The 72,089-nt window shown below is 46.9% G+C and overlaps 1 protein-coding gene, 2 long non-coding RNA genes and 1 pseudogene across 3 annotated transcripts in view; 1 reads left to right on the top strand and 3 right to left on the bottom strand.

Annotated features, from left to right (window-relative positions):
- The window catches only part of LOC120699578 (dynamin-related protein 4C-like), a 2,453-nt gene extending 1,213 nt beyond the window's left edge, over positions 1 to 1,240 (top strand). Inside the window, exon 1 of the mRNA XM_039983581.1 lies at positions 1 to 1,240. This exon is cut by the window's left edge and continues 1,213 nt beyond it. Coding sequence (XP_039839515.1) covers positions 1 to 975 — 975 coding nt within the window. The 3' untranslated portion in view covers positions 976 to 1,240.
- A 24,857-nt stretch (positions 1,241 to 26,097) lies between these two features.
- On the bottom strand, positions 26,098 to 45,945 carry LOC120701038 (annotated as a pseudogene).
- Positions 45,946 to 46,660: 715 nt separating this feature from the next.
- On the bottom strand, positions 46,661 to 47,875 carry LOC120699577. Its single transcript, XR_005685502.1, has 2 exons — positions 47,494 to 47,875; positions 46,661 to 47,413 (listed from the first exon to the last, which is right to left on the bottom strand). It is a non-coding gene; the product is annotated as an uncharacterized LOC120699577 (long non-coding RNA).
- A 498-nt stretch (positions 47,876 to 48,373) lies between these two features.
- Positions 48,374 to 48,815, bottom strand: LOC120699576. Its single transcript, XR_005685501.1, has 3 exons — positions 48,802 to 48,815; positions 48,494 to 48,710; positions 48,374 to 48,405 (listed from the first exon to the last, which is right to left on the bottom strand). It is a non-coding gene; the product is annotated as an uncharacterized LOC120699576 (long non-coding RNA).
- Between the last annotated feature and the right edge of the window lie 23,274 nt (positions 48,816 to 72,089).

Below are 72,089 nucleotides of genomic sequence, written 5' to 3'. Positions count from 1 at the left end.
GCCGTACGGGAGTTCTACCACATCGTCAAGAAGGCGCGCGCCTGGCTGGAGAAGGTGCTCGTGCGGGGCGAGTTCGACGAGCACCCCGACGACCGCCGCCTCCACGGCACGGCGCGCATCGCCGAGATGCTCGCCTGCTACGCGAGCAAGCTGCCCGCCCTGTGCCCGGCGAGCGGCGAGCCGTTCCTGGTGGAGGAGATGCGCGTCCTGGAGGAGACCAAGGGCATCAACCTCCCCAACTTCCTGCCACGGTCGGCGCTCCTGGTGCTGCTGAGGAAGAAGCTGGAGAGCGTGGCCCACGTCCCCCACGACCTCGTCGCCCAGGTGTGGGGCTACGTGGAGGAGCTGGTCATGGGGATCCTGCAGCGCCACTCGCGCAGCTATCCGCAGGTGCAGCCGTCGTGCCGCCGCGCCGTGCAGAGCCTCATGGACAAGGCGAGGGCGCGGTCGACGCAGCACGTCAAGGAGCTCATCGACATGGAGCTGGTGGCCGACTACACGGCCAACCCGGACTACACGATGAAGTGGAACAACACGATGAAGGACGACGGCCATGGCGTGTTCCTCCGAGCCGTGGAGGACCCAAGTCGCTCGCCGACAGTGGTCCTCCCGGGCTACGGGGAGACGGATGTGTCGCACCTCAGGGCGCATCCGAGGCTCGCCTCGCAGGCCTTCGACCTCAGGGCCCGCCTCGACGCCTACTGGAGCTGCGTCGTGCTCCGCCTCGTGGATGGCCTGGCCCTGCACATCCTGTACAGCGTCAAGCACCTCGTGGAGAAGGACCTCGAGGAGGAGCTCGCCGACCAGGTCGTCGGCAGCAACATGGACGGAGTGGAGCGGATGCTGGTGCCGACGCCGGCCACCGCCGCCAAGCGTGACCGCCTCAGGAAGAGCATCTCGCTGCTCCGGGAGTGCCGGGAGCTCGTCGCCAATACCATGGACAAGATTAACGCCGCCACCACCGACCGCCTCTAGCTACGATCGAGTTTCACCTCTAAAGCTAGCTACATGAACACCATGGAGCAAGATTGAGCCAAAAAATAAAAAAAACTACCAATCCCAGTTGATCGAGCTGAAGCCACATCGATCCATCCCCACCCACCCACCCATGATCTATCCAGTGTCGACACTTTCTATGGGACGTAGGGAGTACTCGCTTAACTGTGTTACTTTGTATGCCTTAATTATTGGTGTTCTCTATCTCGGAATAATCTAATAATTAATTACTAGTTACATGCCATCGTGTTGCCTTGTATCCTTTTCTAGAGCACACATTTCTTTGTCCTTGCGTTGCAACGGCAGCAGAAAATTTTCACAGGATCATGTGATTAAGGAAATGAACCGCGCCAAAGAAATTTAACCAGTGGGCAAAGGAAAAAGGGCATTTTATTGACCGTAATAATGTATACAAACCATACGAAAGCAACAACAAAACATGCGTAGATATCTTGTGCAAAACAATTTTTATAAATAATAATAAAACCAAAATGATGCTTCCTCCTCCATCCAGCCCCCGCTGTCGTAACAATCTTTCTAGACCCTGAGGTGGCTATGGACTTCAGGTGCTCCCGCTTTGGACGCTCACCAATACGATGGCCAAACCGAGCACAATATGCAGATCCCATAACACCACTCTGCTTGTTAATTATTTTCTCATCCTCCAACGAATCATTGACCTCTGCCAATAATACTGGTGGAATTCTTTATGGTTTGCTTCTTGAAGTAATTGCTAATTAAGATCAAAAACCTAGTTTCTATATGATTCTTGTTAATGAAGGGGTCGTTGCTATACCACTTTTCCCACGTCGTCCAGTTCAACCCCAGTTCAACCGATTCTATGGACATACTTAACAATCTCCACAGACATATCATATATAGTTGATAACATGCTGGATATCAGGGAAATCAAGACCCTTTCTTGCAACATCAGTAGCCACCAAAACATATTTCTTCTCCTTTCTCTTGATCTTTTCCTCCATTGATAGCGACAGCTTCCATACCCTTCAGAAGAAGACTAGTACTGTGCCCGTGCTTTGCAACGGGAGCCAAAATCTTTTTAATGAATAAAAAGAGTATGATCGACATCAAGATATACAAGCATCAATTTTACCTAACAGTGTGAAAAGCAAACATGAATAATAAGAGCACAAACACATAATGCAAATACTTGGTTCAAATTAAAATAAACAACTTCAGAAGCTTTATTTGGCACTTGGAAAATTTACGTTCCAATTGAGTTCATTGATAGATCCAATACCCCTAGATTCTCAAGTCATCCGAAGCTTGCTATAGTCACCCCTTCAAATTTACTGTTGTATGCATATAGCTCACAAAATTTGAAGATTTCCAATAGATGAAGGTATTTGGCCTAACAAGTCAGTGTTGTACAACTCTAGCCGAACCCAGTTTCCCAGCTTGCCGATGGTATCTGGAACCATTCCAAATATGGAAGTGTTTGCTACTGTTCGCACTTCTTATGCACAGTGGCAGAGCCAGGGGGTGCTCCAGCCCCCCTACTCCCATGGAGCCCCCCCTGTCAGACCCGGGGCAGCGGGACTGCTCATAGGCATAGAATATTTTAGAGTAGGGAATAGCACATGGATACACCTTATCTCTACTATAACTACTCGTACAGCAAAAGAACTAGCGGGAGTACAAGGAAACTACTCGACTTACTCGGAGTAGGACTCTGCTAGTACTCGGCTAAGACTTTCCATGTAACCCTGTTCCCCCAGACTATATAAAGGCGGGCAGGGACCCCTTCAAAAACATCGAACAACACCTAAGGCAATACAAACACCACACAGGACGTAGGGTATTACGCTCCGGCAGCCTGAACCTGTCTAAATCCTTATGTTCCTTGTACCATCGTGTTCCGATCTCCGCGAGTCCCTGCCTACAATCAATCTCCTCGGGGTATACCTCGGAGAGCTTGCCTGTAAAACACCGACAGCTGGCGCGCCAGGTAGGGGGCCTCGCCAACGAACAACCGAGGAACTCGATGGCATCCTTCGAATTCAACGTCCCGGCAATCAGCGCCGGAACCACCTTTATCTTCGGCTCGTGGGTCTGCACCGCCAATGGATCAGGAGGCTTCTCTAGCCACTTGATCGACACCACAGGCATGAAGATGCTTCGACGGGAGCAACTCGGTGAAACCACTTCCGCCGAGATCCTTCTTCCCCAACTCGCAGAAGAAATCAAAAGCTTGTCCCTCTCGGACACGACTTCGACACGTTTTCTTCTCGGATTGGAAAATTCGACCGCATCGTACTCCGCGATTATCCGCCGAAAAAATCTTGCCCAAAACTCCGTCATGACTCGGACTGCTCCTCAGTTCGACTCTTATCCGGACTCAGATGACGACTTCGACTCGGACCTACTCAACCTTCCAAGTCTGACCATCATGGCAACACCGCAAAGTCGAGTCGTATACTAGAAGAACCCGGAATCTATTGGATCATTCGACAACGCTCGCCTAGTAGCATGTCTTCGGGACTTGCCCTACCAATCGGGTAGACCACTCTCTCCTTTCGGGGAAGAAGAGATCGGCGACATCGCTCTAGTCGACTACAGCACGACTCACTCGACCCCAGACAGACAAGTGTATGTTTCACTCCACGGAGACGACAGTGCACTTGGATCCCAGGCTGATCAATATGCCAACGAGAACTTGGACCAGATTTCAGAAGACGAGCTATCAGTTAATGCTCTGCAAGATGAGTCCCCACAAGACAGAGATAACCGGTGACGACAGAATTGCCATCGTGCCACCCGCAGGAGGAATGCGACTGCACGAGCTCAATGTGCCCCAGCACCCCATGGACCACATAACCTACGACGAGACTTCGGCGAAGCAGCCGACCCTGCCTTTGGCAGCCCACTGATCAACCTAGCCGAGGCAGCTATATTAATTCAAGGTCTACCAGACACACCTGAAGTTCGCCAGATTCAACGCCTAACTAGAGACGCTTTGCATCAGATTGGTAGGCAGAATCCAGCTCCATCTGCTTCCCACAACAGTTGTACTCCTGCACGGCAGCAAGATAACCAGGAAGCAAACCAAGACGTTCGCCCTTGTGGACAGCATTGCCCAAGATATCAAGACGAGATTCATCACGCTGGCCCATCAAGAAGCCACGATCGCAATCGTGGTAACTACAGTGACACACGAGATATCATCAATGCCAAGCGTTACAAACGGCCAGCAGACGAAACCGATCGTTTTCCAGCCTTCAGTCAGAACATAAATTTCGCTGAGTACCCGGTCGGCTTCAACCCAGTCAACATGCAGAATTTAAAGAAATATGACGGCAAACAAGATCCTCGTCAGTGGCTATGCATCTACTCGACTTCTATCGAAGTGGCAGGAGGGACGAATTCCACTAAAGTCATATACATCCCGATGGCTTTGGAATCCGCTCCCCTCACATGGCTCGAGAGTTTGAGGCATGACTCGATCCACACATGGGAAGACTTGAAGAAACTCTGTATCGACAACTTTCAAGGCTCTATTCATAGTCCAGCTACTCGTCATGACCTGCGCCTGTGTAAACAGGAACGCGGCGAGGCCTTGAGATCATACATTAAGAGGTTCTTCGACACGCGTGCTACCATCGCCAACATTGCAGACGATGATGTTATCGACTACTTTCACAATGGCCTCGCTACACAGCAATTATATCGCGACTTCAGAAGAAATTGACCTCGCTCAGTCGTCGCACTTCGGGACATGATGTTGGGATGGGCCGACCAACAAGAACAGGAGCGCGATCCCTTTCTTCGTCACGACGACAACAACCAGAAACACAACGGAGATCCACGCTCTGACAAGAATCCGTGTAACTTCGCCAAGAAATGCAAGCCGGAAGACACGGTAGCAACAATGGATCGAGGCCAACGAGGCAAAAAGGGGAATCAGCAAGATGATTTCCAAAAACTACTCGCTAGGCCTTGCCCTCTCCACACAAAGGGAAGGCACACGATCCTCGAGTGCATAAACCTATGCAAGTCTCTCCAAGAGCACCAAACAGAAGAAGACAAGAAGAAAAAGGACAAGCAAGATGACGAAGATAATGATAAAGATGGAACCATGGGATTCCAACAAGCTGCCAATATGGTCAACATGATCTACGGAGGAAACTCTTCTTTCAACAAAAGAAGTCAGAAACTAGTATGGCGGGAAATACTAAAGATGGAACCAGCCATTCAGAAGCCACTCAAGTACAGTGAGGTTCCGATTACCTTCTTCAGAGAAGATCAGTGGACCAGCTTCTCTGAGCCAGGAAAATTCCCACTCGTTCTGGACCCAGTGGTGGCAGGTTCCATACTTACTCGAGTGCTTATTGATGGAGGCAGTGGCCTGAATCTCATCTTCATGAATACAATCACGAAGATGGGACTCGATATTTCCGACAAATTGAAACCAAGCAAAGCTCCATTCTACGGCATTGTGCCAGGAAATGCCTCCACCCCAATTGGCACTATGGTACTACCAGTCACTTTCGGTACTCCAGATAATTACCAAACAGAGCTCATCAAATTCGAAGTAGCAGACTTCGAGTCCTCATATCATGCCATACTCGGACGACCGGCCTTAGCCAAATTCATGGCAATTCTTCATTATGCCTACCTGCTGCTCAAGATGCCAGGAAAGAAAGGAGTCCTCACTCTCCGCGGAGATCTTCAAAAGTTGTTTGAATGTAAAAAGAAGCTAGCACCTACGCTTCCACAAATCGACTACCAGACACAGCAGGAGAAGTACTCGCAACTGCCCAATAGTACTCTGCATCAGGGATGGAAATCCCTACGAAGAAGACAAATTGTTCTACACCAAAGCCACCCGACAATGTGGGAGTGAAGGCGATCCAACTGCAAGAAGGTGACCCATCAAAAACGGCGTTGAATGGAACATAACTCATTGACAAATAGGAAAGCATGCTCGTCAACTTCCTTAGAGCCAACCTTGATGTATTTGCTTGGAAACCAGCCGATATGCCCGGTGTCCCTAAGGAGTTGATCGAGCACTCCTTAAATGTCAACCCGAACGCTGTCCGAAACACTGTCCGAAAGATCCTTTTAGGCTTCCTCGCATCGACCAAGTCATTGACTCAACAGCCGGCTGCGTTCTACAATCCTTCCTTGATTGCTACTCGGACTATCATCAAATAGCCCTCAAAGAAGAAGATCAAATCAAGACAACATTCATCACTCCGTTCGGGGCATACGCATACTAGACCATGTCCTTCGGATTAAAGAACGCTGGAGCAACATATCAATGTGCTATACAGCTATGTTTCACCAATCAGCTTCATTGCAACGTAGAAGCTTACGTCGATGATGTGGTCGTGAAGACAAAGGAATATGACTCCTTTATTGCTGATCTAGAAGAAACTTTCAACAGTCTACGAAGCTTTAGGTGGAAGCTGAACCCAACCAAGTGTGTTTTTGGCGTGCCATCCGGTAAACTACTCGGCTTCATCGTCAGTCACAGAGGGATGAAGCAAATCCCAAAAAGATAAACGCAATCATGAACATGGAAGCTCCAGCCTCCATCAAAGACATCCAGAAGCTCATTGGGTGCATGTAACACCCTAATTTAAATTTCAGCTTTTATTAAAAAATTTAATTGGCTTTATTTAAATCTCTAAGGTTTATTGTGTTTAGTATGGCATTTAATTCAATTTTGTTCCTTAAGTAATTAAAATTTTATCATAGGTTTAAATTTTGGTGTTGCATTCATGCTGGTGCATAGTTTTAATTATTTGAGTGTGGTTTGAATTCAAATTTTATTTGAATTCAAATGTGTTTGATTGATTTAGAATTAGAAAGAGAGAAATAGAAAACAAACCCACAACCAAAGTCAACCCAGCACCAGCCCAACCCGACCGGCCCAACCCACCTCCTTTCTTTTCCGCAGCCCATTTGCTTCCACCCGCCCGGCCCACCGTCTCCCGCTCGGCCCGCGACGCACGCCGGCCCAGCGTGCGCCCCCCAGCTCTCCCATGCCTGACCCCACCAGCCAGCACCCGCACCCCAGCCAGCGCCCGCGCCGCGTCGTCCCTCCCTCCCTCGCTGCACCCCTGGCCCGCCCGTCAGCTACTTCGTCTCCCCCGCGCAACCGCCCGTGATCTCCGGCCAAGTCCACGCCGGCCTTCCAAACCCGGGCTCGCACGCCTAGGTTGGCCGCCGCCCTATAAGTAGGCCCTGGTCTCCCCCGTACCCCGTCATCCACGCCCTAGCCGCCGCCTCCGCTCCGCCGAGCCGCCGCTCCCCTGCACCGCCGTGGCCGTGCCTCCCCGCTGCACTGCATCCTCTCCAGAGCCGCGTAGGAGCCTCACCTTGGCGCCAGGAACAACTCCCAGGCCTCCGCGCACGGCTCTGGCAACTGCAGTGACTGGAATCACGCCGTACTCCATCGCCGGTGAGTAGAGTCGCCGTCGAAATCTCTCGGTTCCTTTAGTACTCCGGCCGCCCTGAGCCCCGCAACTCCTTCGCAGCCTCACCGCGCGCCGGTCAGTGTAGCCCAGAAGCTCGGATCTCCCCTCTGCAGCGACTTCCCCCGAGCGCCGCCACGACTCGCAGCCGGTCCGCGACGCCGACGCCCTGCACGGCCCGTCTACTCTTATCCAAGCCCGGTGAGCACTGGCAGCCTTCCCCAGTATCTTTTGCGCTAGAGAGTGTTAGTCCGTAGCCCCGGAATCCTACAGAACACCACTTGCTGGCGAGAACCTCGGTGCAGCTCCGCCGCCGCAGGTAAACCGGCCCGCCTCCGCGTTTCCCCCGCCGCCGGCGCCCGCGAGTCTTCTGAGCCGCCCGATTTGAGTCCTACGCCCCAGATTAGATCGTAGGTTGATTGAATCTGAACCGCTAGATCTGAATCCTACGATCGAGATCCAAACGTAACGGTTCGCCCTGGTTCTTTTGTTAAAGAGCCCCTCGGTTTATTAGAAATCAACCCGCAGTCCATCTCTGGTGAAAAGTATTTCCAAGTATGCCCTTCCTTTTACGCTTTAGCCCCTGACTTTTCCAGTTTTCAAACCCGCAGTCCAGCCCTTGAGTTTATATGCGCTAGCCCCTAGGTCTAAGCTTTAATTATGTTTTAGTCCCTAGTTTTTGCAGAAAACTCCCTGGAACTCAGTTTTTCTCGCAGATAGGTCCCTGAACCTTGTTTTTAGCCTAGATTATGTGTTTTAGCTCCGTTTTATGCGATCTTTATATCCACGCGATTGTTGTAACGCGTAGAACAGTTTAGGCTTAGATTTTCTTGCTGTTTTTATGTATTGATGTACTGTTTCTTAGTTTTTGTTAGTGTTTGCTTGTATGCTTATTTTTGTGCATTGTTTTGGCCATGTGTTCGTGAGTAGACGTTGATCCATCTGAGGAGCCCCAGTACTAGTACCAGGAGCAGCCGTCTTCTGAGCACTTTGAGCAGCAGCAGGAGCAGTACGAGGAAGGCAAGTGTAACATGAACAACCTATCATCTTTAAATACAATTTCATACTGCATTTTAATACTGTATGCCTATAAGGATTTCCTAGCCACTTTATATCCTTTATATATACCTTTGGGTTGCATTTTGGTTAGTTGTGCTAGGTTGCTGCGCTATAACACAGCCTGGCCCTTCTTAAATTAATTTGATTAATGGTTTACTTGAACTTAATTCTGAGAGTGGCCCTCTGTGCTTCGTGCTTGGGTGGCTCACGTCTCGTTAAAATATGGGTTTTGTAGAAACATGGTTTAGGGGGCCAGCACGGTGCTTAGTGCTTGGTTGGCCACTCTCCATAAGGACCGGTTCATAGAGCGACAACCTGGGACAACAGCGCTACCACAAGGCTAGAATGGGATAGACTTGGCGTAATAATTAGATCTTTTTGGTTTGGAGTAACTTACCTGCGGGGCAGGGGCGGTAAGCTTCTATGGCCCTCGTGCTGAGTGGCTTCGTCTGTGCTTCGTGTCTTGACGCCCACTAGACCTGCTCCATAGTCGCCGATCCACCCTCGCGGTTACTCCCTACCAACGAGATTCTTTGTAAAGGCCTCGTAGTGAGTCGCTAGTCATCTCACCTAAGGAAGTGTGATGAACAACTAGCGTAGCTCACGACTTGTGGGTAAAGTTGTGCAACCTCTCCAGAGTGTAAAACTGGTATACTAGCCGTGCTCACGGTTATGAGCGGCCCATATCCTCCTTTTGATTAGTGGGGTTATCTCCTTCCGACGAGGGAGGTGCCTCTCGGGGTTTACCTTGGTGGTTTTGGTTTGGTTCTCAGTAGTAACATGCTTAATCTTGATTAATTACTATGTAACTGGGTTTATGGTAATTCATCAACTTGTAGTAAATAGCTTTAATAAAATTTTGCCAAGACTTAAAAGCTAATGCAGTCAGTCAGCCAACCTAGAGCCTCATAGTTTGTGTTATACTTGTTGAGTACAAGTTGTGTACTCACCCTTGCCTCTTCTCTACTTTTTCCTCTTGGATACGCTACTGCTGCTCAGTTCCTGCCGACGCGAGGGAGTTCGCTCAGCGCTACCAGGACTACGAGGACTTCTAGGCATTCGTCTCCCAGTCGACGTCCCTGTGGCGCCCTGCTCAGCTTCGGAGAGTTTTATTTGTATTTGTACTTCGCTTCCGCTGTATCAGACATTTTGTCGTTAATGTAATAAATAACATTCGTATTTCGATTTATTATGTCTTATTCGTGATATGTGCTGTGATATACTGTTCATTCTGTTGTATATACGTGTGACTTGATCCTGGCACGTATATGATTGCTCGGTTTATGTTCTTTTATAAACCGGGTGTTACAGAGTGGTATCAGAGCCGTATCGACTGTAGGACGAAGCCTAGATAGAACTGGTCAAGTTGTAGGACTTCTTCTCTCCAATCCTTGTCTGCTGAAACTATTTTACTATCATACCCCTTGAATTCTATGACTTTTACCCATCTTGCCTTGATTCCTCTCTCTGAAGAATAGTTTTCGTGGATCTTGGCCTAAATCAGTCATCTGACCACCATGAGTATTAGCTAGGTAACCCTTTTATAATAATACGATAGCACGCTCTGCGACGCGTTGTGTTAGTCGAGTCGTATGTTAAACTCGGCTAAGTTGTGAAAATTGTCTGCTTGTTATTATGCTACATGTTTGATTTGGATTTTTGAATGATTGCATAGCTTAGTAGTTTAAATTCGTTTAAAGAATATCACTCTTATGTTAAGTTAACTAATTAATAAAATGGATTAGATCATTGGCGGTAAAACAGTCCACTCTATCCTGTCTACTTTATCATGGCTGAGTCTTTTTCTGCAAAGAGTTATCATATCCATCTGAATTTATTCCTGCAATATCCTTACTCGTGAAATCTTTTGTCCAAAATCAGATGGTGAACACCAGGCGTGGTTCTGACCAGCAGGGGCAGAACAACCAGGGGCAGAACACCCAGGGGACTGGGATCCCGATGCCTCCGCCTTTGACTCCGGAGCAGTACTTCCAGCTCCAGATGCAGATGATGGCCACCCTGAACAACACTGTTCAGGCTCTTCAGCATGTTCATACTCAGCCTCCGCCTCCTCCACCGCCGCAGCCTCGCGACAGGCGTGCTAAGTTTCTGAGGGGTCACCCGCCGATGTTTTCTCACACGTCCGACCCTCTTCTGGCTGACGACTGGCTCCGTGCAGTGGAGCGTCGGCTGGACATCGCCCAGTGCGATGATCGTGAGCGCGTCTTGTACGCAGCAGGACAGCTGCGAGGGGTAGCTTTGGACTGGTGGGAGTCCCACCCAGTTCAGGACCGCGAGGCTCTCACTTGGCTCCAGTTTAGGGAGCGCTTCCGCAGCCACAACGTCCCCGCGGGCGTTATGAAGATGAAGCAGAAGGAGTTCCTTGCACTGAAGCAGGTAATCTTAGATATAATCATTTCGCGGTTTCTTTTGAGCTAATGCCCCTTGTTCTATCCTTATGAATCTTGAGTTAATCTTTCGATATCTATCTGTCTTTGTCACTTCATGGGACTATGTCAGTCACGGAGTATCGTGATCGCTTTCTGCAGCTTGCTCGCTACGCCCCTGCCGATGTTGCGGATGACCGCAAGAAGCAGGAGCACTTCATGGAGGGCCTTGAGGACTACCTCCAGTACGCGCTGCTCAACCTCCGCTTCGACGACTTCAACCATCTGGTTGACAGCGCGCTCAACACTGAGCGCAAGCACCTGGAGATGGAGGACAAGAAGAGGAAGATTGTCCCCGTTGCTTCCGGCAGCAACACTCGTCCTCGCCTCCAGCCGCCCCAGCAGTACCAGCAGCCTCAGTACCGGCCTCCTCAGCAGTACCAGCAGAGGCCCCTGCCGCAGTACCCGCCTCGACAGCAGCAGCAGGCAGGTCAGGGCCCGAGGTTACCGGCACCTCCGGCTCGTGCTCCACCAGCTCCGCCAGCACCGCAGGTTCCACGTCCGGCAGCTCCTACCGGACAGTAGGCTTCGACACTTGCACGCGTATGCTATCACTGCGGCCAGCCGGGGCACTACGCCAACACTTGCCCCCGGAAGGCGCAGGCGGGACAGCAGGGGTGCCCAGCTTAGCCTAGGGCGCCAGCACAGGGTCTGGTGAACCACGTGACGGCCGAGTCAGCGGCCGAGGCTCCTAACGTGGTTATTGGTACGTTCATGGTCAACTCTCACCCCGCTACAGTGCTTTTCGATACCGGTGCTACTCATTCTTTCATTTCCAAGTCATTTGCCGAGCAGCATGGTATACCGGTTTCTTGTATGAGGACAGCTATGGTAGTTACCTCACCTGGGGGTCAGATTCGTACATGTTCTATATGCTCCAGAGTTAGTATTGTCATAAAGGGGGTAGAATTCCGCACTGGCTTGATAGTTATTGACTCCTCGGGGATAGATGTGATTTTGGGCATGGAGACCCTTACCAGATGGGGAGTCCGTATTGATTGTGCTCAGCGGACAGTTCACTTGTCAGCATCTGATGGCCAAGAGGTGACAGTCAGTGCTTCAGAGCCTTCTGGATTTCTTCATTAGATGGAGGCTAGACCCACGGACAGTATTCGTGTGGTATCTGAATTCCCGGATGTCTTTCCGGATGATCTGCCAGGTATGCCGCCTGAACGCGCCATTGAGTTTTGTATTGATCTCTTGCCTGGCACAGCTCCTATTGCAAAGCGGCCCTACCGTATGGCACCTATAGAGCATGAAGAAGTCAAGAAGACTATTGATGAGTTGCTAGCCAAGGGCTATATCCGTCGCAGCTTCTCTCCTTGGGCTTTTCCCTTATTGCTGGTAGATAAGAAGGATGGCTCGAAGAGGATGTGTGTGGATTATCGGGAGCTGAATGCAGTCACTATCAAGAACAAGCATCCATTGCCCCGTATTGAGGATCTCTTTGATTTGCTTCGAGGTGCTCGTATATTCTCGAGGATTGATCTTCGTTCGGGTTATTTTCAGCTGAGGATCCGTCCTGGGGATATTCCGAAGATGGCATTCACTTGCAAGTACGGGCTATATGAGTACACGGTCATGTCCTTCGGCTTGATTAATGCCTCGGCTTTCTTCATGCATCTGATGAACATGGTCTTCATGGATTATCTGGATGTCTTTGTGGTGATCTTCATTGATGATATTCTGATCTTCTCCAAGACAGAAGAAGAGCATGAGGAGCATCTGAGACTCGTATTGCAGAGGCTGAGAGAGCATCAGTTGTATGCCAAGTTCAGCAAGTGCGAGTTCTGGATTGACGAGGTTCCATTCCTCGGTCATGTTATCTCTCAGGGAGGTATTGCAGTTGATCCGAGGAAGGTGAAGGATGTGCTAGAGTGGGAGACACCGCAGACAGTAAAGGAAGTCAGATCATTCTTGGGCTTAGCTGGATATTATCGGAGGTTCATTGAGAATTTCTCCAAGATAGCGAAGCCTTTGACTTCTTTGCTGGAGAAAAATGTGGCTTTCGTGTGGACTGATGAGCGTCAGAGGGCCTTTGATGAGCTGAAGAAAAGGTTTACTACGGCGCCAGTCCTGACTCTGCCCGACCAGACAAAGAGGTTCACGGTGTATTGTGATGCTTCGAAGGATGGTCTTGGGTGTATTCTGATGCAGGAGGGCAGAGTGATTGCTTATGCTTCACGGCAGTTACGTCGGCATGAGCTGAACTATCCTACTCATGATCTTGAGTTAGCCGCAGTTGTGCATGCTCGGAAGATTTGGAGGCATTACTTGTATGGACAGCGGTGTGATATCTACACTGATCACAAGAGCCTCAAGTACATTTTCACGCGGAATGAGCTTAACATGCGGCAGAGAAGATGGCTAGAGTTGGTCAAGGATTATGACCTGGAGATTCACTATCATCCGGGTAAGGCCAATGTTGTAGCAGATGCTCTGAGCAAAAGAAGTTATGTCAACATGGCCGTAGCTTTCCAGATGCCTCCAGAGTTATGCGAGGAGTTTGAGCAGTTGAGTCTGGGCTTCTTGCATCATACCTCCAGTGCAGCATTTGAGGCAGTACCGACTCTAGAGTCAGAGATCAGGCAGCATCAGAAGGAAGATGAGAAGCTGCAGGAGATTCGTGAGTTGCTCAAGAAGGGCAAGGCTCCTCATTTCAGAGAGGATGATCAGGGTACTTTGTGGTACAAGAACCGGATCTGTGTGCCAGATGTGAAGGATCTCCGGAAGTTGATTCTGAGTGAGGCCCATGATACAGCTTACTCTATTCATCTGGGCTGCACGAAGATGTATTATGATCTGAAGGAACGTTTCTGGTGGTATGGGATGAAGCGTTCAGTGGCAGAGTACGTGGCTATTTGTGACACCTGTCAGCGTGTCAAGGCTGAACATCAGAGGCCAGCAGGTCTGTTACAGCCTTTGAAGATTCCAGAGTGGAAATGGGAGGAAATCACTATGGACTTCATTGTTGGATTGCCTCGTACTCAGAAAGGGTACAACTCCATTTGGGTAGTAGTGGATCGTCTGACGAAGGTTGCTCACTTCATTCCAGTGAACACTACTTACTCCGGTGCTAGACTTGCAGAGTTGTACATCTCTCGGATTGTCTGCTTGCATGGTGTGCCCAAGAAGATCATATCTGACAGAGGGTCTCAGTTCACTTCTCGGTTCTGGGAGCAGCTCCATGACTCGTTGGATATGAAGCTGCGTTTCAGTACGGCTTATCACCCTCAGACAGATGGGCAGACAGAGAGAACCAACCAAGTGTTGGAAGATATGCTGAGAGCTTGCGCTATTCAGTATGGTACCAGTTGGGATAAGTGCCTGTCATATGCCGAGTTTTCATACAACAACAGCTATCAGGCCAGTCTGAAGAAGTCCCCCTTCGAGGCATTGTATGGCAGAAAGTGCAGGATTCCTCTCTATTGGGATCAGATTGGTGAGAAGCAGCTCTTTGGCCCTGAGATCATAGATGATGCAGAGCAGATGGTTCAGGCTGTGCGAGAAAATCTGAGGATTGCACAGAGCAGACTGAAGAGCTATGCTGATGGCAAACGGAGAGATCTGACCTTCAGTGTCGGTGATTATGTGTACCTGAAGGTGTCTCCGATGAGGGGAATCTGCAGATTCAATGTCAAGGGGAAGTTAGCACCTCGGTATGTGGGGCCATTCAAGGTACTAGAGCGGAAAGGCGAAGTTGCTTATCGCCTGGAGTTACCTCTCAGCCTCTCAGGAGTCCATGATGTCTTCCATATATCTCAGCTGAAGAGGTGTTTGCGAGTACCCGAGGAGCAGGCACCACTGGATGGAGTAAATGTGCAGGAAGATCTGACTTATACTGAGCATCCGGTGAAGATTCTGGAGGCATCAGAAAGGGTTACTCGGAACAAGCGCATCAAGATGTGCAGAGTTCAGTGGAGTCACCACAGTGAAGCTGAGGCTACATGGGAGCGAGAAGATGAGTTGAAGAAGACATATCCAGATCTCTTTGCTAGCCAGCCCAGCTAAATCTCGGGGACGAGATTTCTTTAAGGGGGTAGGGTCTGTAACACCCTAATTTAAATTTCAGCTTTTATTAAAAAATTTAATTGGCTTTATTTAAATCTCTAAGGTTTATTGTGTTTAGTATGGCATTTAATTCAATTTTGTTCCTTAAGTAATTAAAATTTTATCATAGGTTTAAATTTTGGTGTTGCATTCATGCTGGTGCATAGTTTTAATTATTTGAGTGTGGTTTGAATTCAAATTTTATTTCAATTCAAATGTGTTTGATTGATTTAGAATTAGAAAGAGAGAAATAGAAAACAAACCCACAAACAAAGTCAACCCAGCACCAGCCCAACCCGACCGGCCCAACCCACCTCCTTTCTTTTCCGCAGCCCATTTGCTTCCACCCGCCCGGCCCACCGTCTCCCGCTCGGCCCGCGACGCACGCCGGCCCAGCGTGCGCCCCCCAGCTCTCCCCACGCCTGACCCCACCAGCCAGCACCCGCACCCCAGCCAGCGCCCGCGCCGCGTCGTCCCTCCCTCCCTCGCTGCGCCCCGGGCCCGCCCGTCAGCTACTTCGTCTCCCCCACGCAACCGCCCGCGATCTCCGGCGAAGTCCATGCCGGCCTTCCAAACCCGGGCTCGCACGCCTAGGTTGGCCGCCGCCCTATAAGTAGGCCCTGGCCTCCCCCGTACCCCGTCATCCACGCCCTAGCCGCCACCCGAACCCTAGCCGCCTCCTCCGCTCCGCCGAGCTGCCGCTCCCCTGCACTGCCGTGGCCGTGCCTCCCCGCTGCACTGCATCCTCTCCAGAGCCGCGCAGGAGCCTCACCTTGGCGCCAGGAACAACTCCCAGGCCTCCGCGCACGGCCCCGGCAACTGCAGTGACCGGAATCACGCCGTACTCCATAGCCGGTGAGTAGAGCCGCCGTCGAAATCTCTCGGTTCCTTTAGTACTCCGGCCGCCCTGAGCCCCGCAACTCCTTCGCAGCCTCACCGCGCGCCGGTCAGTGGATCCCAGAAGCCCGGATCTCCCGTCTGCAGCGACTTCCCCCGAGCGCCGCCACGACTCGCCGCCGGTCCGCGACGCCGACGTCCTGCACGGCCCGTCTACTCTTATCCAAGCCCGGTGAGCACTGGCAGCCTTCCCCCGTATCTTTTGCGCTAGAGAGTGTTAGTCTGTCGCCCCGGAATCCTGCAGAACACCGCTCGCCGGCGAGAACCTCGGTGCAGCTCCGCCGCCGCAGGTAAACCGGCCCGCCTCCGCGTTTCCCCCGCCGCCGGCGCCCGCGAGTCTTCTGAGCCGCCCGATTTGAGTCCTACGCCCCAGATTAGATCGTAGGTTGATTGAATCTGAACCGCCAGATCTGAACCCTACGATCGAGATCCAAACGTAACGGTTCGCCCTGGTTCTTTTGTTAAAGAGCCCCTCGGTTTATTAGAAATCAACCCGCAGTCCATCTCTGGTGAAAAGTATTTCCAAGTATGCCCTTCCTTTTACGCTTTAGCCCCTGACTTTTCCAATTTTCAAACCCGCAGTCCAGCCCTTTAGTTTATATGCGCTAGCCCCTGGGTCTAAGCTTTAATTATGTTTTAGTCCCTGGTTTTTGCAGAAAACCCCCTGGAACTTAGTTTTTCTCGCAGATAGGTCCCTGAACCTTGTTTTTAGCCTAGATTATGCATTTTAGCTCCGTTTTAGGCGTTCTTTATATCCACGCGATCGTTGTAATGCGTAGAACAGTTTAGGCTTAGTTTTTCTTGCTGTTTTTATGTATTGATGTACTGTTTCTTAGTTTTTGTTAGTGTTTGCTTGTATGCTTATTTTTGTGCATTGTTTTGGCCATGTGTTCGTGAGTAGACGTTGATCCATCTGAGGAGCCCCAGTACCAGTACCAGGAGCAGCCGTCTTCTGAGCACTTTGAGCAGCAGCAGTAGCAGTACGAGGAAGGCAAGTGTAACATGAACAACCTATCATCTTTAAATACAATTTGATACTGCATTTTAATATTGTATGCCTATAAGGATTTCCTAGCCACTTTATATCCTTTATATATACCTTTGGGTTGCATTTTGGTTAGTTGTGCTAGGTTACTGTGCTATAACATAGCCTGGTCCTTCTTAAATTAATTTGATTAATGGTTTACTTGAACTTAATTCTGAGAGTGGCCCTCTGTGCTTCGTGCTTGGGTGGCTCACGTCTCGTTAAAATATGGGTTTTGTAGAAACATGGTTTACGGGGCCAGCACGGTGCTTAGTGCTTGGTTGGCCACTCTCCATAAGGACCGGTTCATAGAGTGACAACCTGGGACAACAGCGCTACCACAAGGCTAGAATGGGATAGACTTGGCGTAATAATTAGATCTTTTTGGTTTGGAGTAACTTACCTGCGGGGCAGGGGCGGTAAGCTTCTATGGCCCTCGTGCTGAGTGGTTTCGTCTATGCTTCGTGTCTTGACGCCCACTAGACCTGCTTCATAGTCGCCGATCCACCCTCGCGGTTACTCCCTACCAACGAGATTCTTTGTAAAGGCCTCATAGTGAGTCGCTAGTCATCTCACCTAAGGAAGTGTGATGAACAACTAGCGTAGCTCACGACTTGTGGGTAAAGTTGTGCAACCTCTGCAGAGTGTAAATCTGGTATACTAGCCGTGCTCACGGTTATAAGCAGCCCAGATCCTCCTTTTGATTAGTGGGGTTATCTCCTTCCGACGAGGGAGGTGCCTTTCGGGGTTTACCTTGGTGGTTTTGGTTTGGTTCTCAGTAGTAACATGCTTAATCTTGATTAATTACTATGTAACTGGGTTTATGGTAATTCATCAACTTGTAGTAAATAGCTTTAATAAAATTTTGCTAAGACTTAAAAGCTAATGCAGTCAGTCAGCCAACCTAGAGCCTCATAGTTTGTGTTATACTTGTTGAGTACAAGTTGTGTACTCACCCTTGCCTCTTCTCTACTTTTTCCTCTTGGATACGCTACTGCTGCTCAGTTCCTGCCGACGCGAGGGAGTTCGCTCAGCGCTACCATGACTTCTAGGCGTTCGTCTCCCAGTTGACGTCCCTGTGGCGCCCTGCTCAGCTTCGGAGAGTTTTATTCGTATTTGTACTTCGCTTCCGCTGTATCAGACATTTTGTCGTTAATGTAATAAATAACATTCGTATTTCAATTTATTAAGTCTTATTCGTGATATGTGCTGTGATATACTGTTCATTCTATTGTATATATGTGTGACTTGATCCTGGCACGTATATGATTGCTCGGTTTATGTTCTTTTATAAACCGGGTGTTACAGTGCATGGCCGCCCTAAACAGATTCTTTTCGAGGCTTGGAGAAAGAGGACTTCCCTTTTTCAAACTACTCAAGAAGCAAGATAAGTTTCGATGGTCTCAAGAAGCAGCCGATGCACTCAAAGAACTCAAGCAACACCTCCAGTCGCCTCCAATCCTCACGGCCCCAATGCCCAGAGTGGAGCTACTCCTTTATAATGCGGCTACCACACACTTCGTCAGCATGACAATTGTGGTAGAACGCAAAGAAGAAGGGCACGCCTATGGCGCCCAGCACCCTGTCTACTTCATCAGCGAAGTACTCTATGAATCGAAGGTGCGATATGCTTCGATTCAGAAACTCCTCTACGCAATACTCATCACCTCAAGGAAGCTACGTCATTACTTCGACGAATACAATATCTTAGTAATCACCGACTTCCCACTGGGTGATATCCTCCACAACCGAGATGCAACTGGACGCATTTCCAAGTGGGCAGTGGAACTAGGATCACTCGATCTGCACTTCAAGCAAAGAACAGCAATCAAGTCTCAAGCACTAGTCGATTTTCTGGCTGAATGGAGAGAGAATCAAGTCCCAACTCTAGCTTCTATCCCAGAACATTGGACCATGTACTTCGACGGTTCACTCAAGCTAGGCGGAGGAGGAGCAGGCGTACTCTTCATCTCCCCAAGAGGTGAACAACTCAAGTACATTTTCCAAATCCTCTTCGAAGTTTCCAACAATGAAGCAGAATACGAAGCCCTTTTGCATGGCCTTCGACTGGCTATATCCCTTGGCATCAAGTGACTACTCGTCCATGGAGATTCCCTCCTTGTGGTCCAGCAAGTAAACAAGGAGTGGGATATCAACAAAAAAACCATGGATGCCTACGTCGCGGAAATTAGGAAGCTCGAAAATAAGTTTTCAGGACTGGAGATCGATCACGTCATCTGTGAGAACAACGTTGCAGCCGATGTCCTGTCAAAACTTGGTTCCAACAGAGCAGAAGTCCCTCCAGGGGTCTTCGTCCATGAGCTATATCACCCTTCAATCAACACTTCCACCCCAATGGAAGTCGACTCAGCTCCTCAAGAAACTAGTCAAGAGGTCATGATGATCGAAGTCAACTAGCGTGCTACATTCATCGACTACATCATGAATCAAGTACTTCCTCCGGGAATTAAAAAGGACGACGCAGAAGCAATACGCATCATGCGTCGTAGCAAGAACTACGTCCTCATCGACGATAAGCTCTACAAACGAGGCGCAGGATCCAGTGTCCTCATGAAATGTGTCACAACAGAAGAAGGAAAAGAGATTCTACAAGAAGCTCATGAAGGCACATGTGGAAACCACGCAACTTCACGTACTTTGGTTTGCAAAGTCTTCAGATCTGGATTTTACTGGCCAACAGTGTTATCAGATGCAGAAGCACTCATCAGACGGTGTCAAGGATGCCAGTACTTTGCCAAACAGAATCACTTTCCTGCTCACAACTTGATCACCATACCTCCGTCTTGGTGGTTCGCCTGCTGGAGCCTGGACATGATCGGACCACTACCCACAACACCAGGAGGTTTTACACACATATTGGTGGCAGTCGACAAGTTTTCTAAATGGATTGAAGTCAAGCCAATCATGAAAATTTCGTCAGATCGGGCAGTAGAGTTCATTAGGGAAATACTCCACAGATTTGGATTTCCCAATCCCATTATAACCGATCTAGGATCAAATTTCACTTCACAAAAATTCTGGGATTATTGCGAGGACTCCTCAAATATGTATCAGTCGCGCATCCAAGAGCCAATGGTCAAGTAGAACGCATCAACAGACTGATAATTGATGGACTAAAGAACAGGATCTTCGATTCCACAAGCAAAAAGAGATGCAAATGGCTTGCAGAACTACCAATGATAATCTGGGGGCTGCGCACTAAACCTAGCAAGGCTACTGGACAAACTCCTTTCTTCCTAGTATATGGCTCTGAAGCAATACTGCCAGCCGACATCATGTGGAAGTCACCTCGACTAGAGATGTACGACACAACAGAAGGAGATGACAGCCGTCAAATAGAGCTGGACTCACTCGACGAGATGAGATGCAATGCTTTACTACGATCTACTCGATATCTCCAGAACATGCGATGATATCACGACCACAACATTCAAACAAGGTCTTTCAACATAGGAGATATGGTCCTTCACAGAATCCAAGATGAAACAGGCCTGCACAAACTCAACTCGTGATGGGAAGGACCTTTCATCATCTCCAAGGTCACAGGACTAGGCTCCTATCGACTGATATACTCGGACGGACTCGAAGTCCCTAACTCATGGAACATCGAGCATCTGCCGAAGTTCTATCCATAAGCTGTTAGCAAGCACTTCTCTGGATTTGAAATTTTGATAAAGAGACACAGTTTTGGAATTCAGATCAAGGATGTCCGTCAGCTCCGGCTCTATTGGCTACTTCGACTACCAACCTTTCTTTGTTAAGTCAAAGTCAAAGGCACGGCCTATCGAGTAGTCGGGCTAAGAGACATGCACTCCGCGGCCCTAGACAAATGTTCTCTACCCTCTCCTGGAGTCATCACTCCATCGGCTACTTCAACTACCAACCTTTCTTTGTTAAGTCAAAGTCAAAGGCACGACCTATCGTGTAGTCGGGCTAAGAGAAATGCTCTCCGTGGCCCTAGAGACAAGTTCTCTACCCTCTCCAGGAGTCATCACTCCATCGGCTACTTCGACTACCAACCTTTCTTTGTTAAGTTAAAGTCAAAGGCACGGCCTATCGAGTAGTCGGGCTAAGAGACATGCTCTCCGCGGCCCTAGAGACAAGTTCTCTACCTTCTTCAGGAGTCGTTACTCCATCGGCTACTTCGACTACCAACCTTTCTTTGTTAAGTCAAAGTCAAAGGCACGGCCTATCGAGTAGTCGGGCTAAGAAACATGCTCTCTGTGGCCCTAGAGACAAGTTCACTATCTTCTTCAGGAGTCGTTACTCCATCAGCTATCTCGACTATGAACCTTTCTATGATCAGTCAAAGTCAAAGGCACGGCCTATCGAGTAGTCAGGCTAAGAGACAAGTTATCTAACGTCTACACGAGGGATATACAGAACATCCACTTCACAATTCCTTATTGCTCAGGCAAGGTTTCCCGAAAGAATTAGGATAACTCGTATAGTGACATGTCATATTTACATGGCAATCAGAAGATACAGTACATCCTACTGTTCTATCATCTTTACAATCTAATCAGCCATTGGCTCAGCTTCCTCAATATATTTGACGAACTGGCCATGGTCACATCTGGCACACATGCCATCCCCAAGATGGGAGATCTTCGCTGAAGGCCAATAAGACTTAACAAGTCCTAGAGCCTGTGCTACACAGTTCCTAGAACTCTTGGCCAAGTAGTCAACGATCTTCTAAGGAATCTTTTGCAGCCGCTCAACCAAGCTATTGCTGGAGTCGTCGACTACATCTAACGACTCGACTACTGCTTGAGCAGCCATCTTGAGCTCCTGTAGCTCCTTCTGGTGGTTCTCGGTCCCATCTGTCGATTACAACACAGCAAAACATCAACATCTAGGCGACCAAACAAGAGAAAGCCACAACAAGACAAAAGGGAGATTGATCCTTTGACGATCCACGGTCGTCTCCTTCAGCTTTTGTGACTTCAGATATGTGCGATTGGCCATTTGCTGCATAACAAATCCCAATTAGCCCCAAAATCAAAAGCATGTACAGAAGGAAAAGTACTCGAATACAGTACTTAGCACAGAAAACCTGGTGAATTCACGGACACTAGCCTGGAATTTCTTCAAATTCCCAAGCATCAGCTGCGGATCATCTTCAAGATCTTCACCATGATAATATTCAAATGGTGGAGGGGATGTTGTGATCTCTTCCACAAAGTCACCACTCGACTCTCCCTCTCCTTCAAGATCAGCCAAAGCAACTATTGGTTTTTCTTCGTGAAGCAGTCGAGCAATCGGAAGAATTCTCGAACCATTATAAGGTGGTATGATTGGCTCACTAGTTGGGATCTCTTCCGAGGGTTGCGTTGCCGCTTCACCAGTTGGCTAACGATCCCCGCACATAAGAAAGAATGGCAGTACCAGTAGTAGGACCATCCTCAGCTAATCGCCTTCGCTTAAGCAAGAATCCAGAGCTACAACAGATACAAAGATATCAGGCACCAAGCTCAACCGCATCAGACAAACTGGACCAAATTACTCGATTGGTAACCTGATATGACCGCTAGCCCTCCTCTTGTGCACAGTTGTCCTCAGCTTTTTGGAACAAGTAGTGCCGGCTTCGGGCTGAGGACTCCTATTTCGGTCCAAGGACCCGACATCCCCAGCTTTACCCATCACACCTTCTACAAGGGTAGCATCATCATCATCAGAATCGATATCTGACAATGCGGCTAGATCAGCTGGATCCGGATGAGAATCAATAGCCGGCTGCTGAGAACTCGGCATTTGATGAAGCAGACGAAAAATCTGGGGTAGCGGGGCATCAATCCGAAACACAAGCAATTCATTCAGCAAGACAAACAATATTCAGCCCACAGGCACCAAACAAGGGAAAAACCACCCGAAGATTAAGAAAATTACCGGATTTGGCGGATTCTTATGACGATACAGTTTAGGGATTTCTGGCTCAGCATCCACTCCCTCAAATATGCTATACAGAAGCGCCATAGCTTCATCCGGATGAATTTTCTCTGAAGAAAACCTAGAAGGATCTTCTAAACCAGAGTACTCGAACCTAGCATTGCAACGCTTCTGCAGGGGTTGAATCTGTCTCCCAAGCCAGGAAAAAACAACTGTCGCACCGGTTACTCCCTTATTCTTCAGAACAGCAATCTTCTCAAGCAGTTCCTCTTCTTGAACCGGAATAACCCCATGGTTGAACCATTCTTGACACCGTTTGGGTGGCCTGAGAACTCTGTTAGGAAGCGCCGGCGCATGATTGTCGATGTAAAACCACTCGGCCTTCCAGCCACCAATCAGACAGAGAGGAGTATATGTACCTCCCCACCATTTCAGGTCGAAGCTCAAGATTGGCACCCCCAACGGTGGCAACATTTCTAAAGTTCGGGTACAGATTCAGAAAGAATAGACTCTTAAAGATATCGAAGTGGGGATAAATCCCAAGGAAAGCCTCACACAAGTGAACAAAAATAGCAATGTGGAGAATTGAATTGGGATTTAGATGGTGAAGTTGGATTCCCCAGTAAAAAAGAAGACCCCGAAAGAAATCACAGACCGGAATCGCCAATCCGCGCTCAACGAACGCCTTAAACACAACAGTCTCGGCAACCCCCTCAAAAGGCCTGGCATGCCCCTCGGCGAATGCCACTGAACAAAAGCCCTAGGACGAAGGAGCCGACGACTGACAAGAGACGAGATCTCGGGATCCGACAACTTACTTTTCTTCCAACCATCAGCAATCGTCGCCTCCTTCTCGGATCCTTGGCGCTTGGACTTCTTCGGCGCCATCTAGAAAGTAACGAGCCTCTTCTCACGCATATGCTCGAGGGATGACGATTTGAGATTAGCAGAGGCAAGAGCAAGTGAAAAGACCTAGATCGGTTTGGCACAGTTACCAAGCTAGTGGCATTTATGAAAATATCAGGAAGTTCAAAGGTTACACTCCAAAAGAACGCCTCGATTTTGGAACCTTAACCCTAAATCAAGGGATTTCAAGTCAAGGCTCGGGGACTACGGGATGCGTATCATAAATAGCAACTTTTTTTGAAAGACGATTTGAATTTCAAATGAAGATTCGAAAGACCCAGAAGACAAAGATGACCCTCAGCCTGATCCTTCAGTTCAACCTAAGGCTCGGGGCTACTCCATATGGAGTGCGAGTACATCACGCACCACATATGAAGGAAAGGATCCGGGGCTTGAGCACCTCATAGCCTCGATGCAGCCAAGGAAGTACTCGAAAGACTACTCGAAGCACTCGATGGGCTCCAAACCTGGGCAGCTGCCAGGGTGGTGGATCCCAGAAGCGTTCGATGCGCTCGATGAAATGGAGGAGACTTGGAAGTTGTTAGATGCTATGAGAGTGGGAGAGCTTCGGAGCTTACGGAGTCATCTACCAGAGGAGAGTCAGCTAGAGATTCTCGAGGACTTCCAGCTGATCCCTACGGAGCTACACTTGCACCGCTGCCCGTACGAGAGCTTGCGCCACTAGTTGAGACCCCGGAGATTTTGGAAAGCCTGGAGACCCTCAGGGAGATGTTTCCAGTCGACTACCCAGAGAAGTTGACGTGCTCGGATAGCAGCCAACTACCAGGAGATGGAGTTCTCGCACCGATTTAGAGATGGGTTGTATCTTAGCGGAAAACAGATATGACCGGGAGTCCGGGATACCGGAATGGCCCGCGTCAAGGAGTTATGAATGACTTATATATTGCTTGCTGCTTGCATAGGAAGACCTAGCCTTTCCTTTGTCCATATTTTATCCCTTATGCATCCACCTATACGCTGCATGCGGATGGTGACGTGAACCTATCCCATTCTTAGGGATAGCTTGGTAAGATGCAGGATCCGACTCGGAGTTTGACAACAACGATGATGGATGGTACGATTGAAGCCGTGCTATGCTCAAGGATATGCCTGTGGCAGAGAAGACCCAAGATGAAGATTGGCCGGTGGCCTAGCTACCGTTACTCTTTCTGTTTGCTTCGCAATTAGCCCAGCGGGCTTGTAATGGGAGATTCGTACTACATATCCACCGGATGATGTAATAACTAAACCCATGTATGCACCGTTTATGATGGTATGACAATGATTACTGCCTGAGATGAATTCTGTATGTGATAGCGACTGATCCAGTGACTATCACGCCGATACAAAGGAGTCGGGTTATCCTTACGGAAAGCCGGTTCGTTTCATACAGCGTATGAAATCATGAAAAATCTTAAGATTTTCAGACTTCATTTGCTTTTTATAGAATTTTAAAACGATTCGGGCACACATTCGTGGTCGTGTTTTCTGGACAAGATGTTCGAAAATTCTTTTCATTTGATAGGTAAGGCCTCAAACTAGGTTAAATAACATGAATATCATTTTTTCACTCATTTTGTTATGTTATATGAATCACTTGCAGTTCTAATTTATTTGACTTGATTCAAAAAAATGTTTAAAATGCAATTAATTAGTTAAATATAGCAAATAGATACAAAAATGTACTAAATTTTAATATGGAGTACCACAAGTTGTATGTAAAGAGTAGAAAAAATTTCAAGATGAGAAGAGAAAAAAGATTTATTACTTTGCCGTGTGAAAAACACATGGCAATTTTATTACTTTGCCGTATGCAAAAAAAAAACACACAGCAAAGCATGGCCGTGTGTGCACATGACAAAAAGGTTGATGTGTGCCCGATAGAAAGCACACAGCAAAGAGCCCGATTCCGGTAGTGTCAAGTTATATTTCTAGTTTCCAGAATTTATACTTGATATACATAGAAATATATTTGGCATATTTGTTTTTTTGTCCAGCCTGATTTTTCTTTTCCGTGATGATTTATCTTTGACATAGATTTTGTTATGTTTTCACGTTTTCATTGTATATATTTGTGTCTGCTTAGGTTATGATATAATAATGTCGTTGTTTGTTTCTTACATATTATATAAGATTTGGTTTTACCGGTCGGTGATACGTAATATTGGACCAAATAAAAATTTGTGGTGGAATTGTTACATGCTTTAGAAATAATAGGTAGGGATTAATGGAATAGAAAAGGTGAAATATAAATCAAACAAACGAGAAAAATCAACGGTGTCATGCATTTAAGAATGCAGATAGCAATAAATAAATCACGGACGAATATTAAGAAGTACTTATGTCTAATAACTAATAACTAATAATCCTACGAGATACTGGCATCAGTACACAGTGGTGGCACCTGAAGCCGACCAAACTCGTCACACCCTTGGGCACCAATGCCAGGGAACGCAGCAACAAGCATCGGGACAAGCTTGACGAGCGCTAGCCTGAACCCCATCGAGCATGACCGTTGCCTGCTCACCTCGGTAGCACGGGCGTCGCCGTCAAGCGTGCCGATCGACGGGGCAAGCTTCCTGCAGGTACGACTCGCAGGCGCGGAGGGCGTGCCGCCCCCGGCGGCGGAAGTGTTCCACAACGAACGCCTCAAAGCCTGCCGGCGGCCGGCGGACGAGGTGCAGCATGGTGCGGAGGTTGACAAGGTAGGTGCTCTCGCTGTAGGGGAGCTCGTTGCGGCGGCCCTCCGGCGTGCCGACCTGCGCCGCGTAGCCTGCTTCGTTGTAGTAGGGCTGGGCTGTGAGCACGAGGCCCTGGATGGAGACGACGACCTGGAGGACACTTGAGGATGCCGGTGACCACTGCTCGGGGCCCTCGCCGCCAAAGGTGTCGAGGAGGCTCAGGCACACGGTCCCGGACAGGTAGAGGTTGGGGTTCGCGCGGAGGCCGAACGAGTGGTACTTGACCTGCGCCGGCGCGGCCGGGTACGATGGCGGGAGCTGCTGGTCGAAGAAGAGCCCGTCGTGGTCCCGCTCGTGCCCACCGTCACTGTCACACCCCAAAATTTCAATTTTGGGTTGTGAATATCTTTTTAAATAAAATTATCCATCTTCTGCTTATTTCGAGAATTTTCTGGCAATTATTCTCATTTTCTCTAGGGCTAAATTCATTTAATGGAAAGTTCTAGAACCTTTTTCACGAGATTCAAGTATTTTATTTGAACTCCTTGTGTCCCAAAATACCTCCAAGATTTTTTTTGGAATTTGTAGGATATATTTTTCATGGATTAAAAGATTTATCTAGATTTTTCTAGATTTGTTTTAACCCTAAAAATATATTCCGAGCTGTCGTCCTTTTTCTTTTCTTTCCTCGCTAGATTCAGCCTGTTTTGCCCTCATCGAGTTTCGGATTCCCTAATCTCTCATGTTGGTCAAATCATGCTCGAAACGGAGTCTTGTCTGGATTTCAGCATTTTCCGTTGATACTGCGTTGTCATCACCATCAGCTCAGGTGATTGGCACTATCTCTCCATATCCCTAATCCTAATCGGATCAACCCGACCCGTGAGAAGCCGTAGATCAACTCGTCTTGGCCATTGCCCTTTTTCTAGTCCAAACAAACGTTCATCTTCCTCAGTCCGTTTCCGCTAAGTCGGCGTGCCGTCGTTTTCTTGGATCCATTTGACCACCTCTCGGTCTGATCTGTACTCTCACCATCCCAACACGTACAAGGTTCTGGTTAACGGGCTGAGCCCGTGGCACTCGTTTTGGACCTGACCCAACCGGCCGCGGGGCAACACCACGTCGCAGCCTCTTTTTGAGCGTGCGTTCCCCTCCAACCTAGGGCCACACATCGTGCGCCCTCTAGTGCCGCTGCCTCGGCACCCCTTCGCTGCGCCGCGCCGGCGCCTCGCCTGTGCCGCACGCCATCGCCATCGCTCTCCGGACCGAGCGCATGCACCGGCGAGCTGATGCGGCCTCCCCGGTCGGCAGCTGAAGCCGACGTGCCCACGAGCTCCATTGCACCCAGGCGAAGCCCCTGCACCACGCGCATCTGTCCTACACGGCCCGTGCTTCTCGGATCAACCCACCGCCTCCCGTCGCGCACGAACAGAGGTCCACCGAGACAAACAGCGTCACCACCGAGACAAGCAACGTCGCGTTCGACGGCCGTCGGCCAATTGCCACCATGACGATCCCTTCAATGAGACGCATCTCCTCGCACCCTCCTCGATGTCACCCAGCCACCGGACCCCGCCACCCTCGGACAGCAGTACCTGACGCCGCACGCCGGCCTCGAATCCGGCCAACCCCGAGCACCTCCTATGCCGGTGAGCTTTGAAAACGAGTTCCCCTCCTCTTCCTCTCTCTTTTCCCCATCTCACCATGATCTGAAATCGTGCTCTTGAACGCCAGCAAAGGAAAGCGCCAGCAGCCTCCAGGAGCACTGTCCGCCGTGCATGGCCATGAGCCATCTCTGTTATTTGCAGTACTAAGGCTTATCTTCTTTTGTTTCAGCTAATTCTTATGTCATGTCATTTTCTTTTACCGATAACCTCCTAGATCTATTCAATGCCTACACACGTCCAAATCAGTTCTTTTACATACACTACACCACAACACCGCAACAGCAACGGACGGACCGTCGTTATAAGCCGTTATACCGACGGACAGTCCGTCGGTAAAAACTTTTACCGACAGACAATTACCGTCAGTGCTAGTCCCGTCGGTAAAAGTTTTTATCGACGGACTCTACTTATACTGACGGACCATCCGTTAGAATAGCATTTACCGACAGACTGTGCGTAACTAGTTATACTGATGGATGGTTTGATGTTAAAAGTTTCTTTACCGACTGACCGTCCAACGCGATAATTCCAATTTAAAAAATAAAAGCTCATTTAATTGCAATTTAAATGGTACAGTGAGAATATTCATTCATCAGGTCTCAACATAATTCCAGACAAGCCATTAGCAAGCCAACAGACAAGCCAAGATAATTTACATAGGTGAATATATATAGAACATCATCCATACAAGCCAAGAGTCAAGATAACAGCTAACAGTTCATATATCTATGGTTCATCTGCATAGCCATTAGCATTTGTTGTACAAAAGACATCATATTAAGAGGTTTAACCTTCCATCAAAATCACACACAAGACAAGTTAATGTGATTCCTTAGTGGTGTCATCACAGCCCCAAAAGATCCACTGAAATCACCTCAGCCTCCAACAAATGATCTGGCACAATTACTGCTTGATGTTGGTAATTTTGCTACTTTCACCGTGTCAACTAATTCAGCATAGCATACCAGTTAATTAGCAGCGCCTTGTGATTCCTACAAATAAAGATCAATACGGAATAATAATCAGCCTGATTCTAATAATGAGTGAACTTGAAGAAATAATCAAGATCCAACAATAGAGTAGATCAATATATTAAGTAGCAGCCAATGAAAATTTAGATGAATTACTTGCAGCAGCCAACAGAAATAATCAACATGTTCTATCAACTAACAGAAATAATCAACATTTAAGATATATGGGCAGCCAACTTGAGGCTCACAGTTTGATGAAACTGTAAATTTCAAAAAATGTACCTGCAATTCTACAGCACCATGAGAAGGTTTTGATGCCCTATCATCGCAAACATTTAGCTGTCACATGCAAAATCAGTTAGGAAATGCTGGTTACTCCTCACAAATCAAAGAAACAAAGGAAAAATAAAGCCCAATTAATTATTACCCTCTTGTATGGCCATGCAATTGACATCATGTCTGCATCAGCCATAGTTTCCATATCATCATAAGAGCGAGGCAGCATTGCATCTCTTTTCAGCACCAAATTCACAATAACTTCACAAAATTGCTTCCCAAGAGGCTGACCTCCTATTATGGTGTTTGGATTAGTTGAAATGACAACACCCCTAGCTGCAGCTTGTGATCTCAGCATAGCATATAGTATGACAGTCTTTCCAACCTGTACTGGATGATGCAATTATTTCAAATGAGTACAAGATGGATGACCCGTTGGAAAATCACAAGTAGAAATTTTACAGCAGGATAAGAAACTTACAAGGGAATCATGTGCATAGCGATGGCCATCATCAACACTTGGTTGGGATGCATTGTTCATGGCAGGCACTAATGGAGCTGTTGCATGCCTTTGGATAAGCAAGTTCTCCCCATCAGAAAGGTCATAATCTTCATTGTCTGTGCAATTACCTGCTTCAGCTCTAGAATTATTTTGATGTGACTCATCTGCAGCTTTTTCAGGCCTCGGACTCTACAATGAGATAGTTTAACAAGATGGAGGAATATGTTACAACACAATAGTCAACTTATAGCAATGGCTGCAAACACATGCTGAATTCAGATTGCTTGCTGAAATTGAACACCCTTACCACTTGGTGTCGTGAATTAGAACCATGTTGTGAGTTGGATTCATGATTTTGCCTTTCTCGTGCCAGCCTTTCCTCAAGCATTTGCTCCTCTAATTCCTTAACACGTTGTTGTAGAGCTGCTTTCTCACTTTCAGCTTTTTCACGAGCAAGAACTTCCATTTGAATCCTTGTTGGCACGTAGGACTTCAACTCCGGCGTACCAATATCTTGGGGAGTTGGTCCTACGCCCAATACACGAACACGTCCTTTTGGCTCCTTTAGTCCGCAAACAATAGCGTATGCATCGCCTTGCTGAATTGTTCTGTCAACCACCTCTGGATAGACTTCAAGAATTTCTTTAATTTCATCCTATACACACGAAAGCAATATCTCATTTGTGGATGAAGCAATGTCATATTGGAGGCTGACTTTTTTCATGTACAAAACTTACAATTTTTGGTGTTGCCTGCCTTGAAGGAACCCCATTTTTTCTTGTATGTGTTTTGACAAAGACTTCATCTCTTCTAGCCGGACGCCCAAGTTCCTCACCCTAGAATGATTTTACTACTTAGCAGCAATCACAATGCCCAAAAATACTATAATGAATAATTAATGTGAGTGCTATGTTACATTACCAGTTTATGCCTAGTAGAAGCATGGCTAACGCTGCCAGATGTATTAAGGAGTTGCAACTTTGCACGGCATGCTTTTGCCCGTTCTATGCGAGCCTATGATAGGAATTGTAAAAATTTACATACATTTTGAAGAATACAAGATCCATTTGCAAGTTATGAGACAAAGATTATTCACATGTTACTTACTTTAGATTCATCAGAACTCCAAAAGTTAATAAGATACTTCCAATCATTAGGATTTACTCTTGCACCATTTCTTGCCATCAGCTCCTTATCTGTTAATGTCTCATCAAAAAACTTCTCTTTTAATTCTGCCTTAAACCCCTTCCATTTTAATCCACATGTAGTCATAAACCACTTGAAAGCAGCATCACCAATATCGACTTCCTAATTTGTGATGAAAAAAATTAGCAGATCATCATGAAAGAAAGGAGTGCAATAAGATGCTACTATGGCAGCTAACAATTTAGTACAATATGGGAAAAATTCAGAGCCATATATTGCTGCTACCTTTATATTTTCCCATACTTCCAACTTCTTTTTTGCATCAACAAGCCTCCAGTCATCACACCCAAGTGGTAGTGTCCTTCTCGCCTGAATCCCAATGGCACCAGCAAGCCTACTAGAATTTTCCCCAACCGTCAGTCCATATTCATTGAGCATTATTTTGATTTTAGGCATGTCAGGTGTTCTGGAAAATATATCATCCAATCTACTGATACCCCTGCCTTTCTTCTTTTGTGGTTCCAAATCTGTAAATATAAGTTTTAAACAAATGGAAACATAATATCATAGGTTGATATTTAAGATGCAATAAGATGAAACAATAGAAGTTACAAGACCTTCATTGTCACATAAGAAATCTCCATTTGTTTCATGGTCTAGATCATGAGAAATCTGCTCGTTTACAGTCTCAATATTGTTTCTTCATGACCTTGATCACAAATTATGACCTTCAGTTGCTGCATCACTTATTTGGTGAATTTTCTGGAAGAAAAAATATAAGTGTGAATTAGTTGTCTAGAAAAAAAACATGATGATCATAGGTTGAAGATTAAGTGAATAGGCTAACCTTTCTTCTTTTGCTAGGTTGCCTAGGGGCACCAACGTGTTCATATGAGGAATTTTTAGAGATTCCAGCCTTTATAATACCATAGTAAGTCTTGTTTCCTAGTATGATGTTATCCTTATTGCCCCTTTCAAAGCATTCTGACTCAGCAATCAGAGCAACCCCACTATTTTGAATAGACCTACCATCATCATAAGATTTTGTATGGAAATCAAATCCATTTATTGTGTAGCTACTATACTTTCGTGCGATCATCATTGGTGCCTTAGCTAAAATTTGTATCTCATCTGATGCTTCCTCACCTATTTCTTCCACCTGTGATTATAAAATACTATTATTAAGGTAGCTATGATGTTCATCTCAAAAAATGTGTGTCATCTTCCTAGTTACTTACATGCGACCTAAGCCACTCATGAAAGGACTCATGCTGCATGCGGTTGATGTCTCGTTTGTTTCGAAGACCAATTGAAGATAGATATTGACCATGCTTGCTGCAATGGTAATTTTATAACTTTACCATGAAGAGAAAACTAAAATGTGATTTTAAATAAATGAGATAACTTACTCCAAGTATGGTCCTATATTGGCATAGTTGAACAAAACATATCTATGTGCTTGCAGCCATGTCTTGTAGTCTAAGCTCACCGTACACTTTCCAGCCAAACCCTGACCAAAGCTGTGAAAGAAAGGAGTTGTACTGCAGTTCTCTACTTGCTGCCTGTCATCATTTCTAACTTGTCGACTAAATTGAGTCTCACTATGTAAATAGCGAGCACAAAGGGTAAGGCTCTCATAAAACAAATGCCCCTCCATAATTGATCCCTCAGGATGACTTTTCGTACGAACATCACCCTTACACCTCATCAAAAACCTGTACGCATATAATAAGCTCAAAATGTTGTAAAATAATATGTACTTTTGTTTTTTTACTACAATTCAGCATGCCTAAGGGGAATTACCTCTCAATAGGCCACATGCTACGAAAATGTACAGGACCAGCAATTTTTGCTTGGGCAGGAAGATGAACCATCAAGTGTACCATGATGTCAAAAAAGATGGAAGAAATATAGTCTCAAGAAGGCTCAAGGTTTCAGCTATATCAGCCTCTAAACTCTCCATATCAGTTATTCGAATAACTGGTGAGCAAATTTTCTTGAAGAAGTTACTAACACGAATCACTGCAGCACTGACTATTTCTGGTAATATTTTCCTCACAACAAGTGGCATTAAGTGTTGTAGAACAATGTGGCTCTCATGACTCTTCAGCCCAAACATCTTTCTTTCATTGACATGAACATTGTGTCGTATATCAGATGCGTAACCAGCAGGGAACTTTACCCCTTTAAGTACTTCACAAAATAATTTCTTCTCCTTAGGACTCATTGTGTATGGTGCAGGTGGTAAATAAAGTTGGCCATCAACATCAATAGGGTGAAGATCACTTCTAATACCTAGAGCTTGAAGGTCCAATTGAGAATTCAAATTGTCCTTAGATTTCCCATCATTGTCCAGAAATGTATTAACAAGGTTCTCATCCACATTTTTTCCTATGTGCATGACATCAAAATTATGTCGCAGCATCAATTCTTTCCAATAGGGAAGTATGAACCAAATAGATCTTCTTTTAAAAATTACTAATGGCTCCCCCTCCTTGCCTCTCTTGCTTGCTGGTTTCTTTCCAGATGGATCCTTCCCAAAAACTGTAACAATATCTTTTGTACACTCTAAAATTTCCTCACCGGAAAGTGGAGTAGGTGCTGGCCTAAGTTCAGTTGAACCAAATTTATCAACATCAAACCTAAATGGATGATTTTCATGCAAGAACCTACGATGACCCATATAGCAAGTCTTGGTACCATTACTAAGTCGAAATGAACATGTATGGGAGTGGCAATCAGGACATGCTGCTTCACCAGATGTTACACAACCTGATGCATAGCCTAGACCTGGAAAATCAGTGATTGTCCACAATATTGCAGCACGCAGCTGGAAGAACTCCCTCTTGGAAGAATCATAAGTTCTGACTCCATTTTCAAACATATCTAGCAAATCATAGACAAGTCAGGAACAATCTTTGGAGCCTTTTCTTTATTGGAAAGTAGCGGAGAACCTTGCTAGGAACCTTATATACATGTTTCCCATCTAGACTCTTCCTAACTGATTTCCACCTTGAAACCTTATATTTTGGACATGAATCTGAATCTACATGGTCCTTCCAATACATGATGCAATCATTTGGACAAGCATGAATACTAATGTACCCAAGTCCTATGGATTTAATCAATTTCTTAGCCTCATAGTAGTTTCTAGGTAGAGATGAAGCCCCAGGTAATGCGTCATTGAGTAGATCAAGTAATAGGTCAAAACTTTTATCGGTCCATCCTCCAAGAAGTTTGATATGAAGCAATCTAATGAGGAAACGAAGCTTTGTATAATTCTTGAATGTAGGGTACAGCTCTTGACTATTTGCTTCTACCAACTTATGAATCTTTCGTAGATCATCACTAGGTTGCTGAATAGAAGTGTTGTCTTCAAAATCCCCTCTATCATCTAATCCACAAGCTAGGTCTCTAAGCAATTCAGATATTTCATCTTCTTCACTAGACTCATTGTCACTATTCCCATGATTCACATTAGAGGTGTTTGCTTCTCCATGTAAATTCCATGTTGTGTACCCTTTTACAAACCCATCACATATCAAGTGCTCACGTACATCACTTGCATCTCTCCAAAATGAGTTAATACACTTTCTGCAAAGGGCATAATATTTTGCCTCCTACGGCTGAATTTGTAAATGCATAAGCTAAAAAACTGTTCACCCCTTGCAAATATGCCCTTGTGTGCCTACATGCAATTTATTAAGTTAAGCCACATATTAACTTGACAACACTTTCGCATCTTTGAAATAGTTGTGATGTACCTAGCCTCATTGTTGATCCAGGTTTTATCCATCCGTCTTTATGGAGATCAAGCTGCTTCTAAATTATATCTTTTAACACTAAACTATTGCACAACAGATAGCACAAACAAACAGTAAGCATGAAAGACAATGCAACAATCAGTAATAGGCATGAGAGAAATAAAACTTACCGTTACACACAAGCTCCTTCACTTAATAACTTCTCAGCTACAAAGGTTGGCTGCTATGAGTGTTGTAGATGCTCCAAAACGATGTGCGAGCTGCTGACAATGTTGTAGAGGCAATTCAATATAAGTCTAAAAAAAATTTAACCATGAGAAAGAAAGATGGAAATCGGTAGTACATGCATTATCATATCTTGCAACCAAATTAAGTAGTATTTTATATCAAAAAGAATGGCATAGCTTTATTACCTTAATGGGACTTCAGAAGGCCAGCAATGCGGCGGCCACCTCCAGATAACACCGTTGGGGAGGATATAGGTTCAAAAACTGAAAGTAGGAAGCAAGACATAGATCCATAAGAAGATTCAAAATAAAAGGACTCAGCAGCAAGGATACGACAATATCAACAAACATTGAGCTAATAAGGGTGCATAAACTAATAGTACATCTGAAATCAAGTCTTATCACAAAATTGTACAGAAGTGACGGGCTAAATCAGCACACAAAACTGCATTTATGTAACCACCAAATGAATCATCAAATAAATCATAGATAATTATCTGAGATTTCGTAAGGTAGTTCAAACCCATGTAATGATCTAATCCACTACAGCCAGTCGATGCAAACCCTTACTAAGTTGCCATTCCGCACATAGAAAAATTGTAACATAGGTATGAAGGTTGCTCTATGCAGCCATATGGGCAGGTTCTGTCCAATCCAGATCGACCAATTTCAAAGCCCCACTCGACCATATATGCAATGAAAACAAACTAAACTACGATAATTGCTCAATTAGACACAAAGCAAACAATTTGCACAGGAAACCTGCTATATCCGCCATAGATCCTACCAAATCCTAGCACTGAACAAGAGAAATAGAGGGAAATACCTGGGATTACGAGGGGGTCTAGAAATAGAGGGAAATACCTGGGATTACGAGGGGATCTGGAGGATGAAGCCAATGAGGTGCTCCTTCACGACGGCGTGGCTCAGCTGATGAAGCCAACGAGGAGCTCCTTCTCGATGGCGTGGCTGAGCTAGGGTGGGTCGGAGGTGGCACGCAGCAAGGATGACCGGACGGGGGCAGGGAGCGCGCGCGACGAGCGGCTGGCGACGGTGCGTGCGAGCGGACGGGGACGGTTGCGCGCGAGCGAGACGGGGGCTGGGTCGCGCGCGAGCGACGGCGCGCGAGCGGACGGGGGCCGCGCTCGAGCGGCCCGGACGGTGGGATCTAGGGCGGCGGCGCTGCCTGCTGGTGTGTGGTGAGCAGAAGGGGGCGGGATTCAGGTCGGCGGCGTTGCGAGTGTTTTTTCAGCCCAAGAGTGCAGAGTTAGGGTCCAAAACATTTTGGGCGGGCGCACGAGCCCGCACGCGTTAATTTTTTTGCTTGCGCACGAAATCCAAATAATTCGGAAATAGTTGGCGCTAAAATTTGTTAGGTTTTACCGACTGACTGCCCGATGTAGTATCAGGATTTACCGACAGACCATTCATTGGTAAATATATATACATTTACCGACGGACCATCACTCTTTAAAACAGGAATTACCGACATATCGTCCATTGATAAGTTTTACCTACAGACTGTCCATTAGTATTAGTGCACTTTTACCAACCGACTCGTGTCCCTAATACAGTGTTGCGGTGTAGTGATATATGATCCTACTCATGATCAATCCACGAGCATTGTTTAGCAAGTGTGTCTTGGAAATCCCTTTTGCTAACCTTGAATGTCTTGTTTAATCGTGATAAGGTCCTCTAGTCTTGTTTAGCCCATAGGTTTCATGGTTGAGCCCCAGTTTAACCCCCTATAGCTTTGTTTTAAGCTTTTCTTGCGTTCTCTGTAGGACCGAGAAATGCGACCAGAGGGGGGGGGGGTTGAATGGGAGCCGATCAAAAATTTTAGCAAACGAGAGTTCGGCCTTGATCCCAATTACGCACCCAAACCAAGAGTCCTAGGTGAAGTGCAGAGTAGCTATAGGAGAGCTACACTAACACACAACAACCCTAGGAACAAGAGTGAACATGCGTGGAAGCAAACACGAGAAAACAGCACAAGAAACAGCAAGGTATATATCACCGGTTGATCCAATGCTCACAGAATTGAGTGCGTCGGTTAAACTGATGATACAGAGCCTGCAGCACGTGAACACTAGCACCAGTTGATCCGACGTGGATCTCAACAAATCGTAGGTTCAACCGGTGGTGCTACACAGGATGATCCGACAAAATTGAATTGGATCGCCGGTGTAGTTGTCCAGAGGGAGCCCAAAACCGACCAGTAAGCATCGGTTAAACCGACGTGCGTTAATCATCAGAGCAGAGAGTCAATCACCGGTTAAACCGGTGTGGAGCAAAATGAACGCGTCGGTTGAACGGCCAAAACTGCAAATCCTATAGTAACTTCGGATGAACCGATGCATGTAGAGGCTAATGCACCGATGCAACTAACAGAGACGCCAAAAACCCTAGAAGCCGAAACTTGTAGTCACCGGTTGATCCCACGACCTAGAACTCAAGCATCGGTTCAACCGGTGCTGTCAAAAAGCAAAGTCCAGGGGCGTTTTCCAGCCTGCGACCCGGGAAAAATTCGACGATCGAACGATCAAATCAAGTCCAAACCTCACCAAACTTGGTAGGCATGATCACGAAGGACTTGTGAACACGTCCAAGAAAGGAATTGACGAATCACTCCATGGTTTGGGAGGAATCGCAGGTTTAGTGACCAAGAACGGGGTTTTCTAAAAACTGAGTTCTTGAAGGCTCACGACCTATATGGGTTTTAGCACTTGATTAGGACAATTCAGGTCGCACAAAAGAGCATTAAGAACCACAGCAACAAGTGGAAGAACCTCGAGAACAAAGAACTCAAGAACTTGGAGGATTCAATCACCAAAAGCTTCAAAAGACACGAAACTGAATTCAATTTCAAACCCCGGAGGGCACAAGGAGGAGTGGGCCTCCTTTCCCAATCAATCTTCGTACAAGGACTCAAAAATCCATGGCCTAGATCATCTCCTGGAGAAGAGAGAGAGGAAGGAACAGAGAGAGGAGAGAAGAGGTGGCAGGCAGGGAGAGGGCGCGCACATCTATTCCCTGGGCAAGCAGCACCCCTCTCTGCTGGCCTCCCCTCCTTTCTTATCCTCCAAGTCTCCCTCTAAAGACTAGAATACCCCTAAGTGCTGAAATTAAACTAGAAGGCCCTTAGGGGCAAAACCGGAAAAGATACATTGAAGACCATCCGACGGCTGCGACGACTTGGAGAAGTTTGCTTCGACCCAACGCAATCGCCCCGATGTCGCCACGCGTCCTTCTGGAATCTTCACGGGGGCAGTTTTGGGAAAACTGCCAAAACCGAGTTCGGGGGCGGTTTTGGAGGAACCGCCAAACCTTCCCGCACGATGTTTCCGGCACACCCGCCAAGCCCGATGTCGCCACATGTCCGACCTCTCGCCGGAACCCTAGCGCCTTCGTCATCCAGATGCCATCACCATCCTTCTCCGACTTGGCCGACGTCGACGCATCCCAGCCGTTGAAGATAGCAAAGCCAAAAGAGTCAGCTCCCAAGACAAGGGCAACGGCTCGACGCACTGACTCCAAAACATGCTTGACCCCTCAAAAAAGAGGCAAGGCACAACACAGTCAAGCATGTGCAAAGCTGGTCCCTCCAGAAAGAGGCAAGGCTCAACACAACCAGCAAAGAGCATGAAAAGGCTCAAAAACTCCCCCTGAAATGCAGCTCCCCTTCACTATGCAACTCTTCCCCAATGTGTGCACACTCAAAGACTGGAACTCTCCACAATCTCTCCGCCTAAGGTATCAGAGACACCAAACCAACAAACTCTCCCCCTTAGACCATACACCAATCTCTCCCCCTTGTTGACAAGGCACACACCAAGGTACCTCCCCCTGTCTAGATGCTCCCCCTGGAAATATGCCATGAAGTGCAATGCATGCGTGCCTAAAAAGCTTCTAGGTACAGAACAAGAGCATTTGCAAGGGTCGAAACAGCACAGCATATGAGGGTGCATATACAAAGACAATGCATGGAGAAGCTCATAAGAATATATCTATACAGATCATGAGCAAGCATTTGTCATTTGTAAAAGAAAAAGCATCACCAGAATAGACCTAGCATACTAGAAGGTAAACAAGCATGCTAGTGCTAGCAAGAACATACAGGTGAGCTATCCAAAGCATATCACAGCAACTGCCACTCAACCAACAGAAAACTCTTAATTTCTCAACAAGAAATGGTGCCAGGGGTTGAAAACTTGCAAGTGCTTAACTTAGCGAATGTGCCAAGCCTAGGTCAAGGACCATCATAAGCTTAAGACAACACTCTCAGTCATTCACAGCCTTGTCCAAGTTCTCCAGAGGAGCAGTCTCGGTACATGATCAGTGGTGCAAACAATCCCACCTGGATCTTTTCACTCAGAGCAAAGCATGATATACCAAATGTTGGATTTTTGAAATTGAATACCAATTATAACACACCAACTGTTTGAGTTTGCAAAACAATCATGAAGCAAAAGAGGGCATCTTGTTGCATATGATAGCAAAGGACCTAGCCACTAAGCATGAAACAAGATAGCATGAGCATACAAGCCTACACATGCTAGTAGCAGATCCTGAAGGTGACCATGTTTTATGATTTTCAAAGAATAAAATAGCTAAGCTCAGAGCCAATATAGAACATATTCAAAGGAGCTAGCTACACATGGTCAAAAGCATATATACAACTCATAGCATAGCACAAGGCACAAGCAAATGCAGATATCATACATGAGAAGCTTAGTGCAAGTGTAATGCATATGAGCAAATGCTATGCAAAATGATATGTACACAAAAATGCAAGAAAAAGCAAAAAGAAAGGAAAACCAATCCTAAACTACAGAAACAACTACCCAACTCAAAATGGGTATCACACGCCAAGCTCTCCCCACAAGTGAGCATAGGTGGCTTGTTCTAGGGGCTTGGTCAGGATGTCGGCTACTTGATTATCAGTGGACACATGGGTCAGCTCGACATCGCCCTTCTCATAGTGATCTCTCAGGAAATGGAACCTCACGTTTATATGCTTGGAGCGAGAGTGTAGGACGGGGTTCTTGGCTAAGCTTATGGCTGAGGTGCTGTCAATGAAAATAGGAACTCTGCCATAGGTTAAGCCATAATCACTGAGAGTGTGTCTCATCCAAAGCATCTGGGAGCAGCAACTAGCAGCAGCAATGTATTCGGCTTCTGTGGTGGAAAGAGCTACACTAGTTTGCTTGCGGGCAGACCAAGACACAAGAGAAGTTCCAAGAAACTGACAGGTGCCTGAAGTTGACTTGTGATCAATCCGACACCCACCATGATCAGCATCAAAAAAGCCAACCAACGCAAGAGAAGAGGAAGAAGAGTACCAAAGACCAATCTTAGGAGTGTAGTGGAGGTACCTGAAAATCCTCTTCATAGCGTTCCTGTGAGAAGTGCGCGGAGAAGCCTGGAACCTCGCGCAGAGATAGACCGCGAACTGGATGTCGAGTCTGGTGGCCGTCAAGTACAGGAGCGAACCGATCATGCTCCTGTACTCCTTCTGGTCCACAGCAACACCTTCAGTGTCCTCATCCAGCGCCGTAGAAGTGCCCATAGGAGTCGGCATGGGACTGAGGTCCCCGAAGTCGAACTTCTTGAGCATGTCCTTGGTGTACTTGGACTGGTGGACGAAGGTGCCATCCCGGGTTTGCTTGATGTGCAACCCGAGGAAGAACTGAAGCTCACCCATCGACATCTCAAACTCCCTGCTCATGTCATCAAAAAAACTAGAAACAAGAGAGTGAGATGAGCCACCAAAGATAATATCATCCACGTAAATCTGAACCAACAGAAAATCAGCGCCATGCCTAAGGAGAAACAAAGTCTTATCTACCGATCCCATGACAAACCCCTGCTTAAGCAAAAAGGCTCTCAACCTCGCATACTAGGCTCTAGGGGCTTGTTTCATACCATACAAAGCCTTCTGAAGCTAGAAGACTCGGTCTGGAAACTTAGGACTCTCAAAGCCAGGAGGTTGCTTCACATAGAACTCCTCCTCTATGAACCCGTTCAAAAAGGCACTCTTCACATCCATCTGATACAGCTTGAACCCCTTCGAAGCTGCAATGGCTAAAAAGATCCGTATGGCCTCTAAACGAGCTACAGGTGCAAAGGTCTCCTCGTAATCTATCCCCTCCTGCTGGCTGTAACCCTGAGCTACTAACCTAGCCTTGTTCCTCACAACCATCCCATCCTCACCTTGTTTGTTCTTGAAAACCCATTTGGTACCTATAGGGTGGCAATCTGGTGGAGGCTCTACAAGGACCCAGACTTGGTTTCGCTCAAAGTTTTCTAGCTCCTCATGCTTGGCATTGACCCAGTTAGAATCAGATAAAGCGTGTCCAACATCTTTGGGCTCAAAGGTGGCTACGAAAGCAGAGTGAGCATAGAAAGCGATAGAGGTAACCTTCGACCGCATCTGAACTCCTTGGTGAAGGTCCCCAAGTATCCTCTCTGGAGGATGATCCCGCAGGGCTCGGTGGTGTACTCGCTAAGGTGAAGTCACCTCGCCACCGCCCTCAGCATGGGTCCTGGAGGAAGAACCTTGAGCTGGACATGGATCGGCCGTAGTCGAAGCTGTGGGGAGCGGGCCGCCATCGTCATCAGAACTCGAATTCCCTAGAAGTGGGCCTGCAGCCGGCGCAGGGACACCACCATCACCCTTCTGGAGATCATCTCCTGGAGAAGAGAGAGAGGAAGGAACAGAGAGAGGAGAGAAGAGGCGGCAGGCAGGGAGAGGGCGCGCACATCTATTCCCTAGGCAAGCAGCACCCCTCTCTGCTAGCCTCCCCTCCTTTCCTATCCTCCAAGTCTCCCTCTAAAGACTAGAGTACCCCTAAGTGCTGAAATTAAACTAGAAGGCCCTTAGGGGCAAAACCGGAAAAGATACATTGAAGACCATATGACGGCTGCGACGACTTGGAGAATTTTGCTTCGACCCGACGCAATCGCCCCGATGTCGCCACACGTCCTTCTGGAATCTTCACGGGGGCAGTTTTGGGAAAACTGTCGAAACCGAGTTCGGGGGCGGTTTTGGAGGAACCGCCAAACCTTCCTGCGCGATGTTTCCGGCACACCCACCAAGCCCGATGTCGCCATGTGTCCGACCTCCCGCCGGAACCCTAGCGCCTTCGTCATCCAGACGCCATCGCCATCCTTCTCCGACTTGGCCGACGTTGACGCATCCCAGCCGTTGGTTTTTCCCGAGCTACCAACAAACTCCACGCCGTCCCGCCTTGTCGTCAGGAGTGGATCGCAACGCGGCCCAGTAGTGGCCCAAGCATCTGGGCCGCCCTTCTACACCGCACGGTCATCCAGTCAGACCTCCAATGCCACCGCAAGGTCTCCCACCTCCGCATGGTCGTCGAGCTCCTTGCCACCGCAACGCCGCCGCATGGTGCATCGGCACGCGCCTCGCTCTTGTCCAAACCATCTCGCTGCCACCACGCCATCTGTGTACCTGCACACCACAGACCAAGAACTAGCGCAATCTCCACAGAGTCGCGACTACACACAGTTAGTCCACTCCACGTGTTGGCAATCACTCATCACACCAAGGAGCAGGCCTCCACTGCCTCTCACTCTCGCGATCGTAGTTTCGACTGTGTTCTTTTAATGCTTTTATTCTGTTTAGTGCTCTTTTCTTATTTGTGCTTGTTTTGCTTACTTCTTGTATGTTTGTGCCCGATGCTTATTGCGAGTAGAAAGGAGCGCAGTTTGAGAGCTGTGAAAATGAAGAGATGCAAGAACAAGAGCTGAAGACTCTGCGCAGTTATTATCTGGATTTAAGACAAGTATATTCCTTGATCATGCTTTGTCCTAATAACATTTACTTTACGCTTGAATGCATTAATTTGATAGGTACCTATTATCCTTATTGATTATCCATGTCCTTGAATAGCTGGGTTTCTTCTATAAAAATCTCTGGGGTAGTTTGCTTAGCCGCTGAACAATGGTTATAGGTGGTTCTACAACATTACTTTTTATGACGTGAGACTTTAATGAATATCTTTTGGAACAATATGATGAATTTGTGAACTTTATTAAAATCAATCATGGAGAACCACCCGGGAAAACAGCGCAACCACAAGGACTACATGGCTCTGATCTTGGCTGATTAATTAGATGTCTCTAGCTTGTTAGTAGCTGACTGAAAGGCGCATGAGGGGGGCCTGTGATGAGGGGTTCGCTGCCTACCAAGGGTGCATTATTTGTTTGGTTTTGGTCACGCCTTGGGGAGGTTCACTCACGCAGCTGCTGAAACCTTAGCGGGCTACTACTGGTTAGGGAGTCTTTGTAAAGGCCTCGTAGCGTCCCTATGCAATCACACCTAAGGAAGTGTGGTATTGTGCCTAGCTAGCACAGCATGGTTGGGTCCAAAGTTCTTTTTAACTTTTACGCGACTTGTGGGTAAAGTGTGCAACCTCTGCAGAGTAAAAACTGATATATCAGTCGTGCTCACGATTAAGAGTGCTCGGACCCTCACATGTCTACTTAATGGAAATCATTGATTAATTCAGTTATTAAATGTTCCAAGTTAATTGTTTATTCAGATATATATACTCCTTTTTCATAAATGTGGGATGGTTTCATACATGTATAGCAAATAGCTGCTAATGTTCAACTGTTAATTAAAATGCTTATCGCTTTATTCAGCCAGCCTTATTCCTTGTTTTAAGCCTTGCATGTCATTTATTTTTCCAATATACTTGCTGAGTACGACATGTGCTCACCCTTGCTATACCAACACTGCTCAGAGAATAAAGATAGAATGAAGCTGAAGATGTTGCTGAGTTCTAGGCGTACGCAACCCCGGTCGATTGCCTGTGAAGTGTGGAGCCTTCGTTTCCAGGAGAAGTTGTATATCTCTGATAGTCGGTTAGTGTTGTAAGTCTCTTTTACGTGACACTGTTGCTCATTATTCCATTATGATGTCGCTATATGTATGAAACTTGATCCTAACATACATATAGCTATGCATTCGGTTTTCTTTTAAAAACCGGATGTGACAATCACTGCCCGGAGCAGGTCCATGCGATCCTCGAACGCCCGCAGGTAGATGGTGTCTGCAATGCATGCATCCAAGGGTTTTAATTTGAACATCCTAGCCTACTCTCAGATAAATAAAGGTGGTGAATTCAATCTAATCTATCTGAAATGCCTCAAATATTAATTATTACCTGGAAGGCTAGTCTCAAGAATTGCCCATTTCTTTTGCACTCTTTTGATCCACTTTCTTCCACCGCCCTGTTTAATTGTCGGTCGACATGAAATGTGTTAGATATCTAGGCAATTTCATGTTTAATTTATTCCATAAATATGACGCAAACAAGAAATGCATGATCATGATATCATATATGTGCTTATCAAAGGAATTCATCATCAAAGTCATCATGAATATGAAACTAGTGCTAACCAGCAAAGTATGACATGTGAAAACTCTCAAATAAAGCATGTCGATCATAGTGTTTACGCTAATCACAAAGATTGCAACTTTGAGAATAAGATTAGCATACCCAGCAGTAGAGCCGGAAGCATCCGAAAGTGACATGGTGCTTTGTTGTTGTAGTCGTCCCGCTCGATGCAATGCAGAGATGTTGCAGTGACGATCACGCTCATTCGCCTAGCGCCGGGAAGAAGTCGTGCCGCGCCGTCGCCCGAACAGGAAGGAGATGACGTCGCCGCCGAGAACAAAAGCGAGTAGTCGTGCCGCTGCCGACACTCCCCAAAAATGTGATTGCCGTCCTCACCCGAGTAGGCGACCTCACGGACAGCAGCATTTCGGAGGCCTACTCTTTCGGTGCTCGTGCGCGCAAGAACCAGAACGGGGCAGCAGAAACGCAGCACAACGGTGAAGCTTTGTGTCGTGTACATTTGGAAGACAGAGAAAGGATGCCTCTTTATAGGCCCCAGGCGTGAGCTTTGGCTGCCCGAGTTAATGCCATCAAAAGACACCATGAAAGGCCTTTGGCTGCCTAGCTTAATGCTATGAAAGGCACCATGAAAGACACCGTGAAGGACCTTTGGCTGCCTAGCTTAATGCCATGAAAACTAGTAACTCCCTGCCATTGAAATGTCCGTTACTAGTCACTAACCACGGGTAAGTTAATAGTCATCAAATGGTGATCCAAAATGACAACACCCTTCTCAACTTCCAAAATCATGTGCCTTGGGATTTATTGATCATTTTTAATAGACTTTTGGCCCATTTATTCTAACAATATGTCAGGCACCATTTTTTTATGAATAACTACTGACATGTACGTATCATAAAGAACCTTAGAAAGCAAAACAGATCTTTTACGCACCTGCTCCTTGGTGTCGAGGTAATGGTGATCCTGAGGACTTTGCACAACGTCAAAATGCTTGAAAGGAAACACGTCGTCACCTGCATCTTGCCTTGTCAATGCCGCCGCGCGGATCCTAGGCAAGCAGGTTTGGATGTTATTCTCGGTCGTCATAGCCGTCGTAGGTTCCGCTCTCGGTGCCGATGCCATCATCATGCTGCTCAGCGCTGCTCAGCATATACATCGTCGTCTTGCCCTGTGCAAGCATTCCACCCAGTGTCCGGATCACTGCCTGGATGATTTTGCCAACCCGGCCCATTGCCGTCGCTCCTACAGGAGCATCAGCATTATCAGTAGTCCCACTGTCAGAATCGTCATCACCTCCACTGGCATCATCAATGTTGTCCTGTGTATCATGCATCAAACATAAGCTAGGTTTGTTGATCCATGCAGATGTACAATTAAATGCAATGGGGATCCAGATGCATGCTTGGAATTGGATGGATACCGTCGAAGCTGGGGGTTCCTGAGGCCGCATGTCCTCCTGATGAGACGACCTATTGTCCTCGTCTTCATCATCGTGCACCCAATCACCTAGTTCCTGAAGAATCTCTCGAATACTTTTTCGCTTGACCAAAGCTATCTCGTGAAGCAACTAGGGGTGGTAATGGGCCATGGCCCTAGTGGTCTCGTCACAGCCCAACAAGGTCCTTAAATTATTTAATTTAAAATTATATAAGATTAGAGCCCGGCTCTTAGATTTTCTAGTTCAAAATGTTGGGCCCTTTACCACCCCTAGAAGCAACACCTGCATGGATCAGTGGATGAGATTACAAGGTAATTAAACTCGTTGATGTTTGTGAATGACCGCACAAGAAAGATTCTGATGTACCTTTGATGTATTGCCGTCACCCCACTTGACCTGGATGAGTTGTGCATCACAGATATCGACAATATGCCCGACCCATGAAAGATCCACTATGGGAGACCCCCCTTTGCCGTGTGCCAGGTGCACACGGTAAAGCCCCAAAAACCCACGGCAAACCGTTTGCCGTGTGCCGCACACGGCAAAGCACACACGACAACCAGGGATTGGCAAAGCCGGCCTTTGTTGTGTGCTATATATCGGGCACATGGCAAAGGGTTTGCCGTGTGCCATTCTCGACCCACGGCAAAATAAAGTAGCCAGCCAGGAAGGATGACTTGGCCGCACCTTTGCCGTGTGCCCTGCTGGCGTGGCACACGGCAAAGTTCAAATCTTTGCCGTGTGCCATGGTTTTTGCACACGGCAAAGATTGGCACCTTTGCCATGTGCCATGGTTTTTGCACACGGCAAAGGTGCCGAACTAATTTTTTTTGTTTGTTTATTACGTATATGGTACTCCAGAAAATCATATATATCATAATGATTATTCCATGTATCCGAATAAGCATCACAGGCATTTGATACACACATACAAATAAAGTCTTGTTTCGTTCATCGACAACCACAAGTACTGGTCGAGTTCATACAAGTTCATACAAATCAAGTTCAAACAAATCCAGAAAAGTGGTACAAAGCAAGTCCATACAACATAACTCACGGGCCCGACGGCGGTGGCGGGTGCTGCGGCCACATCTGCGGGGGCGGCCATGTAGGCGTCTGCGACCAACCTGGCTGCTGCTGCTGCTGAATCCAAGCCACCCATTGAGGCGGTGGCCACACAAACTGCTGAGGCTGCTGAGTCTGCTGCACCGGAGGTGAGAAGTCAGGATTCACTGGCCCATCATTGGATGCCGCCGATTGATTCTGCACATAAGCGAATATATATTGAGTTACACAAGAATGAAACTACAAGCATTAGCCCAAGTTCTAAGTCATTGTAGATGTATCATAAGATATTATTTTTAAATAAATCTAGGTTAATGCTAAGTCACTAAGACATTCCGAAACTCGATAGGAGTCAAAATGACTTACGGTAGGAGGAGTTTCTACACGACGAACAAGTGGGGCCGGAGGGAATTGTGGAGGCGAAACACCCATCGCCGAGCCCAGGCTTTGCATAAATGTTAGAGCTTGGTCCAATTTTTGCTGGATGTCGCCCCGCTCGGCCCTCCACCTCTCCCCTGCCGCCTCCTGCCGTGCTTGGAAGGCTGCTTCCATCTGGGCCTAAAGGATTTGATCCCAGGATTAGAATTCAAAGCGAACATATGTAAAAACGGAGGAACGACGGATGAAACAGAAATAACCTTGACAGCCTCAATCTGAGTCTGTGTAGTGTCTGGCCGTGGGCGTATGGCAGGGCTTGAGCTGGTACTCCTGGCTTGAATCTGCGAGAGAGTGGGAGTAGTCGCCGTGTCGACTAAGCTGTCGCCAAACCAGTACCGTCCATGCTTCTTGCCTCCTCCCGCCCTCATGATGACTTCTCCATCAATGGGCTCATTGATCGCATCAAACTCCGGCCCATGAACTTCTTGTGCCATCGAGGTGTACCCACTGAGGCGGCTGTGGACGCTTGCGTTGCTGTACACTTCGGGCGGATCCTGCGGGTTGAAGGTGACATCGGATGTCGCCTTTCCTTTGTGGGCCAAATAGTATGCCTGGACTTGGGTGCAAGGCACACCACCATGTGACGCCAACTGCGAAAAAAGGAAGATGATTAGAAATTATGCAGAATTGAGCGTTAGAATAAAGAAATTAATTCACATACATATCTAGCCGTGTACGCCTTGAGGTTACGGTTGCCCTGATGGTGCGATGCACCTGGCCTCAGCAAACGCCGCTACCGGGCAGCCTCGTGCATCTCCACCCACTCTTGCGAGCACCACCGGTCCACTATCATTTCCCAGCACGGATAATCATTGGCAATCCACCCCGGAGGCACCTGCACATCATCAATATCTAATACATTTAAGAAGAACAAATGGAGCATAGTTGGTAACTCCTTAAGATTGAAGCTTTACCCGCAAGTATTGTTCCCGGGTAAGTCTGATGTCTCTCGCAGGTCCTTTGTAGATCCTCACTTTTTCGATCATGGCCTTGTAGTCGATGACGGCCTGGATGCGCGCCTCGTAAAGCATATCCGCCACCAGCTTGTAACAAGCTCTGCTAGCCACCTGCATCGCCCTAGGCATCATTCCCTCCTCGCATCTGTAGAAATCCTGCACAAAAACATGAACAAAGTCATTATTTCAAAACCCGGTGCAATGAATATGATGTATTCGTAAATGTAGTTCCATGAGGACTTACCCATAATTCGTTCAACACCCGGTGCGCCTTGTTGTCAAATGCCCTGCCTTCCTCATCTGGTCCATCCGGTGCGGCGATGTAGTGCTCCCACGAAGAGGCTGGCTGACGTACCCCAGCAATATCCATGGCGCCTGGGTAGTGTCGCTTGCAGAGGAGGCCCAGGATGCCATTGGCCATGCGGTTGTGAGCAACACCTGGAACAACTATGTCAAAGTTCCTGCTCAAGTTATTGAGAGATAGTATTAGTGTCAATTGTGATTTTGAATATATCAAAAGGAAACGTATTGAAATCTTGTAAACTTACTTACCTTTTCCCGTCAGGCGGAGGACCGGTCGGTGCTCTAGAGGTATCGGACGATCTGGGAGCCTCGAGGGGCCTCGTTCCCAGACGGCAGGTACGCCCCATCATCCTCCTCCTCCTCGTCTGCCCCATCCTCCTCCTCCTCCTCCTCCTCCTCCTCCTCCTCCTCCTGCTCCTGCTCGTGCTCGTGCTCCTCAGCACCGGGATCCTCCTCCTCCTCCTCCGCCACCTCCGCCTCCTCCTCCACAAGAGGAGCACCTCTCTCCTGTGCCTGCTCCTCCTCCCAGCCCTCCCTCCTAAAGCCGTGCCGGAGTCCTCAGCGGCGTCGCGCGTCGACGAACCCGCTCCACTCCTCCGACTTCTCCTGCCTGTCCGTCGAGTCCTCTAGGAGGACTCACCTGCTTGAGTAGATCTGCCGCCCAATAGGTCTGTGAGTGACCTCATCAGACCTCTGCCGCGCCCCACCATCGCCGAACAATCTCATGAAATTAAAATGAGTAAATCAATCAGTAGATGTCATTAAAAATAGTACAATTAGTATATAAAGTACAATGACTAAAATAAACAAAAATAGTACAAAAAATTAAGTAGTACAGTTCTTACATGTATTAAAATAGTCATCATGATCCGGATTAGCCGGATCATATGTCTAATCATCGCTATCACGTGTGTCAATATAATCACCATCGATCTCCATAGGAGGAACACTGTCATCATCACTGCCATTGTCTAAGCGTAATCGCTCTAGTAATTCTAAGTCCTTGACATTGTGAACCTCATCCCCTGCATCGTCGTTATCAATTCTTTCATTGTCCTGTTCCATTCCCATCGCTTCGGTTAAGTCTATCTGAAAAGTCCCATCTAGCCCATCTTCTTGAAAGAACTCACCGGCATATGTGTTTGGGTCTATGTTGTAATCTTCATTGTTCGGGACAGGTAATTTACCGTGTGGCGATACCTTGTACACAACATCCCAACCCTTGAGACGATTGTCGGTTTGGCACGGATATGAGAGATAATAAACTTGTGTGGCTTGTTGAGCCACAATATAGACATCATCTCCTGGATACACAGACGCTTGTTGAACTTCAACTAGCCCAAGATTCGGAGTCCGTCTAATGATCTTCAATGCGTTGCCTAACGACCTCATTTCTCATACGATTGCCTTCACCATGGTAGGTCCACCGGGTACAGTCTCTCGTAAATCCATAATTGCAAAGATGTTGTGTCATGACTTCCCGTGTCTGTCGACGCGTGTTTCCACATTTCGTGCAGGGACACCAAGTGCATGAGCCTCCTTTAACCTTTGCAAATTCTCGATCCAAGAAAGTTTCGGTTTTCTGAATCCATTCCAAGGTCAACTCCCCCCCTTGTTTCCAACCGGAGTACATCCACGCACAGTCGTCCATACTGTATCGTATCAACGAGTAATATAATATACAAGAGAATATTTGCATCTACACGATGTCCAAACATTCTACTAGGTTAAGATAGCTCCTAATCCCACCCGAAGATGCATAGCTTGAGTCGATTTCCATGCTCTACTCCAATTCGGGACAGAATTTCGGCAGCATTTCGCCGCTGTTCTCCAAATACACGTCCCGGAAGAGAGATTGTGTATCTGGAGAATAACGGGGAAATGATGCCGATACTCTGTCTCGAATGCAAGTACAACATGGAAACTAACTCCATCTACGCATCCTCGGGCTGTCCAAAAAACGTGGACAATTCAAAATAGATACGGTCGTACATATGCAAAGTTTTGCATATTTCCATCCGTATCTATTTCTAACGGGAGACGCCTAACTAGGTTACGTGATATACAAACATGCGTTACGAAAGGCGGACTACTCTTGTATGCCTCACATTGCTATCTGGTCCGGTGGCGGAAGCCGACGACGGGAACTAGGTGGCGGTGCTCGGTCCTGAAAAAAAAAAGAATAATATGTGTGAAATTATAATCAATAATTTGTTACTATTGATCATCTCAATAAAAAAGTATTGAATTACTGTTGTATGCCTCAGATATGTTTCGTTTCATTTGATCTTGAACTTGCAGCATAAGAAATCATCTAAAAAAAAGTTCATGATATACATGGAACCATGTGACACATCCAGCCCAACCATCATATCAACACAAACGAAAGTTTGCTTTGGGCATGGATGTGTCACATGGTTTGATGACAATCATGAGAAATATAACCACAAGCTCAAGATCATCATATGTTACCCAGTCCAAATCTAGGTAACAATTTATATCATCACGGGCAATGAGCTTATGTAATCTACTACGAACATGAGATAGCGCGAGGGCCCTTGTCAATGTCCTCACCTAGGGTTCGACGGCGGTCTAAGCGGTGATGCGGGTGTCGGTGCAGAACGATCATGACATAGGTCGACGACGTCGTGCGGCTTAATGAACGGGTCGAGAATGGTGCAATGCCCTCTCCTGATAAAAGCAACAACATTGTGTCAATTTTCTTGATTTCACGCATTTAATAATGTCAAATATTAATTGTGCAATTTCCACTAAAACAATAAGTAAATGAACATTTATTCTAGAGCACCTAGCACATGAGAGCTAAAGTCCTGACTTCAATTCCACTATAAAAAATTCACTACAAGTGCATATCTAGCACATGAGAACTCCTATTCTATAGCACACAACATCAAGAAAATGAACCACGGGGTCCCTTGTGCATGTCCTCACCTAGGGCTGGTGGCGGCGTGGCGAGCATGGCCGGCACTGGCGCCGGGGCGAGCGTAGTGGCCTCGTGAGCTTAGGGCATAGGCACGAAAGCATGAGGCAGCATGGCGGGCACCGGCGCCGGGGAGCTTGGCGAGCGGTGATCGTGGCCACGCCGAGCGGCGACCGGGGGCGCGACGTGCATGGCCGCGCTGAACGTGGCCGCGGCGACGGCCGAGCCTGGGCCGACAAGCGGCGAGTGGCGGCGAGGGCGTCGGGGTGGCGAGCAAAAAAAGTGAGGCCCAGCAATGGGCGACCGTAGCGGGCCGAGCGCGTGCGCGAGCGTGGCGGCGGCGACGGCGAAGGCGCCGGCATTAGGGTTGCGAGCGCCGGCGAGGCCGAGCGTGGGTGCGAGCGTGGCAGGCCGAGTGCGGGCGCGAGCCTGGCGGCGGCGGCACCGGGCTCGCATGGCGGCGGCGGCAGCGCTCGCGTGCCAGCGGAGAGGGCGTCGGCGTCGGATTGGCGAGCAAAGGCGTGGCCAAGCGCGGGTGCGACTGTGGCGGTGGCGGCGTGCGGGGGTGGCGTGGCGGCGGCATCGTGCGGGGGTGGCGTGGCGGTGGCGGCGTGGCGGTGGCGACGCGCGGGAGCGAGCGTGAGCGTGAGAGTGATAGCTACCGCCGTCCGTTCAAAGGGGATAAGGGGCGGGTCTTTGCCGTGGGCGCCGATCTGGCCCACGGAAAGACGTCAGCAAAGACGTCAGCTTTGCCATGTGCCACGCCGATCCGGCACACGGCAAAGGAATTTGTAGCTATTTTTTTTTCTTCGAAATTTTTGTTTAATTAGTGTTTCAAATATTGTTTAATTAGTGTTTCAACTAGTGTAGTCAATAAGAAATAATTAAAAAATATATTATTCATTTCGTGAAAGAATAAATATTTCTTGTTTCATTATCACATGCAGATTGAATGTACTATTTCATGCTATTTGAATCCTATATGTACCAACTGAATCACTATTACGTGTTTAACTAAAATTTGTTCACAACACTATAAATATCACAAAAAAATCACTCAACCTTTTCTGTTCTATGATTGCAATGAAAAAATCGTTATTTCATGCAGTTACACCTCCATTGCAATGTATATCACATGTTATTATTTAATGGGGAAAAATATAAAAAATAGCAAATGAATCTGAAAAATAATGAAATTTTGGCATGTACAAAGATTCTAAGATTGTGTATTGCATGCACAAAAATTTTTGAAGTCAACACGCAATTCGACTATCACTTTCACTTTAAATATCAACATCTCATTCTCAACTCTATAGATCTTCTTTGAAGATACTTCGGTTTATAAGGAGTACAAGTGATAACTTGTGCTAAACATTTTCAAATTTTTTCCATAGCCTCCACTTATAAAATCATGATACCATAACAAATCTCATATTTTTCAGAGTAAGTTTGCATTTTATAGAATTTTAAAACGGTTGGGCCACATGGTTCATGGGATGGCTCATGAGCAAACTTTTCAAATTTTGCATCAATTTTTTAGATAAGGGCTCACATGGGACTTCATGATGTTAACATCATTTTTTTTCTTCATTATTACTTTATTTAGAATTATTGCGGCTCAAAATTTACTTATTCTCTAATATTCCTTTACATCAAATAACAATGTTAAATATAGCAAAATGACCGAGAAAAATATCAAAACCTAGTATAGAGTCCCACATACAATATAAAGATAAGCAAAAAAGTTTCAAAGGCAGAGTGAATTTTTTTTAAACAAATTTGCCGTTTGCCAGAAATAAACACACGACAAAGACCACATTTTGCCGGGTGTCCTTCGTAGCACACGGCAAAGAATACATTTTGCCGTGTGTTTTTTTTTTTGCCGTGTGCTTTAGATCATGGCACACGGCAAACATCCTGTACTGCCGTGTGTCCACTGATTTGCCGTGTGTCTTCTTCATGGCACACGGCAAATAATACCTTTGCCGTGCGCCGTTAAGTTTGCCGTGTGTCCCTTTCGTGGCACACGGCAAATATGCTCTTTGCCGTGTGCCCGAGATAGTACACACGGCAAAGATTCTGGCACATGGGAAACTACGAGTTTCTGGTAGTGATCATTGGTGGCCATCTTGTTGCTCCTCAGTACCGCGAAACCGTCTCTTCCGCAGCTGATGCTACTGTTGTTGGCCGCAGGCGAACAACAATGTCTCCATAGAAGAGGCTGTGGTCCAGACTCCGGGCCAGATTGTACGTGTTCATCATCACCATGTCTACACGGTCGACGACCTCATCACTGGACTCCTCGGGGATCCACGACACGCAAGCCGTCATATCCTTGTAGCTGAGGCTTTTGACGACGCCAGCAGTAGCACGTCGTCCAGCTGCTGCAACGACATGCTGCCCCGGGAACAAGTCTTGCTCGTTCCGCACCAGAAAGCGGTGGAGCGACGCAGACGGCACGCCGCGCTGCCGCGTTCCATCCTGCCACAGCACGTCGACCATCGTGTGAGTGTCGGCGACGGCCATGGGCCGCTCAAACTCAAGTACTCGCGCCCGCCTAAGCTTGACCCCCATCCTCATCCCATGCTGCCGCCGGTGCTTCTTCTTCTTCTTCTTGAGTAGTAGTCCACTGCTACTGCTCGCAGGGCTGCTAGGAGTAGGCGGCGGGTGGCGGCGTAAGAAGCAATGGTTGCTGACACCCCAGAGCCACAAGAAGAGGATGGCATCGCCGGAGCAGAAGAAGGTGAGTTTGTGGGGGTTGGGCTGGTATGCTGGAGGCGCGGACGCCTGCACGGCGTCCATGTCGGAGCCCAAGTGCGGTGACGTGACCCAATGGATGAGCACGCCACCCATCTCCACCTTTGCCACGGTGCCCTCGCCGCGGGTGGGTTTCCAGCGGCCCCTCAGGCCTCAGCCTCGGATGCGGACAGGCATTAGCCGAGGCTTATTTGTCAACAACCGAGGCGGTTACACCAACCGCCTCTTAAAATATATTAAACGAGGCGGTTACATCAACTGCCTCGTAAAATGTATTAACCGAGGCGGTCCTTGTTAGTCAACCGCCTCGATAAATCGAGCCCAACCCAGTAGCCCATAAAGCCAAGTTGTGAGCATACCTATATAACTACTTCCCTCCCCAAAAACCCTAACTCTATCCTCTCCCCACCACAGCCGTCGCCCTCCTGCCTCCTCTCCCACGGCCGCCACACTCCTCCTCATCTCCCACAGCCGGGGCCCACGCCAGCCTCCTCTCCCCCACGCTCCCTTTCTTTCCCTCACTCCTCCCTGCCCAGAGGTCGTCCAGGGGTCGCCGCCGGCCACCGTCCCCCCCAGATCCCCTAAATCCGGCCTTGGGGGGGGGGGAAGTTGGGGAAAACATTCCCCACTCTTCCCTGAAGGTATTGCTCCCATTTTTTTTCTCCTTTAACCGTGCACATTTGTAGATATTAGGGATTCTTGGTGATTAGGGTTGGGTTTTTGATTTGAAAAATCATGTCATAGTTGATAGTTTTCTCATGATTAGGGCTTTAGATGATGCGTAGATAGTACTCTGCTCTCGATTTGGACGTGAGGTAGTACGTGCATGCATCGATTAATATGATTTCTAGGATTGAGTAGTGGGGATGTTAATATGGCCTTCACTCATGGATACTAGGCACCATGAAGAATTGTTTTTGTAGTTCATCTAGATTGGTCTTACCACAGCCCTGTATTAGCATTGCTACCTGGTCCAAATCCTAGTATGAGGACAAGTATAGTTTTGAGAGAGAAACAATTACTATTACTCCTTTGGAGTTGAGCTTATTAAATTTGCGGTCAGGTTCGTAAAAATCTGATCATCTTGTCATGGTTGGTTCAAGATCCATCTAGTTATTCTTAGGATAAGGTGCAAGCTCATGTGATGTAATACTCGTAATATTGTTTCAAGATCCAAGGGTTGCTAGGCAAATGTAGGGTTATTAGATTATAACATCTACCAAAGTCTTAGCTAATAATGGATGGTTGTTTACTTATCCTCCCTCTATTTTTTTTACACATCATATTAGGTTCGTCCTAAATCAAACTTATCTAACTTTGACCAAATTTATAGGAAACATATAATAGCATCTAAAATACCAAATTTGTTTCATTGAATCTATTATGGAATATATTTTTAGACATATATTTGGTAGTATAGATTTGGAGACATCTATTTGTGAATATATTATGAATTCGGTCAAAGTTGGATTGAGTAGTGGGGATGTTAATATGGGTTTCACTCATGGATTCTAGGCACCGTGAAGAATTGTTTTTGTAGTTCATTTCTTTGTATAAGTGATGAAGGTACTCCAATTTTTTGTTGTTGTAGATGGACGAATTAGTTCGGGTTTTTCATGGTGGTATGGTTAAGGAAATTGGAGAGTTTGAGAATATGGTAGAGGATATCGAACTGTTCGATAGTCCTCCATTGTTAAAGGATTTGGGAGACCAGGTGGTTTCAAAACATTCATGTGGAATTGATGAAATATCTCTGAGGGGTAGATTTGATTGTGGTAAAGCTAGAGCACATTATGTTTTGATGACATTGGAATCTGAGATGCATTGGAGAAAGTACAAGGATATAGTAGCTCGTGCAAATGTGGTTTGTTTAGAGGTGGTTGTTGAAATAACCTGTAGAACAAGATTAGAAGAACCAGTTGGAATAGTAGATGAAGTTCCATTTCGTATTGAGAATATAACTCAAGAGTCAACTGTTGTAGAAGATGTCCCAAATCTCACTTGTGCTAGTGAATTTGTTGCGGATCATGATATGGCCATCGCTTGCGATCATTTCGACAGTGGTACCTTCGAGGAGGATGAGAGGGGTGCTGGAGAGGATGATGATGTTTCTTTAGGTTTAGAGGACAATGAATACGATAGTAGTAATGATGAGGACGATGATGAAGCCACTGGGGAAGAAGAACCAGAGGGTAATGCTAGGCCACCCCAAGCAGAGCAGGAAAATGATGATGGCGACAGATCCAGCCCTAGTCATGAGGAAATAAGTGGTGATGAGGAGTGTAGGGATGGGGCAATGGGTCGAGCTGTTAATAATGCTGAGGCACGATTTAGTTATACCGCTGAATAGTTGCGCATGATGAAGCTAGCCCACGTTGAAGTCCCGGCGGTTTCAAATGATAAGGATCTTAGTAGGATCCATAGAGCAATTTGTGACTCATATGTCTTTGAAAGCGAGTCTGTAATTGATAGTGATAGTCCAGAGATTCGCAAGGGCATGAAGTTCAATTCACTTCCAGAGTTGCAGTTTTTCTTCGCTGATTATGCAGTGCATCATCATCGTCCATTTAATGTGGTTCATTCGGACAAGAACGTACAGTACGATGTGCTATGCAAGTAGGGGTGACTATGGGGTGTATGGGCACGGATTGTTAGGGGCACGGGTCAGTGGAAAATCACCAAAGTCAGACAGCCTCACACATGTGCATCCTCCAGACCGAAGCAAGTTCACGCACAGTGCACGGCACGTTACCTAGCACATCGCATTCTTGGTATTGTTCGGAAGGACAGCGACACATCCGTTCCTTCGCTTATGGAGTCAATTTTCGGCATGTGTTCTTACCGGGTGAAGTACTCGAAAGCTTGGCGTGCAAAACAGCATGCTATAGCTCTTTGCTGGGGAGATTGGCTTGAGTCATATGCAAGGGTGCCCAGAGTCTTGATGGGCATGTCCCTATACAATCCAGGGATTACATGGTTCGTACACACGGGAAACGTGATGCTTCCTCATAATGGTGTGTACAAACATGTTTTACAAAGGGTGTTCTGGTGCTTTCCCCAGTGTGCTAAATCATTTCAGCATTGTCGACCTGTGATCCTCGTGGATGCCACATTCTTGACGGGTAAATAAAGGGGACACTAATCATGGCAGTTGCCGTGGATCCAGAGAGGCAACTAGTTCCGTTAGCATTTGCTTTGACCGAAGGAGAAAACAATGATAGCTAGTCCTGGTACATGAAGCTGGTGCGGCAGTATGTCTTGGGTCCCTCCAGACAAGTTTGTATGATTTCTGACTGGCACCATGGCCTCTTAAACTGTGTTAAAGAGCATGAATCGAATTTTCCCCAGAAAAAGAAGGAACTAATTGGGAAACTAAAGTTATTGTGTTCAGTGCGCACGGAGAAAGCTTTTGAAGAAAAACTTGCTGATTTAGAAAAGGAAATGAATGACACGGCCAAGGAGTGGCTGAAAGGCGAGATGGTGGACAAGGATAAATGGGCTCTTGCTTATGATGAAGGGGGGAAGCGGTTCGGTATCATGACCATGAACAATGCTGAGTCATTAAATAATAGTTTTAGGGGTATTCGGTCAAGATCTGTTGCAGGCATTGTAGAGTAGTCCTTCGAGAAGTTGAACGAGTACTTTGTCGATAGATGGGGTAAAGGCAGGAGTTTGTTGGATAAGGGTGGACAATGGGGACTAATAGCGGAGGAACACCTGAAGGATGCTGAGGATAGATCGGTGAACCAGCTTACAGCGCCTTACGGCCCTGAAAGAATGATTTATAGTGTTAGAGGTGCAGGTGGTACAAATATAGGAGGAGAGAGTCATGGAGGACGCCATTACAAAGTGGACCTCAGATCTGGCGACTGCACTTGCATGACACCACAGCTGTTACACCTTCCATGCTCGCACCTAATAACGGCATGTAGAGATCGAGGACTTTGTTTCAAAAGCCCCACTTATTTGAGCCCGTACTACGCTCGGTCGAACACAATCAACATATGGGAGTCCAGTTTTGAGCCTTATCTCGATCCGTCCCAATGGCCCGAGTACAAGGGACTAGAGTACGTGCCGGATGCGTCGCTATTGAAACCTAAAAAAGGAAGGAGGCGGAAGAAAAGGCTCAAAGGTGACATGGACGAGTCGCGAGGTCGGGCTAGTGCGGACTATGGCACCGGTGATTTCGATGAGGACAGGAGCCAGAACCGTTGCTCCAAGTGCCATAGTTTTTGTTCTCAGTGCAAGTGTAAGAAGAAAAAAAAATCTAATCAAAAAAGAACATCCACAACAAGCGTTAGAAAGAGGACTAGGCATATCACACGGGGAGAGGTACAGTAGTTTGTGCCTAGCACAAATATTAATATATACATACAGTGTTTTGCTTACGTGGTTATAACCTTCATACCGTTCATACCGTTCGGTAAATAAATGATTCTGTCTACATGATTTCTAATGCGTACGTGGTATGTAGATCTTCTGGACACCGTACAGTAGAGCCGAGCTGGACGAGTTGGAACTGAGTGATATTTGCACACGCGATGCCGAACTGTGGAGGACTTGCGTGCCTTTGATTTTTTTTCTTTGTAGTCGAGATGCACTTGCCGCACCGTGTGAAGAGACAGTTCGGCAGATTGCAAGACTTCCCTCCGGAGGGAATTTCGACGTCCCAAGCTTTGCATAGGTACATTTTATGCCTTCAAATTCATTTCTCTTTACCAATATTATTTCAATAATACACCGCTCTTATGTCAGTATTGACAGGAAGAAACGGTACACTGAGAATGATTGGCGTGTGAAACACGCATAGCCACTGGCACAGTGGGAACAAATGCAAAGGATGCATCCGGAAAGTGGACCGGCACATAGGCACAACCATTACAAGGAGTACCTTCGGTGGCTTCATTCAGTGGCTAGAGTTTCAGTCAAGCCACCACAATCCACTGAACCTATAGAAGACCACGCGGACACCGACGATGATGATGACATCATCGATGCGTACGATGATATCACTCGTGGAGGAGTTCAGCCCGAACAGGGCCCTTTGCAGAACTACATGGTACATCACGCTCTTTGTTTGACATTTCCTTACGTTTGCACATTTTCAATTATTTTTGAACTAACTGAATTGAAATAGGCACAACAACTCGGACGTCTCGCTAATGAGGCTGGCGTGGCAATGGCTCATGCAAACGAAGGAGACAATGCCGGGGGGCACTTTAGGGCATTTGTCGAGGTTACTATGTTTCCTTGAATCCAAATGTAACTGGTTATCTGAAATATAGTTGAACGGGTAATGACTCACATATTGCTCTTTGATACAGAGAGTCCGTCGGAGCTGCAGGCAGATGGCCGCTAGGGTCAATTGTATGGCTCGGCCAGACGAGGCGTTTGGTCCACAGGCCTCTGGTGCGGGAACTTCAAGTGCCCGTGGCCCTACTTCCAGCATACGGACACCGATTCACTACGGTGCCGCAACCGCTACAACTCCTAGGCATTCCATTTCGAGAAGCCGTTCAAGGACCACTTCAGGACTGGTTCACGTGCCTTGTCAAGGGGCAAAGCTATCCAGTCATCCGAAGGCAGTGAAGAGTTCGACCGCCAAGGCGACTCAGACGATGAGGACCCAAGGTTTCAGGTGCTTAGGATGTCGCAGATGTTTGATGCTCCCCTAGGAATGCAGACTCAGGGTGAATCGAGTCAGGTAAGCATGTGTAATTGAAATGTTCCAACTTAGAGCTGATACTGCATCATTATAAAGAAAACATGATATTGTGCACATTTTTGGTCTTCAACTTGCCTCAATGTTATATATTTTTGTGCAGGCACCTCAGGATGCACCCGCTTCTCCTCCACGTTGCCGACAAAGGCGTTCTCGTGACCACACCGACGTTGGTAGAGCGAACGTGCTCGCAACAGTTCCTGGAAGGCAACGGCGGCCCACCGACCCTTTCAGCCGGGCCGAGCGTGGACGGCGCCGTATATGAAGGAGCAACGACACTTTGTTCCTAGATGTATTGTAAAAATGCTACCTAGAACCTATTTGTGCTTGTCATGAACTATTTGTGCTTGTCATGGACCACTTTATGTTGAGATGGACAAGATCCTTGTAATGGACTACTGTAGGTTGTAATGGACTATTTGTGCTTGTCACAGACCTGCTCAGCACGATAGGTCTGCCTATTTCATTGATGAGCTAAGTAATATTTGTCAGGGTTGTGTTCTGCCTCTTGTGATTGCTAGAGATTTTAACCTCATAAGAGAAACAAGTGACAAGAGCTCTCCTTTCTGTGATCAGTCTTTGATGGATCTCTTTAACAAATTCATTGGGGATCATAACTACTTCTTCTTTCTGTGATCAGTCTTTGATGGATCAGTCTTTAACCAGACCAAGCTACTTGTTATTTGAAAATAAATGGATCTTGGAGCAAGGTTTCACTAATCTTGTTTCTGGAAAATGGCAAGAACCAAAAGAGAGGAGGCCTGAGACATGCTACTCAGTGGATGCTTGGCATGGCAGCCTATGCATGATTAGACAGTTCCTCAAGGGTTGGGGGATTAAACAAGCTGGGGAGAACAAAAAGTCCCTGTTTTGCATGACCCATGCTACTAACTTTTACAAATCCCAGTTTGGCTCCTCTCATCCAAGCCACTTGAGACCATTAGCAGCTACAAGCAGAGCAGCAGAGCAGCAGCAAGCACTAGTAGCAGAAAGCAAGGCAGAGCAACAAGGTAGCTATCTGGCGAATTCTATGCTTGTCGCGCCACTCCGGGTGGCGCGACAAAGCTACTCTGTCGCGCCACTGGGAGTGGCGCGACCAAAGGGAGCTGCCACGCCACCAAGTGAAAAATGCAGTCCTTACTGGGCTTGGTCACACAATGGCACGACAGAGTAGGGTTGTCGCGCCAACACTACTGGCGCGACAGATGCCCTGTCGGCCACGCTGGCTCGGACGTGGCCCTAGCTGTCGCGCCACATGCACTGGCGCGACAAGTCTGTCGCGCCATGCGGGCTGGCGCGACAAGGCCAATATCCTGGGCCCACGCCGGCCTCTTCTCCCCCACCCTCCCTTTCTTTCCCTCACTCCTCCCCGACCAGAGCAACAGTAGGTCGTCGCCGCCGGCCGCCCCACCCCCCAGATCCCGCGAAATCCGGCCTTTTGGTTGGTTTGAAGTTGGGGGAAACGTTCCCCACCCTTCCCCGAAGGTATTGCTCCCATTTTTTCCTCCTTTAACCGTGCACATTTGTAGATAATAGGGATTCTTGGTTATTAGGGTTTGGTTCTTCATTTGAAAAATAATGTCGTAGTTTATAGTTTTCTCATGATTAGGGCTTTCTCATGATTAGGGCTTCGGATGATTAATATGATTTCTAGGATTGAGTACTGGTTCTTGATTTTAGAAATAATGTCGTAGTTTATAGTTTTCTCATGATTAGGGCTTCGGATGATTAATATGAATTCTAGGATTGAGTAGTGGTTCTTGATTTCAGAAATAATGTCGTAGTTTATAGTTTTCTCATGATTAGGGCTTTCTCATGATTAGGGCTTCGGATGATTAATATGAATTCTAGGATTGAGTAGTGGTTCTTGATTTCAGAAATAATGTCGTAGTTTATAGTTTTCTCATGATTAGGGCTTTCTCATGATTAGGGCTTCGGATGATTAATATGAATTCTAGGATTGAGTAGTGGTTTTTGATTTGAAAAATAATGTCGTAGTTTATAGTTTTCTCATGATTAGTGCACACAACTCCAATAATTAATTTGTGCCAGTTATTCTCCCAACTCAGTTATTTTGTTCTTGTGACTAAGTTATCGTTGTCTGGCCACTCAGTTATTCTGGTATGCGGCCTACGACAACATCAGTAAACCGAGATCCACACGTGAAATTTGTCTGTGTTTGCTTTGGTGGAGCCTAGGGGTGGAATCGAGCCAAGCCTTGACTTTTTTCGAGCTTTCTTCGAAATCAATATATTCGTATTTATTATAGTCTCCCGCGTTGTTTGATATGCAACTACAAATCGAGCATAACGAGCCGAGCCGAGCCGAGCCTGCCAAAATTGACTTTTGTTCCAAATCAACTAATCTTTATTTTAAAAAAAGAACGAACGTAATCGGAGCAATTTTGAAACGAGCCACCGAGCCAGCTTAACGAGCTTTTTTTCCAGCCCTAGTGGAGCCATTCAAATATCAAAGTTCTCACCAAATCCTATGACATTACGGAAGAGGTTCTCCAAGATGATTCGCTGGTTAGGTGGGTGTCTGCCCTGTAGCAACTGTGCGACCCATGTCAGCTGCTTCTCCAGCACCAACCACGACAACCCCGTCGACACCATCAACTACTATGGCAATACTCCAAGGGAAGGAGAAAGTAGTGGTCACGGTAGCCAGCTGGAAGGAGGAAGCCAAGGTCGCGGTAGCCAGCAAGATGCTTTGCCGGATCTTATATCGATGTAATTGCTGGAAAGGTCTTGTGAGATGGATTTCTGTTGCCTGATCTGTATGCATGTACATCTAGAGTATCTGTTTGCATACTACAGAGTATGTGATTTGTTATGGACTTGTTTGGTGATACTTGTGAGCTTGGTGGTGGACTTGGTTTGATTTGTGGAGTTGTGATGATATCTGTGTACTATATGTGTGATATGTGTACTTGTTTGGTGGTATATGTGATATTTAAGACATTTGTATGATATATGTGATATTTGAGCATCATCAATTTGAACAGGACTCGAGTTGCACCATTCTTCAGTAGGCTTGGCCGCCATTGGAAGCTATGAACAACAGAATATATGAAAAATACAAAAGAGTATAAGGAAATTGTAGAATCAAAGAGATCATTTATATATTCATGATATAAAATATTTCTAACTCCAAAAAAATAGAGTGAGGCCGGCCAGCCACGTGGCGGCTTTGTTTACTCTTTGATGTACATCATAGAGTGTCAAAATAATTCATTCATACTACAAAATTTGTATTAAAAATAAATACGCTGTCTCACAATTATTTTTGTCACTCTCTTCAGTTTTCTTACATATTCACAATTACTCCCATATCCTTGAACTTTGTTACGAAAAAGAATCTACAATGTCGACATTATCACTCACTCTTTTGTCTCTCTATGTATGTGTCTACGTATTTGTCTCTTGCAAATGAGAGAAAGAAAGAATGGAGACATCGCAGATTCTTTCTTATAATCAAATCGAGGACTCATCATATTTTCAACTTTAATTAATCACTAACTTAGATTACAAGCAAAGTACAAAAGACAATATTGAAGTACAAAATTGTAACAATTTCACGTCCTCAATCATTATAAACCTATTGTAACAATTTCATGTCCTGAATCTATGTATAGCTCAAGAACACCTAGAACATTTATGTGTCATTTAATCTAGATTTAAATCTAAGGTTCAAAATTTCCGAGAACTATCCATGGTCATGTTGACAAAGTTGTAGAACTTATTCCAAGGAGTGCAAACCATTTTATTTTACATTTTTAGGATTTATTTACAAATTTAAATCAATTTTACAAGTTCCCTATTTTAATTTCAAACTTGAGTCCCTCCTTTTAAAATCCTGAAAGAACCTCTGAAGTAATAATCCTAAAGGCCAATCCTAAAATCCTAAGTTTGAGTTTGCAATTTTTAGATTTTTCTACAAATAGGGGATGACAGGTCAGTGCCAAAACAGTCATTGTGCAGTAGGCTTGTCGCGCCAACACCACTGGCGCGACAGATGCCCGCTGTCGCGCCATTGTGTGCCCAAGCCAGTAAGGACTGCATTTTTTAACTTGCTGGCGTGGCAGCTCCCTTTGGTCGCGCCACTCCCAATGGCGTGACAGAGTAGCTTTGTAGCGCCACCCGGAGTGGCGCGACAAGCACATAATTCGGCAACCTTTCTGCTCTACCTTGCTGCTCCCTCTCGCTGCACGCTATTTACAACAAGATTTCAAATTCAAAGTATTTTCGTAATTTGTTCGCATAAATGCTTATCGACATCTGTTGCACCTATGATTCGGACACCGAAACATATTCTAATTAAAAAACATTGAGCATGGACATCGCTCAAAACTTCAAAACCAACAAATTCGCAATAGAGCAGTCTTGAACAAATGTTGCTCCAAATTCTGAAATCTATAACTTTCATACACAGCTAACAAAATTCAATGCTATTTTCTATTTCTCTTGCATAATTTTTCAAATTTGAATAGAACATATACTTAAAAAAAGAACTCAATATTCAAAAGATCTAAAATTTTTCCACTTTCAAATTCAACGTGCTTTGCCATTCATTTTCATAAAAAAATATTTATAAGATTACGGTGCGCAATTGTTAAGTTTACATGCGGGTCATGCCACAACAATTTTTGCATCTGCAGTTGCGATTGTTATCTAAAACAGTAGTTCAATAATGGAGATGATCCATCATTAAATTGCACACGACACAAACTAAATAAATTCCTAATTTCATAACCATACAATGTTCGAAACTACAAATAAAGTCTCATACACATACGACAACCACATGAATAGGTAAAGCACATAAATAGTCCAGCAATAAAAAAAGTCCATCACACACATAGTCCAATCATATATAGAGTTCATACAATTATAAATAAAACAAGCTAATCAGAGTCTTCTTCAATCAAAAGTTCTCCCCAACCATCATCATCATCATCTCCATCATCTTGGACTACAGCTTTGCCCTGTCTTACCTCAATTTGGGACACTATGACTTCTACTTCATCTGCATTCATTGACCACCACTCGTCATCATCTCCATCATCAGGAACGTGGTCATGCTCAGAAGCACTCTTCCCTTTGTCCTGCATTGCACTACTCCCTTGGTTATCGACTACAGGTGTGTCCACTGCTTTTCCTTTCCTGTCAGACGGGTGATCCTGGCCAGGTAAGTCTCCTACAAGTGCCTTCATTGCCTCCATTTTAGTAGCTCTAACACCCAAAACCTCCGTGCTCATGGATGACACATCGTTCTCAATGTTGGGCACCTTGTGTGACAGATCGGCAACTAGGGCCTGCATTGCCTCCATCTGAGCCTCCTGAGCTAAATCCTCCATCTTTTCCATTTCTTCCATCTTCTTGTTAGCCTCCAATTTCTGAAAATATTCTTCCCATGAACCCTTTCGGTATTTAGCTTCCGGATCAATAGTAAAACCTTTCTTTGCTCTTTCCTCCCTTAACCTCTGCCTCTCCATCTTCTCCTCCTTCTCCTTCTTCTCATAATTTGCCAAAAGCTCCCTATCTGTGAGGGGCCGTGGGTACTTGCTTCGGTTCCTCCTCCAATAAACAATGCAATCCTCAAGAGTCGCCTTTTCTGCTGCCTTCTTTCCATACTCACGCCGTAGGTCTTGGAGTACAGGCCCTGACAGAAATGACTCAAGGGGCAAAGTAACTTGGTAATCCTTCCTTATCTTTAGTTTTCTATTTAAAGTGTCTCGAGATTTCCAAGGCTCTTTTGTTCTGCCCAATTGCAACATTAGCTCATACCGGCATTCGAACCACTCCCAATCACATGTCCTTCCCTCCTGAAAAATTATTGAGAGCCAAACATTCAGAAATGTTTGGATACCAAATACTAGCACAATGACAGAATCATAAGGAGTTTCAACTTTGTGGTTAATATACGAACCCAATACTCTCCGTAGCTATTGCCACAGTAATATCTAGTAGCCAAGCTCAGAAGGAACTACGCCTTTTGTGGCCAGAATACCACACTTGCATCGAAGACTAGGAGTAGTTGTACATAGCCATGGCTTCTTCGCACTCTCAAATTCTCGCACTTCCTCTTCTATCGGTCAATGAGATCTAGGACCATAAATATACTCATTGAAGTCACATGCCGGCCATCCATCCTGCATGACACATAATATTAGCGAGCATCTACTCCTGCAAAATTAAAGAATCAATGCTACACTACATGACACTTACTCTAGTCTTTAGCGAGCATCAAAAAAAGGGAGTGAACTTTGCAGGGACACCAATATTAGGCCTTTGAAGTTTGGCACGAACACCGCAATGACATTTGGGAGGATTGTTCACACGATATATAGCAGCTTCTTGCTTCTCTTCCTCTGTCATAGGTGGTGGATTTGGTAGGGGAGGGACCCATCGGCTAAACTTATTGTACGCCCATGACTCTGACCGATAATAAGGGAACAGCCGAATTCTAGGATCGAACTTATCCGGCCCATCGATCCACTGAAAGAAAAAGCAGTGGCAAGGATTCAATGAATCATTCCACTTGCATATGTAGAATGCTCTACCGGCCATCTTGGGATGCCTCGATTGCTTCACCTCTGCCAGCTGATTGCCCGGTTCATAACGACAGAATGGAACTGGAAGGGCGGGAGGGACTAGGGCATCCTCATCACACTCGGATGGGTACTGTCCACCACCAAGCAGCTTGTACCGGGCATCGCTCATTGCCATGTGCACTGCAGATACATAAATTCAATCGCCATGTGAAATAAAAAAAAACTTATGGAAACAAAAACAAAATAATTATGGAAACAAAGTATACACTAATTAAGCACAATATACCAGCGCTCAAAATATAATATGTACATTCCTAAAACTATGGAATAAAATTACATGTAACTCATATTAACATCCCCACCACTCAATCCTAGAAATCATATTAATCGATGCATGCACGTACTACCTCACGTCCAAATCGAGAGCAGAGTACCATATAAGTATCATCTAAAATCCTAATCATAATAAAACTATCAACAACACCACCATTTCTCATATCAAGAACCTAACCCTAATCAAAAAAACCACCAATAACTACTAATGCACACGGTTAAACAATGAGATATTAAGGGCAATACCTTCGGGGAAGGGTGGGGAACGATTCCCCGTACTTTTTCCCCTCAAAAAATCCGATTTTGGGGGGGATCTGGGGCGTGGCGGCGGCCGGCGGCGACCCTGGACACGCTGTGGTCAGGGTGGAGCGAGGGAAGGAAAGGGAGGGAGGGGGAGAAGGGGCCGGTGGCCAAGGACATTGGCCTTGTCGCGCCAGCCCGCATGGTGCGACAGGCTTGTCACGCCAGTGTATGTGGCGCGACAGGGAGGGCCACGTCATCGCCGTCACGGCGCTACGCTGGCTCGGGCCGCCAGCGTGGCCACACTGTCACGTCACATGCAATGGCACGACAGAGGCTATCTGTCACGCCATGCGGCCTGGCGCGACCAAACGGGCTACGCCCTACAAATAAAAACCAATATGGGTTAAACTTAAAAAATTATTAAAAAAGGTTAAAAATAAAAAAATTCTGTGGGTATAGAGTCCACAAAGAAGTGGTAGCATACTATTTTGGTATAGCTGCTGGAAAGATGGTATAAAGGTTAGGGGCGTTAATCTCTCAACACTTGTATTTATAGAACTGCTAAATGGGTTACCTAGGCTATAACCCGCTATAGCCTTTCTTAGTCTTTACAAACACCAACCGCTAAATGGTTTAGACCGCTATTTTAAACATTGCTACTACTATGGCTGGTGCTGCGGCATCGCAAAAATACAGACGAGGATCCACATCCAGAACGCTGTGGCTATGCCGTATGAGAGCTCGCTCAGGCTGGGAACAAACCGGCACAAGTCGATGAAGACCGCGCTGCCGACGACGCTGGCGAGGAGGTGGTAGGCCAACAACGTGTAGACTAGGAGCGCGACACGGCCTCTTGGAACCCAGGCCGCACCCCTGCGGCGTGGCAGCTCCTACATGAGGTCCGTGTCCTCGTCGATGGCGGCGCGAACCTTGGCTTCCTCCACGGCGTAGACCTCGACCTCCTCCTCTGCGGTGTGGACGACGACGACCTCGTCGCCTGCGACTGCGAGGGGCCCATTGCCGCTGTCGAGGTCGACCTCCGTGGCAGCGCTACCGCTGTTGCTATCGTCATAGTCGTCGTGTCCTTCGACTCCGAGTAGCGCCGCCAGAGCTGCCGCGTCCCCATCGTCCAAGCCCTCGCCGTGGAGAAGGTGGTACCCATTGGCATCGCGCACGGCTTTGAACCGCACGGGCTCAACAGGCTTGCCGTCCTCACTGAACGCGGAAAGGGCACCGACGATGGGGATGAGGAAGTAGCGCTCTGCCTCCTCCGCCATCTTCTCCGGCAGGCGGCTTCTCTCGCTCGCTCTAGGACGAACGTCACACGGGCTCTCTAGTCTTCCCTCTCTCCTCGTCGGCTGGCCCCTTCTCTCTAGTTAGTTGGGAAGGAGGCCCCACGTACCACGGCCAGCTATTTATGCTGGCCTTGTGCCAGCAGATTTGCTACCTGGAGGCGGCGCTCCGTGCGGCATGCGCTGCAAGCTACTACCTGACCGATTCCTGATGAGCACTCCTCAATCGAGCTGTTCTGGAGCATTATTCTGCTATGCATCGCAAGAGGGGCCGCGGCCGTGGCTGGGCACCATGGCCGTATGGTATGCAGAGCCACCTTGCATTGGACCACCATGCCTAGCTCCAGCCCCTCATCTTCTACAATGCCACTGCTGTCCTTGATCTGAGTGCCGCCTCGCCGGCGCAATGGGGCTCGTCGCCTTCCACCGCTTCTTCTACGACGCCTACTCCTGCTGCGTTGAGCGGAGCATCTTTGACGGCCTCCGCACCGCATGGACCTCGTCTCCTTCGCCGAGGAGCTCCTCGTCGGCGGCTCCCGCGACGAGCAGCGCGTCGGCGTCGGCATCCTCGTCGCTCGGGGACGATGCACTGCGCCATGTCGGCACATCGCCCGCCGTCGTGGAGATGCTCGGATGGAGCGGCGCCGCCGCTGCGTGGCGCGCGTCGCTGGGTCCCCGGTGCCATCGAGTCCATGTCGTCACTGCTCCACGCCACCGACGAAGAGTGCAACCTCCTCGGCCTCCTCCTCATCAAGAAGCTGGCGTGCGACCACAACAGCTGTAGTAGGATCAGCAACGCCCGCGGACTGCTCCACAAGATCATCGGCTTCTCCGCCATCGGTGGCGCCGTCGCCGCCGTCATCCCCGGCCACCGGACCCCTCACGGCAAGCTTCTTTGCAAGTCTGTGTTGCACGGTAGTTTCAGATTAATGTTCCCATTTTATTTTACCCACATCGGTTGTTAACATGGTATCATATCATAGTCAAACACCTAAGGTAGCGTTACAGATTGTCAGGTATCATAGTGTTTTTCTCATTTTTACCGTCAACTGTCTTTTTGTTAAGCTTGGCATATCGCAGCAGCTATGTTTCTTTTTCTGATATGCCAACAGAAAATGTAAACCGTACAGATTATGTTGCAAATAGTGTAGGCAGCTAATGTAATTAAGTCTCCTCATGTTCATTAGTATTCTAGATCATCTCCTTGGAAGCTCACATATGTCAGCACAAGAGATTTGGTTTATTCAAGAATGTTTCACTATGGAAACTTAATATTTGCCATGTGCCCAATTATTTGCCGTGAGCCAAAACTCAGGCACACAGCAAATGACCCTTTAGCCGTGTGCCTCAAATGAAGCTCCCGGCAAACAACAGGCACACGACAAAGGACTCTTTTGCCGTGTGCAGCAGAACGAGACACACGACAAACAATAACCACACGGCAAAAGTTTTCAAACCGTAACGGGTTCACGTCTTTGCCGTGTGCCAACGGACAAAACACATGGCAAACATTTGGCACACGGCAAATTTTTTGAAACTGTAACGGGTCGCCAGTTTTGCCGTGTGCCGTGGGTTTTTTTGTTTGCCGAGTGCCAGAGCCTAAGCACACGGCAAAGTATTGGAGAAAAAATTAAATTATCACTCCCAAATTTTTCAGGAATACATATATTTTATATGGGACATGATATTAACATCTGGTATTTTTTAAAATCTATTTGCTATATTTAGTCATTTAATTTCATTAAACACATTTCTTAGAATTAAGTACAATTTGAAATGGAACTGATTTGACAAATGTAGTAAAATTCATCCAAAAATCAAATTCATGTCGTTGAGTCCATTCCGAGGTCGTATCCATGAAATCGGATGCAATATCGAGAATCCTTTTCCTCGAACCATGCCCGGTAACATGAGGCTGGACCATTTTAAAATTTTATAAATAGCATATGAGGTCTAAAAATTCTAAAAATTTTCATGATTCAATAATTTCCTATGCTTATGCTATGGTAAAAAATTGAGTAGGTTTCACAAATGTTAGACGTATGGTCCTTAGTAATAGAAGCATATCCGAAGAAGATTCGTGAACTCGAGAAGAAATCTTTCATATTTTGAGCCAGAGTGATGGTCCAATCCATTTTTCAATTCCAAAAATTTTATATATGTAATATCGTACTTAGATTCTTGATTGCAAAATTTGGGATTTTTTCAGATCCATTTATTAATTTTCATTTTTTTTACAGTTAAACCATATCATGTCAACATACATTGAAATTGAGCTATAACCACATGAAATAATGTTTTTTTCTCAAAGAATCATCAAAATCATAATGTTTATGCACTTTGGGAGACAAAAACAGTAAATTTTGTTAAATCAAATTTGTTTAAACACGATATGGCAACGATTTGTTTGATACAATTTGTTTAAACACGATATGGAAACACATGAAATAATAGTTTTTTTTGTTAGTATCATAAAACCTGAGTTGTTTACTGTATTTGGCAATGTTTTTTGATTGGTCATTCAATTTAATTTGATAAAACAATTTTTGAAATTGAATTAGTTGGGTGAAATTTAAATTTAGCAGAAACTTGTTTGCCGTGTGCCTTGGATCGTGGCACATGGCAAACTGTCTCTTTGTCGTGTGCCTTGGATCGGGGCACACGGCAAAGATGTTATTTGCCGTGTGCCCTGGATCTGGGCACACGGCAAAAGGGCGGCCCACACTTAGCCGCAACGGCTCTCACCCCGGCCCCTTGCACACACACTTTTCTCGACAAGCCGCCTCCTCGCCTTGCCGCCGCCTTGCCTCGTCGTGCCGCCGCCTCGCCGATCTGCCGCCTAGCCGTGCCACCTCGCCGAACACCGCATCACCGTGCTGCTGCCTCGCCGATCCGACGCACGCACCGTGGCGGCGTCTTGCCGTGCCGCCGCCTCGCCGAGCCTCCTCGCCGTGCCACCTCACCGAACCGCCACGCTCACCCTGTCGCCGCCTCGCCGAGCTGCTACCACGCCAAGTCGCCTCGCCGTGGCGCCGTGTCGCTACCTTGCCGTGCCGCCTCGCCGAGCCGCCGCCTTGCCGTTCCGCCGCGCGCGCCGTGCCGCCGCGTGCACCGTGCGCTCGCCTCGCCGAGCCGCCGTTTCGCCGTGCCTGTGCCCGTGCCCGGCCATGGCCGTGCCCGGGGGGCCTTGAGCCGGTGCCCCGAACAAGCTGTCCCGCCGTGGTGTTTTGGAGCCTGCGTCCCGGCCAGCCGTGAGCTGGCGACTCGGCACCCGCCGCCCCATACTGGCCGGACTGGCTGTCATCGCATAGGTGTGTATGTGCAGGAACTCTAGTTTAGAGCGTGTTTTTCTTGCAGGGTTTGGAAACTTGAAGTGGCAACACTTTGTCTTGGTTTTGGCAGGGGAGTTTATTGGACACCGTCGTCAAGGCGTCGGTACCGACACACGCGACATCGACTCTCCCGCCTTCGAGCTCTAGGTGAGGACGTGCAAGCTGCCCCTCATTCAGTCTCATGTTCATATAGGACGTAAACGAGTTAGGCGTCTCCCGTTCGAAGGAGATACAATTGGAAATATGTAGATCTTTGCATATGTATGATTGTATCTGTTTCGAATTGTCCATGTTTTTTGGACAGCCCGATAGGGTGCGTAGATGGGGTTAGTTCTCATGGTCTACGCCGATCCGAGATAGA

This window comes from Panicum virgatum, chromosome 3K (assembly GCF_016808335.1).
Source record: "Panicum virgatum strain AP13 chromosome 3K, P.virgatum_v5, whole genome shotgun sequence".
Taxonomy (NCBI): Eukaryota; Viridiplantae; Streptophyta; class Magnoliopsida; order Poales; family Poaceae; genus Panicum; species Panicum virgatum.
This window is presented reverse-complemented; position numbering and strand designations above follow the sequence as displayed.